This window comes from Magnolia sinica, chromosome 1 (assembly GCF_029962835.1).
Source record: "Magnolia sinica isolate HGM2019 chromosome 1, MsV1, whole genome shotgun sequence".
Taxonomy (NCBI): domain Eukaryota; kingdom Viridiplantae; phylum Streptophyta; class Magnoliopsida; order Magnoliales; family Magnoliaceae; genus Magnolia; species Magnolia sinica.
In genome coordinates this window covers 140,881,391-140,953,479 of record NC_080573.1, presented here as the reverse complement: position 1 = coordinate 140,953,479, position 72,089 = coordinate 140,881,391, and the positions used below count along the sequence as shown (strand labels likewise).

Here is a 72,089-nt window from a genome sequence, read left to right as displayed (position 1 = left end):
GTCGTCCGAACCGACTCAACCGTTGTCTCGGTTTAGCGAACCATGCCTCGGATTCGACACATCCTTCGGTGACCCGAGGTATTAAGTCCGAGTCTCGAGGCATTAAGTCCGAGTCTTCGGACTTGTATTTTTGTCCCCAACACAGCATGAATATAAGTGCTATGTTCAAGGCCGTAGCTATCGGATCCATCTTATACTGGACCTAAGATGGATAGCTTTGGTTTTAAAGACGGACATGGATGGCTTCCTACCCCCGCTCCTCTCAAGCTGGGAATGGGCATAGGCTTTGAGTGGCCACCATGATGTATGGGTCTTATCCATACTGTCCATCTATTTTAAGGTATGATCCAAAAAATGAGGCAAATACAAGGCTCAAGTTAAATACACAATGGGGATTAAACTCTTACCATTGAAACTTCTAGGGTCGCAATACTTTCAGATGGAGCTGATATTTGTGTTTTCTTTTCATCCAAGTCCACACAACTTTATGAATAGATTGGATGGAAAATAAACATTATGTTGGCCCTAAAAAGTTTTAGGGCGAGAATCATTATCACCACTGCTTCCTTTGGTGTGGTCTACTTATGCCTTAAATCTGCCTCATTTTTGGTTTTGTAATCTAAAGTGATACGAAAAAAAATGAATGGCCAGTGTGGATAAGACTTATACATCACGGTGGCCACTCAAAGCTCCTGCCCCGTTCCCAACTGGAGACGGGCAGGGGTAGGACGCAATCCGCGTCCTTTAAAGACAAACACAGCACCCAAACCTATTCATTGCTTTTCCTACGGTTCATCCGCCGCATGTTTGACTCTTAGCTGTCTTTATTTTCCACCATTATTTTAATGGCCTCCAAATTAGAAATACAAGTTCGTCTGATGGTAATGATTTTTGAGACAAAAGCCATCCATCCTAAGGCACCCGCGTATAAGAGGACCTGATCTGTATCACCCTGCCATGTGTCCTGCAGAGAAACGCATATTCCAGTACACCGTATCATCTCTCTGTTTTAGGGCATCCATTGTATCCAAGTGGGCGACGCAATCGAATTGTCGCAAGCTATTAAGCGAAAGCAGTTAACGTGTATATTCATACACAACTTGTCCACTTAAGTTCATGGGTCCCACTCTGTTTCTCCCTCACCTTCATCACGGAAACTCAACAGCTACGTTAGACATATTACAGAACCACGTGTTTTTGGATCACACGTGGAAGTCTTATCCCTTCGTCAGGCTGGACCGACTAAAGCTGGGCCATCCACTTGTGGGCCACATCGGATGCATTGGATTTGGACCAGAGATGAGGGTTAACCGCCTGGCATATCAGAGGAGCTAACCCCGACGATCTGGTGCATGTTCACGTCTTAACCGCAACAGCCCTGACTAGGCCAACGTGGGTACATTACAAGGGTGAATTTGTAATTTTTGGCGTCATTCATGGATACTCATACCAATTCTTCACCTTTTGGATCCGTGCACATAGCCAGTGTAACCAGATGACGTATACAAGATCCAAACTAAGTGGGTCCCATCTTAATAAGGGAATATAGCTAAAATTAGATTTTTGGGCGATCCTAATCTCATGTTAACTAGTGGGCACCCGGTTGTTGAATTTGGACCCCTTTTCTCGTTTTGATAATCCCTTTAACGGCGACAAATGAAAAGTAGGGAGGCAATGGATGCGGATTGACTATTGACACTGCCAGCAGTCGCAAGGTGGCTACTGCCAGGTGCCCTAAGAGTTTTACCGTATGTGTTTTATCCACGACGTTAATCTATTTTTAGATATCATTTTATTACATTTGATGAAAAATTCGAACAATCCAAATATAAGGTGGACCACACTATAGGAAATAATTGTGATTGAACAGCCACCATTAAAACCTTTTTAGGGCCACAAAAGTTTTTGATCAAGATATATTTTTGTTTTACATTCACGCATGTCCTTGTGCCCTAATCAATCAGTTGGAAGACAAACAAACATTAGGGCGTGTTTGCCCGGACCAATTCCATGAGATTAGGTGGGATGGAATAGATTTTAAGGTAATGATGGTGGGGTCAGTGTTTGTCCCCTGATCCATGGTTTTGGGATAGCTCATGGGATATACAGCAGTCTGTTTGGACCGTCCAAAATGGATGTGTTTGCATCTACACTGCTTCTTGTGGTGTGCCCCACTCACTATTTTATATTTGCCTTAAAACAGATTTATAGCTAAATGTAGGCCGGAGAAAATGATGAACGGAGTGGATATCTCATTGATATCTTGGTGAGCCTCACATAGAGGTGAAAATTCATATCCTAGGATTGGTAGAATTCATATTAGCTACGGGCAGTGTTTAGCAAGGTATATCTCACCATCCTAACGAGGCATGGGATGAGATGGCGCAGGATAACCCTCCTAATCTCATCTAATACCATATTCAGCACCTGGCCAATCACGCCCTTAGTGGGACCTAGAAAGTTTTTAGTGTTGGGTGTTTAATCACTGTTGTTTTCATGTCATGTGTTACACCTGATTTTGATTATGCCTCGTTGTTGTGCTCATACCCTACAATGCTTGAAAAAAAAAAAAAAAAACAACGAACAGTGTTGATATAACACATACATCATAGTGGGCCCACAGACCACCAGCACTAGCCACCTCACTAATGGCAGCGTCATTAGGTAATCCGCATCCGGTGGCAATGGGTTAGGCTAACTAAGGCCTTGCCAGCGTTGGCGTAGCCCGATGCAGAAGTTTTCACCCGACCAAAAGTACCTCTAACTAAGCCTCCAAGGTGAAGGGAAACAGTTCACAAGTTTCTTTGAACCGTCCATTTTTCTGTGTAATGGTGGCCCGTTTGATGATTGGACTGAGCCAATTTCGCCAATTGGTGTGGCCGAAATCCTGGTCTAATAAGTATAATTCTCAGGCTATTCTCCATCCACATTGTGGCCGACAATTTGGATGGTATAGATACAGTGGGTGTGTGCAGGCGGATGGATATCCATGCCTTTCCAATGTATCAAACAAATTCGTCTTGTGATTTGTTGGTCCTGAAGGGGCAGGACTTCAATGCGCCTTTTGGAGCACCCAGAGTCGGTGCACACATCAGTTACTGCGGTTCACAAACAGTACGACCTGAAAATCGGAATCTTATGCAAACCCAAAGAGACACATTTGAATGCTTGTTAAAACCGTACCCAGCAGGATTGGACGGTGGAGATTTATTTGCCTACTTCCCGAGCACATGGAGCACAATCCATCTTTTCCTTCGAAACAGAACTCCAGTTACTCAAGATCTCGATTATATCACGAATTATATTTCTCGGCAATCAAGCGGCTTAATTCTCCTAGGCAAGAAATTGCCGATAAACTTCGGGACAGCACATGCATTTCCGTCCTTTTGCACTGATTGAAACCGACCGTCCACGTGGTCCTAACGGCAGCTCACGAGATGATTAACCGTCATTGAACCATCACGGCCACCGTTAACTCCAGACATGGGAATTCGAGCTCGAGACTCATTCGTGGCCAGTTAGCCATACCCACTCCATTGCAACTCGAATGATCGGACCCCACGCGTGTGCATGTGCACAATATCTGACCCGTTGTTTCCGCTGTCTAGTTTGCACGTGAAAATTTATGTCCATCTGATCTTCAGGTGAGTTTATCTAGAGTGTGTATATCCTGATGAGCAGCTTTGGTCTTTCACACGAGTGCCTAGTTTAGGCGCGTGGGAAACATTTTCGATAAGTACACTCAACATTCCTTATTATCGGTTTACCCAGATATTTTCCAGTGCTCTCTCTTATATCACGGAAACTTGGACCGTCCAATCGACTGATCCAGACTGTTCATTATGTAAATAGACGGTACATGGGCTACCATTAAAATATTACACCAATCACATGAACCCAGTACATCCATAAGCTGGCCGTTTGGTCACAACCTTCCGTTTCCAAGTCATGGATTAGAGTGTAGGATCGCCTTGAAAAGGGTGCGGCTTCAGTGGATACCCGGATACACCCAGGTAGGTGGATCCCAGACTGGGGCCAATCATAATGTATGTTACTTACATCCACGCCGTCCATCCGTTTTGGAAGCTGGGTTTCGAGCATGGTACCAAAAATTGAGTAGATCCAATTCTCATTTGGAACACGCCAAAGGAAGCAATGGTGAATGTCCATTAAAGACTATTGTGGGCCACCAAATTTTTCGATCAAGCTCATATTTATGTGATCCCTTCATTCATGTTTTTTTTAATCTTATCAACAGGTTGGATGACAAATAAACATTCAATGGCTCCCAAGAACTTTTTAATGGTGAGTATTCAATCATTGTTTCATTTAGTGTGGTCCACCTAAGATTTGGATCTGTTTCAGTTTTTGGATAATCCCTTGAATAATCTTTCGAATGGATGGACGGCGTGGATTTATCGCACACACATCAAGGTGGCCCCACAGTCAGGATCCCACCGAAGCCGCCCCCTTGTAAAAGTGGTTCTCTCGCATACACAAGCTACCATGGTGGAGCCTAATAGGGAGATGGCTCGTGTTATTTCTTAGAAAGAATATCGGCTGTAATTTCTTAAGCTCGTTAATTAGATTGTTAGGTTTGTTCCATCCGCGTGATTTTTTTCATGGTAGCTCATGAAATGTGAGATGGGCTTAATGGACAGTCAAGATCAAACAATGAGACTCTCAAGTGTCCTTTGGCTATTAGGAGCACTGTAAGTTGTAGTGTTCGAGAACTACAAAATATTAGGCTGTCAACGGGCCGGGCCTGGGGTAGGACTAAGCCCTGATTTTGAGTTGTTTCGGACTGGCCGTTAGCTGGGCTCATTCAAAATTCTAATTTTTTGGCCCGAGCCCGGCCCACTGACACCCCTATAAAATATACAGATAGCCAAAATACATCTCTCTGTAACAATAAGCCTGCACCACGATTAAATTAAGATAAAAATACTTTGGCAGTTTGTGATGAATGATACGCAGGCAGTTAGAAATTGCACACATTGCATGCAAGTAATGAAATATACCATCCAATTTATAACATGGGCGAAACAATAGGCTTCCAGAAAAAAGTGTCCACGAATCAACGAATCAGAGGCTAGGATGGTTCAACTAATCTGATCGTGGGAGTTTGACCTTGAGACAGTGGGCTTCACAATCTAGATTGTTGGTTTTTTTGTTGAGTTAATACAATTTCTGAGTGCCTGAGTATCAAGCGCCGCACGCAGCCTGAGTATCGTATAATTCCTCTTAAATGAAATTAAAACGGTCTTCAGTACATTGATTTCAAACATGTTATAATTGGTGATCTACATGTCATTAATTCCCGACTCACCATGAAGGAATCAAACCATTGCTTAGGCGACAGGTCGAATCACGACCTCCGCAAAGTCTTTTCTCGGCCCCTTTAACTTGAACCGCTCTGGTTGCTTCATGTAGATCTGTTCTTCACTTTCCCTTGCAGAAGTGCGGACTCCACATTCATCCTTTCATCAAGATCACATCGGCCAACCAACGGCAATCACGGATCTAATAGACACTGCTATACTGTCATTGGCGCGAATATCTCCGAGAAGCCGATCCCTTCTCTCTGAGCATAACCCTTCACTACCAACCTCGCCCGTATCTATGTTGTATCCTCCCGAAGATCCACCCGCATCCAACCGCTCTCCGACCCACTGGAAGCTCCGCCCGCTCCCATATGTCAGTGTAGTACAACGAATCCATCACATCGCTTATAGTCACCTTTCACTTCTTACCACCGGACTCACACAGAGCCATCTCGAATAGAAGATGAATCCCTGTGATATTGGAGCCTTCCATGTACCTCACCGATATCCTGCGATCATGCTTTGTGTGATTCTTCTCACATGTGGTGCTCCACTCCGCTCGTATCCTGTCGCACGAATACCACCGTAGCTCCACCTTTTGATGTGCCCACGATCAACCTGTACAAGTTACCGAGTTGTTGCGCTTTCATGATTACCCATGCCCCTTAGATACCTTAAGAGCACTATCAATACCTATGTACTTACAGATCCTTTTGCCTCGAGTACACCAAGAGAAATCGAATTCTGCTTCAAATCAGGAACGTGCCTGACATCAGTCAAGGTACGTTCCACCCCATCAAATATCTGATGTGCACCGTGCAGTGAGCCACAACATTATAAGCAAAGCCATTGTCCATAAACACCTGTCTCCACCATCGCACTCCTTGTAGCGGCGAACTAACTCCGATAAGGAGTCATGTGAAAAGATGCCCTGTGTCTAGTCCTTACGATCATCGTATAGCCACCTGATCGTAGACGCAGACAAAACATCACCATTACATCCACTCGTTCCATCTGACGTGGCAGCATTGACCTCCCCGTACAAAGCTTCAAAATCTTCTCTCTTTGATTTAGGATTTTCACAATCCTTCTTTTCATGTCCTTCCTTCCCACAATTCCAAAGACTTTACCTTTCCTTTGCCCTTACCCTTGGATTTGGATCTATAACTCCAAGAACCCGTGCACCTTGTTCGTAATTCCTAACCACTGTAAACAGTGCATCGAAGATGTCTGTCACGCCCCAAAATCGTGGCAGTGTGCACCTCGGACTGAGTTTCGGTTCGTAACTTATACACAAAGTATACTAACTTAATTCTTTAATCAATTTAATCGCATATGATATTTACATTCAATATAAAGTCCACTATAATCTCAATCACACATACATAATATATAACACCAATCAACTAAGCATTTATAAATCTTGATAACCCTTAAAATAAAATAAACCTTAAAATCATTTATTTATTATACCATTATACTATAATGATATTTATTCCATGCTAATATTGATCCAAAGAAATAAAGCTAAATAATTCCTTAAAGTCTCAAAATAAATACGTATGCATTATTCGTTAATTAAGTTATGCTAACAAAATAAAACATATAATCAAAAATTTTCTAATGCAACCACTTCATCCTCGGATAAGTATGGTCATGTTTCAGGTGGGTCGTGTTCATGGTAGATCCTTCCGGTTCTTGCGCCATGTCATCTGCTAATGGCTCCTCTTGTATGATTTTTCCATCAATAAAAATGTAAGTGCCAGGCTTAGTGATATAACCTAGAGTTGATAATCATAGCAATTAAAATAATGCAAAAATACATGTACAAATATATGAAATTTAAAATGGGGTATGAATGCATCAAATGGGGTGATCGTCCATCTGCTTGGGTTAGAGGTCGTCAACCCACATCCACCTATTGGATAGGATTCCACCTTTCGGTAGGCTTGCGCATAGGACTCGCATCTGTTAACGCTCTACCAGGATTGACATTTCTTTCGGGAGGGCCTCTAGGATCGACCATGCATTATGCAATGCAATGAATGGGATATAATATTTAAATGCATATTTTTATATTTGGTATAGTTGTCTCGATTAAAATATTAACATAAAAATATATCTTACAAATATAATATAAAAATATTAAAAACAATAAATAAATCAAACAATCACAATGATTTACTTTAATTTTAATGAATTATGAGACAAGTTGGGTCACTCACTGAGTTTGGTAGTATTGACTCGCAATATAATTAGGTTGATTTAAATGTCGGGTCCTATCAATTATATCAACGTATTATTATTCATTTATTTGTATTACATTGGGGGCTCACCTTTAATTAACATCCTAGGTGGCAGATCCAAAATAATTAAATAATTCAAATTTCTATTCTATTTTTTCTCCTTTATAAGAATTTCAAATTGAATGATAATTACTTGATTGGGGTGGTCCATCAGAGGTCAGATCATTTAGATTCTTGAGGTCTTGTCATGTTTTACCTCTATGTATTTGAGGAGTGGTGTTGATCTAACCACACATTCACCAATGGCCCATATTGACCTTCTACGCCAAGTGATAGCAACACTTGCGCAAAATATCCAAGATTCCTTTATCAAACACTTCTAGGTCTAACTAATGTGGCCCATCTGATGGTTAGATTGATCTGAATATTAGAGCCTTTGTATATTTTGGCCTTAGGGATCATATGATCCATACAGACCAAATCTAATTTGATCAGATGCGTACCAACTACAATTATATAATTTTAGGTTCACCTCACCTTTAAAGGGCCTCCACCCATAATCCAATACAATGAACGTGTGACCAATCCACACCGTTCATTGCATTCACCGAATCAATTTATATTAGATATATAAAAATACTAAAATGAGGACAATATACATACCCGATGTAAGCACTTCAAAATTTTCTTTCTCCCTTTCTCTGTTGTCGCAGGTAGTTTTTTTCTTAATATTTTAGTTTGACTAGAACTCTTTTTATCTTGAGAGATGCGAGGAGTGTTTAGAGGTATATTTAAACTAAACGAGTTAAAGATTTAGATATGATATGAGATAAGGTAGATTTAAAATAAATAAATAATAATAAAGATAAGATAAAAAATATATATATATTTTTATTAATATTATTAAATTATTCACGGCCCTTACATTCTACCCTCCTAAAAGAAAACTTTCGTCCTCGAAATTTACCTGAAACTACAGCTTAAAGAGATGAGGATATTTCTCGCGAATTTCTCTTTCCTGCTCCCAGGATGCTTCGTCTACTTTATAATGACTCCATAAAACCTTGACTAAATGCACCGTTTTAGTGCGTAACATGTGCTTCTTGCGATCCAGTATTCGAACTGGTTTCTCCACGTAAGATGTATTTTCCTGTAAATCGAGATCTTGCCATTCAATCACATGAGAATCATCCCTCTTATACTTCCGTAGCATCGATACATGGAAAACATTATGGACATTGGCCAACTGAGGAGGTAATGCAAGTCGATATGCCACTGCTCCAATCCGCTCTAATATTTCAAATGGTCTGATAAAATGTAGTGCAAGTTTTCCCTTAGTACCAAATCGTAACAATCCCTTCATGGGAGAAACCTTGAAAAACACGTGGTCTCATACTATGAACTCTAGATCTCGTCTTCGACTGTCGACATAGCTCTTTTGACTACTCTGAGCAGCTTGTAGTCGCTTTCAAATAATTTTAACTTTCTCAACAGCTTCTTGTACAACATCTGGCCCAATTAAATATTTCTCACCTACCTCAGCCCAACAGTTAGGTGCTCGGCAAGGACGTCCATACAAGACTTCGTACGGAGCCATACCGATGCTTGCTTGGTAATTATTGTTATAGGCAAATTCAGAATAATGTACATTGTCGTCCCAACTTTCCTTGAAATCCAGAGCGCATGCACGTAACAGGTCTTCTAATATTTGATTCACACGTTCCGTTTGCCCATTAGTTGTGGATAATATGTTGTGTTGTAGTCTGTAGTCGTACCCATAGCTTCCTGTAAACTTGTTCAGAATTGCGAAGTAAAATGTGGGTCTCGATCCGATACAATAGAACTAGGGACACCATGAAGTCTCACTATTTTCTTGATGTATAGCTTGGCGAGTTCCTTTATTGAATAATTGATATGGATAGGAATAAAGTACGCCAACTTGGTCAATCGATCGACAATTACCCAAATTGAATCGTGCTTCTTCTGCGTCTTAGAAAGACCAACTATAAAGTCCATATAAATACAATCACACTTCCACTCGGGTACTTTCAGAGGCTGCAATAATCCTGTTGGGTTCTGATGATCCGCCTTTACCTGCTGACACACAAAACATCTCGACACTTAATCAGCGATTTCTCTCTTCATATTCGGCCACCAAAATGATCGTTTCACGCTATGATACATCTTTGTGCTTCTCGCATGAATTGTAAACTTAGTTCGGTGCGTATCATTTAGAATCTCGTCTTTTAGATCTGGAATATTAGGCACACAAAGTCAACCTCGATACCGAATTCCCTTATCGTCCCCCATACTCCAATCTGAAGTCTTATCATTTTGATACTTGGCTATCATTTTTAAAAACCACTCATCATTCGTTTGAGCTTCAATTATTCGCTCCACAAGAGTCCGTTTTACCATAATGTTACATATGCAAATCTTCTTTTCTTGAAAATTCAATCGAATATCAAACTCTCTAATGAAATTCAACATTTCTCATTCGTGTACCATTAAGCTGGCTACACTCTTTTGTTTATATTCTTTTCTACTCAAAGCATCAGCAACCAGATTAGCCTTACCCGGATGATAGGACAACGAGAAATCATAATCCTTAAGAAATTCCATCCATCTTCTCTGCCTCATGTTCAAGTCCTTCTGAGAGAATAGATACCTCAAACTCTTATGATCTGTATAAAGCTCGAACTGTTCGCCATATAAGTAATGCCGCCAAATCTTCAATGCAAATACAATAGCACCCAACTCTAGGTCATGAGTTGGATAATTACGCTCATGGAGTTTAAGCTGCCTTGATGCATATGCGATCACCTTGCCCCCTTGCATTAATACACAACCTAGACCTTTAGTTGATGCATCAGTGTAAACTTCAAATACCAACCCATCCTTCGGGAGGGTTAGAATGGGAGTTGAGGTTAAGAGTTGCTTCAGTTCAGCAAAAGCTTCTTCACACTTTTCAGTCCACTTGAAGGGCACTCCTTTTCGAGTTAAACTCGTTAGCGGTCCGACAATCTTCGAAAAATCCTTAATAAACCTTCTATAATATCCAACGAGCCCAAGAAAGCTTCTAACTTCTGACACACTTGTGGGCTGTTCCCACTTCACTACAGCTTCGATCTTCATAGGGTCAACCGCAATACCTTTTTCTGAAACAATATGCCCAAGAAATTTAACTCTCCTTCCAGAACTCACACTTAGAAAACTTAGCATATAGCTGATTATCTTTTAGAGTCTGCAACGCCGTCCTTAGATGTAGCTCATGCTCTTCACTGGTCTTCGAGTAAATCAGAATGTCATTAATGAACACGATGATAAAGTTATCCAGATAAAGCTGGAACACCCTATTCATCAGGTCCATAAATACTGCAGGTGCATTGGTCAACCTGAACGGCATGACCAAGAATTCATAATGACCATAACGTGTTCTGAAAGCAGTTTTACAGATATTCTCTTCTTTAACACGTAATTGGTGGTAACCTGATCTCAAATCGATCTTAGAAAAATATCGAGTTCTTTTCAATTGATCAAACAAATCATCTATACGGGGTAATGGGTACTTGTTTTTAATCGTCATCTGATTTAAGCGGCGATAATCAATACATAACCGTCGAGTGGCATCCTTTTTATTTACAAAAAGTACTGGCGCACCCCAAGGAGAAGTACTTGGTCGAATAAATCCTCGGGACCTCAAATCTTTCAGCTGCTCCTTCAGCTCCTTCAATTCAATAGGTGTCATTCGATATGGAGACATGGATATTGGTGCCGATCCTGGTAAGAGATCGATACCAAAATCCACTTTTCGCCGAGGTGGTAGTCCCAGTATATCTTGAAAAACTTCAGGATATTCCTGCACAACTGGAATCAAATCCACCGTTTTTTCTTGTTTCTCATTACTAATCAATGTCATAACACGCTCGATCTTCTCATTCTTCTTCCCTTGAATCATAATTGGTTCTCTTCCTGGCGCTGCAAAGGTAACTGTCTTCGCGTAACAATCCAACGTCGTATGATTTCGAGTAAGCCAATCCATTCCGAGAATAACATCGTATCCCGCCATACTCATTTATATTAAATTAGCTAATATAGGAATATCGCCTGTCATAAGGGGAATAGATTTATATATTTTGTCCAAAATAATTGACTTGCCGATGGGGGATTCTACCAAAATTTGCTTATTTAGGATTTCTGACTTCAATCTTAACTGAGATACTAACGACGATAAAATAAAAGATAAAGTAGCCCCAGAATCAAATAATACAAAAATCGAAGTACCATGCGTATCGATCATACCTTCCACAACGTTATTATTTTCTTTTAGATTCTCCTTAGATGAGATGGAATAAACCCGTGCACGTGGTGGCTGTTGCCTGTTGGGATGATTCCCTTAGCCTTGAGGAATTGATGGAGATGATCGATTTTGCTGATTCTGCTGTGGTCGAGGCGGTTGGGTATGTGATGCTTGCGATGTCTAACTTGTTGGTTGAGATGATGCTGGAAGTTGCAATCGCGGTGGTATCTGTTAAAGATGCGTTATACCCATATCTCTCATCTTAGTTCTGCACACCTGAGCCATGTGACCATACTTACCACAGTACGCACAATTTTCTGAAAAATATCGCTCTTGGGTTCTCGTTGTTGATGATTGAATTTCCATTCTGGGTTTCTTCTCTGGTGGTTGGTGTTGGGTAAGTGTCGGCCTATTTCTTTGTCCTGTTTCTTTTAATTGTACACGAGATTTGAGAAACCGCTCTATATCTTGTTCTGCTCGTAAGGCCTTATCGACTACTTCTGAGTATTTCTTCACATCCACACAACAAAATTTTGTTATGATATTATGTCTTAACCCTTCTTCAAATTTTGTAATCTTATAATCTTCATATTCCATTACTTTTGGCACATAACCTGTTAATTCAACAAATTTTGCTTCATATTGGGCTACCGACATGGAACCTTGTTCTAGCTTTGAAAATTCCGCCATTTTTTGGATGCGGTACGCTTTAGGAAAATGTTTCTCACGGAACTTTTCCTGAAATTCATTCCAGGTCCACACATGATTAGCTGGAACCATTCTCTTTGCAGCTCTCCACCATACATTGGCTTCGCCCTGAAGAATAAAGGACGCCAATCTAACTTTCTGATCATCAGGGCAGTTCATGGCTTCTAGTACTTTCTTAATCTGCTTTAACCAATCTTCTGCTATTGATGGGTCAGATGTACCCTTGAATACTGGTGGTCGTAACTTTGTAAACCTTTCAAGCAAATCTACCTCACGAGGCTGATCAAACCTTAGTGAAGATGTGTTCCGTTGATGTTGGGGTGTCTGATTTAAGGTGGCTAACATGTCCCACTGAACGGTGAACTGTTCCTGTTGTTGTTTTAGCATTCCCGCCATTTGTGCTACCAACCCAAAGGCAGCATCCCACGGCTGAACATTTGGTCCTGCGAGGTTAGTTCGAATAGTGGTTGGGGATAACGGGAGTTGCATACTAGGTCCAACATCTGCCATGTTAACTGGAGGAGGAGGCGATGGAGGAGCTTGTCCTGCTTCATTGACTTCATTCTCATCTTGCTCATCAGGAGCTGTTCCAGATTCTTCGGGAATAGGAGGATTTGGTAAGGGAGTATCTGGGAGAGGTGCGCTTACGGATGGTATTAAATCACGAATACTACGTGTCTTCTTAGGGGCCATAACTCCTATAAGATAAATTATTAATAATTCAGTAAACTTTATAGATTCTCTAATTTATATTAAATATTATAAAAATACCTCAGCATTATTAACAAAGAAAAATTCTACAAATCATCAAGTTAGTAGTGCTACATTATGAACAAACTAGTTCACTATCCGTGACTACTATTCCAATCATTGGTTTATATGGTTAAAATTTTCAAATATCTCTCAAATTTTTTTTAAAAGTTTTAACATGAGTATAGAACATTTTCACAAAATTTCAGCTCAATCAGACAACCACAAAATTTTCAAAAATTGCTGCAATCAGACTTGTTTAGATTTAAATGATTTTTTAACTAGTCTGCACTAATTCCTAAAATCAGTATAGTATCTATCATATTTAAATTATTCAATTATTTTTTATTAAATTTAGACTTCTATATCTATGATTAGGCTTTTGAATCACCTTAATTGGAGTTATATTTATTTAGTTAAATTTTTTTAAAGATATGTGATTTATACTGTTCATTGCTATCCGGCAGTACATTACAACTTAAATTACTTTAAAATTTGTTCAAAGGTCCATATTTACGTCTCTAATGAATATAATTATATAAATAAGTTAAATTTTTACTTTAAATAATAATAAATGAATTATAAATTATATATATATATATATTTTTTTTATTTCATTATATAAAAGCATTATAATGGGAAGTTGTAAGTTTCTAATTCCAAGGACCTACACATTATGCATGTATGGGGTTCATACCCTATAGGTCACTTGCGGTATTAAATTATTATTATTATTATTTTTGACTCTGATACCAAACTGTCACGCCCCAAAATCCGGGTACAGAGTGTGCACCCTCAAACCCGACTTTTGGTTCGTAACTTATACACAAAGTATACTAACTTAATTCTTTAATCAGTTTAATCGCATGTGATATTTACATTCAATATAAAGACCACCATAATCTCAATCACACATATATAATACATAACACCAATCAACTAAGCATTTATAAATCTTGATAACCCTTAAAATAAAATAAACTTTAAAATCATTCATTTATTATACCATTATACTATAATGATATTTATTCCATGCTAATATTGATCCAAAGAAATAAAGCTAAATAATTCCTTAAAGTCTCAAAATAAATACCAGTATGCATTATTCGTTAATTAAGCTGTGCTAACAAAATAAAACATATAATCAAAAATTTTTCAATGGCACCACTTCATCCTCAGATAAGTATGACCATGTTTCAGGTGGGTCATGTTCAGGTACAGTAGATCCTTCTGGTTCTTGCACCATGTCATCTGCTAATGGCTCCTCTGTATGGTTTTTCCATCAATAAAAATGTAAGCTGGCCAGACTTAGTGATATAACCCAGCATGGTTCATAATCATAACAATTAAAATAATACAAAAATACATGTACAAAGATATGAATGTAAAATGGGGTATGAATGCATCAGATGGGGTGATCGTCCATCTGCTTGGGTTGGAGGTCGTCAACCCACATCCACCCGTTGGGTAGGCTTCCACCTTTCGGTAGGCTTGGGCATAGCCCGCATCTGGTAACGCTCTACCAGGATCGACATTTCTTCCAGGGAGGGCCCCTAGGATCGACCATGCATTATGCAATGCAATGAATGAGGGATGATATGTAAATGCATATTTTTCATATTTGGCATAGTTGTCTCGATTAAAATATTCACATATAAATTTATCGTACAATTATCATATCAAAATATTCAAACCAGTAAATCAATCAAACAATCACAATGATTTATTTTAATTTTAATGAATTATGAGACAAGTTGGGTCACTCACCTGAGTTTGGTAGTATTGACTCTGCAATGTAATTAGGTTGATTTGAATGTCGGGGTCCTATCAATTATATCAACGGTATTATTATTCATTTATTTGTATTACATGGTGGGGCCCACCTTTGATTAACATCCTAGGTGGCCAGATCCAAAATAATTAAATAATTCAAATTTCTATTCTATTTTTTTCTCCTTTATAAGATTTTAAAATTGAATGATAATTACTTGATCGGGGTGGTCCATCGGATGGTCAGATCATTCAGATTCTTGAGGTCTTGTCATGTTTTACCTCTATGCATTTGAGGAGTGGTGTGGATCTAACCACACATTCACCAATGGCCCATCTTGACCTTCTACGCCAAGTGATAGCAACACTTGCGCAAAATATCTAAGATTCCTTTATCAAACACTTCTAGGTCTAACTAATGTGGCCCATCTGATGGTTAGATTGATCTGAATATTAGGGCCCTTGTATATTTTGGCCTTAGGGATCATATGATCCGTACAGACCAAATCTAATTTGATCAGATGCACACCAACTACAATTACATAATTTTAAGTTCACCTCACCTTTAAAGGGCCTCCACCCATAATCCAATACAATGAACGTGTGACCAATCCACACCGTTCATTGCATTCACCGAATCAAATTATATTAGATATATAAAAATACTAGAATGAGGACAATATACATACCCGATGTAAGCACTCAAAAATTTTCTTTCTCCCTTTCTCTGTTGTCGCAGGTAGCCTTTTTGTTAATATTTAAGTTTGACTAGAACTCTTTTTATCTTGAGAGATGCGGGGAGGGTTTAGAGGTATATTTAAACTAAACGAGTTAATGATTTAGATAGGATAGGAGATAAGACAGATTTAAAATAAATAAATAATAATAAATATAAGATAATATATATATATTTATTAATATTATTAAATTATTCATGGACCTTACATTCTACCCCTTTAAAAGAAAATTTTCATCCTTGAATTTTACTTGAAACTATTGCTCAAAGAGGTGAGTATATTTCTCGCGAATTTCTCTTTCCTGCTCCCAAGATGCTTTCAGCAACGTACATCCTTATTCTTCATCTTTCATCACTTTCTTCATATCTAGCAATTTGCAAACTAATTTATTAAAATTGCTGATGTGAGCCTCCAGATCTCCACTCTTTGCCATCTCGAAGTTATACCACTGCCGCTTCAACTGTATGCGATTTTCAGATGATTTTTTTGCATAGACATCCTCTAACTTCGCCCATAACTTAGCCACAATTTTCTCCCTCATGACGTTGTAGAGAACCTCATTCGTGAGACATAAACGGATCGATGATAAAGCCTTCTTATCAAGAGTATTCCAATCATCATCAGTCATAGTAGACTTTCGCTCCTCAAGAACACACCATCTTCACCTTGCTTGATTGAGGAACTCATCATCTTGATCTTCCATAACTCAAAATTATTTTTCTCCGAATACTTCTCAATCTCATACCTAGTACTTCCTATTATTACTAATCCCTCAGATTTAGATCTGTGCCCCAACGATTGCTCTGATACCACTTGTTGGGATTTTGGCCTATGGAATCACACAGATCTAGATATAGGATAACAATCTAATGACACCAAACACATATAAGAGAACACACGGATTTAACATAGAAAACCCTTTTGGAAAAAATCACGACAAAGCGACAGATCTCCACTATGAAAGCATCAATTGTAAAGAGAGGGGACTTACCCGATTGGAACAACCTCGAATCTCACCCTTGCTACACCCTTTGATAACCCTAGAACCCTTTTAAAAACCCTTGGAATACCTTTAGGAAGCCTTAGAATGCCTTAGAAATGCCCTAAGGACCCCTATTTATAGTTTAAGAAACTCTACTTACGCACCTTTCTGAAACCATCTCAAATTTACGCAGTCCACACAGCATCTGTGTAACCTTCGACTAGTTGAAGAAGGGCTTCGACCAGTCGAAGGAGTATTCAATCATTGTTTCATTTAGTGTGGTCCACCTAAGATTTGGATCTGTTTCAGTTTTTGGATAATCCCTTGAATAATCTTTCGAATGGATGGACGGCGTGGATTTATCGCACACACATCAAGGTGGCCCCACAGTCAGGATCCCACCGAAGCCGCCCCCTTGTAAAAGTGGTTCTCTCGCATACACAAGCTACCATGGTGGAGCCTAATAGGGAGATGGCTCGTGTTATTTCTTAGAAAGAATATCGGCTGTAATTTCTTAAGCTCGTTAATTAGATTGTTAGGTTTGTTCCATCCGCGTGATTTTTTTCATGGTAGCTCATGAAATGTGAGATGGGCTTAATGGACAGTCAAGATCAAACAATGAGACTCTCAAGTGTCCTTTGGCTATTAGGAGCACTGTAAGTTGTAGTGTTCGAGAACTACAAAATATTAGGCTGTCAACGGGCCGGGCCTGGGGTAGGACTAAGCCCTGATTTTGAGTTGTTTCGGACTGGCCGTTAGCTGGGCTCATTCAAAATTCTAATTTTTTGGCCCGAGCCCGGCCCACTGACACCCCTATAAAATATACAGATAGCCAAAATACATCTCTCTGTAACAATAAGCCTGCACCACGATTAAATTAAGATAAAAATACTTTGGCAGTTTGTGATGAATGATACGCAGGCAGTTAGAAATTGCACACATTGCATGCAAGTAATGAAATATACCATCCAATTTATAACATGGGCGAAACAATAGGCTTATTTATTATTTGATTATTGGATTAGTTGACATTTATTGAATGGTTAGAAATGAAAATTATTTAAGGAGGTGTTTGGCGCATGGTATTGGGAAGGATTAGGAGGGATGTGATTAAAAAACGTAATTATTACATATGACAAGGATTGTATTGTCCCATTGTATAAGCTTAATTTCATGCTATGTTTGTAATACGGTGGTACATTGAATGGATATACCCACCATCATTTGAAACTATTGAGAATAACACATTTGTGTTATATCCAAACCGTTCATCTATTTTGTAACCTTATTTTATGGCATGGGCCTAAAAATGAGGCAGATCCAAAGCCTATGTGGCCCCAAAGAAGTTTTCAATGGTAGGTATTTAATCCCCGCTGCTTTCTATGGTGGGATCCACTTAAGCTTTAGATCTACCTATTCTTTGGGCCATGCTCTAAAACAATCTCGAAAAATGGGTGGACGGTGTGGATATAGGCCACACATCATGGTGAGACCTACACAACTTGCTAACATTGAGTGGAATTGGCATGGGACCCAATGCAATTCCATCTAATCTAGCTTTTCCAGGCTTCCCAAACATTGAGTGGAATTGGCAAGCAACCAAATGCAATTCCATCCCACCTTTTATATATATATATATATATATATATATATATATATATATATATATATATATATATATATATATATATATTACACACGCACACATACCCCGACACACTCACGCCTCAGTGAAATTTCACCACCTATGGATACTCGAACCCTTGACCAGGTGTTTAAAACTCCTAAGAGTCTACCACCCGAGAAAGAGTAAGGACCCGCAAATACGTTCAATATGAATGTATATGACTAGATTTTAAGAAGATCGATCACTTACTCAACTACTTGCAGAATTTGATAATGATCAGATGATAATTGGAGGGTGGGTTCTTCCTACGAGGATGGGTTACTTTGTACCTTTCATGATAAAGGACTTTCAAAATACTATTTTAAACAAACAAAAGGAAAAACTCACAATTAGTTACTAGGAGCAAATGCAAGAATGCGTCAAATCCAAAACTTATATGGCCCCAAAGAAGTTTTCAAAGGTAGGTATTCAATCCCTGCTGCTTTCTATGGTGGGGTCCACTTGAGCGTTAGATCTACCTGATTTTTTTGGCCCATGCTCTAAAATGATCTCGAAAAATGGGTTGACGGTGTGGATATAGCCCACACATCATGGTGGGACCTACACAACTTGCTAACATTGAGTGGAATTGACATGGGACCGATGCAATTCCATCTAATCTAATTTCAAGCTTTTCCTGTCTTCCCAAACATTGAGTGAAATTGGCATGCGACCAAATGCAATTCTATCTCATATACCATCCAATTTATAACATGGGCGAAACAATAGGCTTCCAGAAAAAAGTGTCCACGAATCAACGAATCAGAGGCTAGGATGGTTCAACTAATCTGATCGTGGGAGTTTGACCTTGAGACAGTGGGCTTCACAATCTAGATTGTTGGTTTTTTTGTTGAGTTAATACAATTTCTGAGTGCCTGAGTATCAAGCGCCGCACGCAGCCTGAGTATCGTATAATTCCTCTTAAATGAAATTAAAACGGAAGCCGCAAGACGAGGAATCGGACGGGAAGAATCGACAACCCTGCCACGTGTCAAGATCCATTGGAATCCGGTTTTGCAAGATGCTCGACGTTTAACGGCTCGGACAGTATATAAGCACTCTCTCTTTCTTCAATGTTATGATCAGTCGTTTCTGTTCGTAACTTTGAGCTAAAAAGAAAGGCATTCCCTTGGAACTCACTCCTCCTGAGTCTGTTTTCGTTTTTCTAGGGTTGTCTTTCTCTCTCACTCACTCTTCCGTCTCTTTCTTTCGTTTTCGGTCTCTTTGATTGGTAAGAGCCGCTTTTGCTTCTCCAGCAAGAGGTTCTAAGGTTAGTTCGAAGCTTATGGAGCTTTCTAGATATCTTGTATTCCGTTTATTCGCTTTGCATGTACATTTTTCAAGTTTAAGTACTTATGGTGGGATATCGAGATTTAGAGAACTTTTCTGTTGATTTTGATGCGTTTGGACGGAAAAATGAGGAAGTGATCGCGTTCTGGAATGGAATTACGGTGGAAATCGTTTTTTTTTTTTTTTAAATAATTTAAAATCTTGCTGATTGCGAGATTCCAAGTCTATGGATTTGTTAGTGAGAAAATCGCCTGATTTGGCGATTTCGCTACTTTTTTTTTTTTGTTTCATCGATCACTTTAAGACTGAACTTCGAGATCGTGTGTAGATTTGAGAGAGAAACAAAGCAGGAAGCCGCGATCTGCAGCAAATAATGACTAGAAGCTTGGTTCTTTCGCCGTTTGTGAGGTTTTTTGGAGTTCAATTTGGAGAAAATGACCAGATTTTCATTTTTTGAAATAGATTTTGATAGATCCAATCAGATCGAGATTCCTGCCTTTCTGTCTGCAGATCTCTGAAGCCTTGGACGAAAAAGCAGGATTCTCGGCAGAGGATTGTGTTTGCTTCAGATTTTCCTAATCTACGCTTCTCTTATACTGAAAATCGAAAAAATAAAAAATAAAAATAAAAAATCTCATTTCTACGGTCATTTTCTCCTTCGCCAGTATTATTCGAAGGATCTGTGAAGTTCATTTCATAAATTCGTTGGATTTGGGCCCTTTCCGCCCTATATTTTCTCTTGTTTTGACAGATTTCTGCAACCATTCTCTTCTCAGAGAAAGATCAGGATATTTATTTCCCCATCGTAAAACATTCAGTTTCGAACTCTTCTATTGTGCTTCTATTGGCCGATTTCTGCAAGCTTCTGGAGAGAACAGAGCAAATGCCTGGAGCTTAAACATGCTCTGTTTTCTTTTACAGAATTTCGTCACCTCTATCTTTACGCGTTTTATTTCGCTCTAATTTTTCGTTTTCTTCAAATTCTCGAGCCTTTATTAGGAGAACAGTCGGCAGTTGGTTGGGAGACGGCGATATCTCGTCTACTCTATTTCCGATCTTGTAGTCCGCGGACTACTGAATCGATTCGTAGTCCATTAGAAAGGCCATATGTGTGTATGATCAGAAACGTCAAAGTGGAAGGTCACACTGACCTTGGTTTTTCGATCTGAGAACTGCTTTAATCACAGAAGATTGACGGTGTGTATTAAGTTTGCTTTAATAATTGTATAGCAGTCTTACAGATGAATTCGACATCCGTTGCCCGTGGATATACTCGCTATATTCTAAAGGGATCCGTTCATCAATACACACGATCCAACCATCAGACTACAGTATAAATTCAGTAGTACGCCAACTGGTAGACTACAGTATAAATTCAGTTCTATGCGGACTACCTGCCTTTGCCATTGCCATTGCCAGATGAATCCGAAACAAAAGCCGTAATTCATTTCGTGCGCGCTAAATTGGCTTCATTACGTCTCGCCTGGTAGCCATGACGTCCTGTCTGTCAACCCCGTGACGGACGATAGAAACTGCGTCGTGGATTTTTATTTTTTATTTTAAAAAAAAACTGCATACGTGTTTACGCTTGGATGAGATCCAGGCCGTTCGTCGTAGACCTGTGATAACAAACGGGTGTAGATCCGGACCAACGCCATAGGACTAGAAAACCCTAAGCTTTGGGTAACGCCGTTATTTTAGAATATCCCTTGGTTCTCGTTCCGACATTTTGTATTTCATAGCTCAGGTCGGTTTTTCGGAGTGATTAGTATCTCAAGGTGGCGGTCGGATCTCAAAGAGCTAAACACGATCCTAATATATGTTTTTTAAAACCTGATTCTGAATCTTTCGTAACAAATTCCCTTGGTTTGACCACTCCTTAGGAGACGTCCACATGGGTTGATCGAGCCCTCAAAATGCACCAGTCAGATGATCAAAGCCATCCATCAAGGGCCTACAAAATGGATGGTCGCTGTACTTTTTTCATGCCCTTAATCGACGTTGATCATCAGATGGTAGCGAGTTTGGGGCTTCAAAGGAGGAATCGTACTCATCATGGCTCCGGTTGTACGAATGCCCAGAATCTGCATCCAATGAAAAAGAAATCGCACTTCTCTTGCTCCCTTTGTACGAGTACCTTCACACCATTGTTCGTACTCCGTACTGATCCAGGGAATCACGAAAGTTAACGTGAGCCCCAATACGCGCGGTCTACAGCCGTTCGCTGGGTACAAATCAATTTCGTGTCCCCTGATGGCCTACATATCATATCATCGTTCTATTTGGATTTGATTGGAAAATCTACAACTCTTTATCTTACGGTTGTAAAATCAACACAATTTGAGGGTATTATGGTCATTCCAGCCGTCTAATTCTTCATATAATTATCTCTTTTTTTTGTTGATTGCTGGGGCAGGAAGAAGGCACGAAAATGACAGTAACACCGAAGATCTCGATCAGCGATGGAAACCTGGTGGTTCACGGGAAGACTATACTGACGGGCGTGCCTGATAACATCGGACTGACGCCTGGCTCAGGCGTCGGGCTCGTCGCGGGTGCTTTCATTGGCGCCACTGAGTCCGATAGCAAAAGCCTTCACGTCTTTCCCATGGGTACCTTGGAGTAAGAAACCCCTCCAAATTACAGGACCCTAAAATTACCATTTCCTCTCTCAAAAAAGGATGTGAAACTAGGCATTTCATCTTTGGAGCTGAAATTCCACGTCTACGAACTGAAATTGTTATCTTTCGTTCCAGGGGCCTTCGATTCATGTGCTGCTTCCGCTTCAAGCTATGGTGGATGACGCAGAGGATGGGAACGTGCGGGAATGAGGTCCCCTTGGAAACCCAGTTCATGCTTATCGAGAGCAAAGACGGGACGGAGGGCGTCGATGACGACGGAGAGGCTTCCACCATCTACACGGTCTTCCTTCCGCTCTTGGAGGGGCATTTCCGTGCCGCTCTCCAAGGAAACGAGAGGAACGAGATCGAGATTTGTCTCGAGAGCGGTGAGTAAAATCCTCGTAGCAATGATTCGAAAATCAAAGGATACCCTGTTCGATTGCTGCGCGATGGCCGGAGAGCTTTCGTTTGGCAAACACTCAAGTGGAGAAAGAAACCAATCAACCAGTCAATGAATTTATCCAAGTTTAGAAAGATTTGGAGAAATAGGGGAAAAAGTGGAAGGCGTTCGAAAGAACCGAAACGACTCTGTTTTTTGTGTTTTTGCTGATTGATTTTGCAGGAGACGCAGCTGTTCAGACCAACCAAGGAATGTATCTGGTCTACATACATGCAGGCACCAATCCCTTCGAAGTCATCACACAAGCGGTCAAGTAAGACGCTCCCTTGGCACCCCTTTTTTCTTTCAGTGTTTTTTTACAAGAAATGATCAGATGCAACTTGTTCCGTTTAGGCATATTGACGGTCCAATCATGTGTGTGAAGATCATTTGGTGAGGCCCACCGTCGTATGACTAAAATTGATGACCAAGTTTGATTTTTAACAGAAACTGGTCCAATCATCAATCCTGACAGTCCGATGGATCACTTCCAAGGAATTATTCCAATAATTGATCTTGACCATCTAAATATAAAGATTGTGATTATTTTTAGCGGAACTGGTTAAATGATGAATCTTAACCATCCGTTTGGTTCGCTTAATGGTTCTCAATATGTTACACGTGTTTGAAGCTCTTGGGGCCACACATGATTCGTATGTGGAATCCAAGCCGTGCATCTTGTGTCTCTCCTCATGGTCACTGCACACCCTAAGAATTATCTTGAGCCAAAACTCAGGTGAGACACAGCAGAGGGATTGATCATTTAACCATAAGCCCATAGATACACCTTTCGTGGCCTACCTGAGTTTTCGAATTGCGGTGAATACGGATCCTCTGCTTGTGGCAAGCAGAAAAATCTTGTTTTCCTACATCTTGATTGCTCCCTTATTAGTCTCACTGACGTTGTTAGCATTGTGCATTAAATGCAACGTGTGATGATGTGGTTTAATCATATTGCAACAAGCAGAATTTTACTGCTTGGGCAAGCAGGGATCTGGATTCCTCTACGGTGTGGTGTAACTAATGACTGGTTGGATGAAATCTATGCTGTGCAACACGGTGGATTCCAAATATCATTGGTAAGTTCACACATAAGGGTGAGACCCACACGAGCGGTATCATTCTCCCTAAAAATATTAGCCGACGGACCAGTGTTAAGCTGGTAAAAAGGACGAGACCATTCCTGCAGTATGAGTTTTCGCAGGGCGGCCGTGCTTGACCAGACGCACGATTGAACTGTCCACACGCCTAGATGCAAGTAATCCAGTTGCATTGTCGCCTAAGGTGCAAGTAGTTGGATGTGGTTACCGGGAAATGTTTTCTCTGGAGCACAAATTTCTATTAAGTAGGCCAACAACTTCTTAAAAAAAATCTGTGGAGACATGGAAACATGAAAGTGACAGAGGACCTGTATTTTCTCGTGAAACAGGGCCGTAGAAAAGCACTTGCAAACGTTCCTCCACCTCGAAAAGAAAAAGGTAACAAGTCTCTTTTGTACACTTTCCGGAAATCCTTTACCCTCTCTGCTTGCGGATTGGAAAAGCATTTGGTAAAAATAGGATTCTAATAGATCGTGATCTGTGACGTTTGCGTACGCAGTTGCCTTCTTTTGTTGACTGGTTTGGCTGGTGCACGTGGGACGCTTTCTACACGGACGTCACCGCCGAGGGCGTGGATGAAGGCCTCAAAAGGTAGCTTTGATTATCCTTCTTACCTTATCTTTATATATCGAAGTTAAAAATCTTCGAACCACCGGGAGTTAAAAATCTTAGAACCACTTGTTTTATCTCTTCGTCTTTTACCAGCCATCACCGCAACTATGTCACGGCTCAAATTCACGGAAACTTATCTTTTAGGTGCGTTTGGTTGCACTAAAATTTCAGGATATCATCAAATATCACGAATTGCAATCAAAACGCACCTTCGTCCTTCTAGAGAAAAGGACAGCTTTCTCCTTGTCATTCAACATCGTCAGGAGACTGCAAGTGGACCATTGGACCTGACCAGTAATAAATGAGTACGGATCTGCTATAGGTTCTTATTTTAATCGTGTGAGCCACCCAACAGCGGATTAACGAAAACCTTGGTTACGAGAGATTTTTTAGTGGCTCGGCATGATCAAGCCTGAACCTTCAGGAAATTGAGCAACTATTAAATTTAGGGAGAGAACTACACTTATTTTTCAAGAAATCAAAATCAATCAACTATCCATGAGAAGGCATTTGCTTTATCTTATAATATTGTTTAAGAAATGAAATACTAATGCAATGCTAACCATTTATTTCAGTAAAATATAAAAATGATGAAATATCCTTAATCTCATCACAACTTAAAGGTAAAAATTGGCCGTAACTTAAAACATTTTTAAAATAGCAAATCCTGTGCTGATTGGAACGCTAACTCAATATGCTTTCAAATGAGACTATTTAATGTTTTAGAAATTATTTGATGCAAGAAATTCAGAGTACAACATACTAAGGAAACCTATTGAATAAGCAAGACATACTAAACCAACTACTGGGAGTTTGACCTGAACAAGGAGTCATACAGTTCAATGTTCAATTATCTTCTTGTGGAACCCACGAAGTTCCAAATGATCAAGTAGGCCAACTGGCCTATTGGTGATCATGGACGTCTTGGGGGAAAGATGACCATCCGCTTGTGATCCCATGAAAATATAGGCCATTAAATGTCTACATTGTGGACCGTTCAATAATCAAAGCAGCAGAAAATTTTGACTCCAAGGGATGTGAAAAAGAACGAGGTGAGCACTGCGAGTTGATGTGTACACATCTCCCATCCATTGAAGGATGTCAGCCTGGGACTCCAACAACCATTGCAGATTGAGATTTTTTACAAGCCCATTTTGCGTTATGTGTTTCATTTCTGCCCAGCATTTCTGGATGGTGGGAGAGAGGTGTGTACGGGCTCTCAGTGCACAGCGTGTACTCAAAGTTCTCCCTCCAAGAGTACCCACTCACATGGAATTTGGTCTCTCTGTAGCCTATCGGAGGGAGGAACTCCACCGCGTTTCTTGATAATCGACGATGGGTGGCAAGAGATCGGCAGCGAAGTCAAGGATTCCAACTGCGTCGTTCAAGAAGGAGCACAGTAAGAGATATTCAACTTAGAACTACTGAAACATCTTTGTCCTTTATTGTATCTTAATCCAATTAAATTCATTTTCTGTCGAGTAAAATCAGTTGATGGATTGACGTTATCATTTTTGTGGGGTTGCTTCTGTAGGTTTGCTAACAGACTAACTGGAATAAAAGAGAACTCCAAGTTCCAGAAGAATGGAAGGAACGATGACCAGGTTCCCGGCCTCAAACTGGTTGTGGACGAAGCTAAGCAACAGCACAACGTCAAGTATGATTGCTTGTCCCTTTTTTACCCTTTTTACCGTTTCTTCACCTTTCATCGCCAACCGTATACGTCGTCCACAGTCCACACACCTGGTTTGTGCCGTTTTGGCTTCGTGCGATGAGTTCCTCACGTATCTATGTGTGCACCTGAACATCTGTACTGTATACGTTATACTAGTTTACTGAGATTTAGACCTTCCAAACGACTTTAGATCGAAACAGGAGAACGTTGGGTTCAACGATCAAAAGTTGCAATTGGATCTTATAACGTTTGGCCAGAAACCCATCCAAGTAATGGACCACTAGTCAACAATCCAGATTACTATTTGCAACGAGAGCCTTTATTGCAGAGCGCGGGAAAAGCGGATAAAGCACGGTTCAGAACAGGGTGTGGACTGGGGACGGGTCTGGTTGGGGTCAGCCCAAGAATTATAGCCTGACCCCAACCCACGGCCCATTACCGCCCGATCCAACCCACTCAGGTAAGGCTCGACCGACCCAACTTGATCCGGTGCTACCCAACTCACGTTTTAAGAAGGGAACATAGGGGGGAAAAAAAAAAAAAAGGGCATCCCCAACCTGTCGGGTCCAGTCATACCTATATTACGCTAGTTTGAGATTTGAGTTGGTTCCAGTTGGGCTGGGCAGGATTCAAGCAAGATGAACCCATTTACATTAATGGGTCACATTTTCTAAGAGCCTGAACCTACCTTTCAGAAATGGGCTTGGCCAGTCGGCCCATCCATCAACTAGTGAAAAGAGTATTGCAGTATGTTTCAATTAAGATCTAAACTATTGTCTAAACACCATTATATGGATCGATGTGAACCGGTTACGCCCTAAAGATTGTGATGGTAATCTATTTTGGCCTGCTACAGGGTGATATGACCTGGTTTTGGTGGTATGCGACAGAGTACGCCGAAACCATTTTTCAAAACTTCGTTGAGTAGGACCCACCTAACTTTGTTCTTTTATACCCCTTTATTTGAATGTTACCACTTCAATGAGATAAGTGATGATGCCTATTTATTTATATTTTTGTTGTGGGATGTACCAGGTACGTGTATGTATGGCACGCCCTAGCAGGCTATTGGGGTGGGGTGAAACCTGCCGCATCCGGCATGGAGCACTACGACTCCGCCTTGGCCTACCCCGTGTCGTCTCCTGGTGTAATGGGGAACCAGCCTGATTTAGTCATGGAAAGCCTGACCGTCCATGGCCTCGGGTTGGTGCACCCCAAGAAGGTCTATAACTTTTACAACGAGCTCCATGCCTACCTGGCCTCCTGCGGCATCGATGGCGTCAAGGTTGACAGCCAAAACATCATTGAGACCCTCGGTGCAGGCCATGGTGGCCGCGTTGCCCTCACCCGCAGCTACATCCAGGCCCTTGAGGCCTCCGTCTCTCGTAACTTCCCAGACAACGGCTGCATTGCGTGCATGTGCCACAACACCGATGGCATATACAGGTACTGTATTGTGTATACACTATACACCCCTTGCAGCTAGACATGTCCTTCAATTTACCAAAATGCTTTTTCATGCAGTGCCAAGCAAACGGCTATCGTGAGGGCTTCGGATGACTTCTACCCAAGAGACCCAGCTTCTCACACCATCCACATCTCTTCAGTGGCGTATAACACCCTCTTCCTCGGTGAATTCATGCAGCCTGACTGGGACATGTTCCACGTAAGTAATACCGTCATTGGCTCACATTTCCGCAATTGCCTCTCTTCCTGAGGAGTGGTTAATTCACGAGAGGCCTCTGTTTTTGCAGAGCCTACACCCAGCTGCCGAATATCACGGCGCTGCTCGTGCTGTTGGTGGGTGCCCAATATATGTAAGGTAAAACCACCACTTCTCTTAAACGCCCTTGATTGTTAGTAATGAAAAATGACATGTCAGCCCGCACAGTAATATGGTCCATGGCCCAAAAAATCAGGATGGTCAAATAGTTCTAACAACTTATATCAGGGTATATGGCCCAAAATGGGATTTCTGATCAGCCTGATTTTGGCCATGGTCCGTGTGTGATGGGCCAGCCAGATAAGACTTATCTGGATCTTGCTTTGCCAAATCTAAGTGTCCACATGGACTGGGGGCCTGTTTAGTAGACACCTAAGAATGAGTTCTTCTCATTTTAGTTAATCATAATTATGAATCAGAGATCATAATCATCGGCTATCAAGATTATGTTAATCCTTACCAAAAAGAAATATGATCTCTACTACATAATTATGATTAACTAAAATAGATTAGCTCATTTTTAGGCATCTACCAAACAGGCCCTTATGTGCACTATGCATTCCTGTCAGTTACATCAAAGTCAAGGAGTTATTTGGTACTGTAGCTGCATATGTGGTTTGATGTGCAGGCACTTGAAACAGTTCATGTTGCATATATCAGCTCAAAACAAACAGAATAACTTGTGGAACCCACTGCTGCTAAGTAATTGTGGGGTATTTGATAAGCGGTCCCATCGTTTTTCAAGGCGAGGGCCTGCCTGAAAGCTTGTAGGACTGTTCATAATAATAAATATATTTGCTTCCCTTAAAAAAAAGTTAAGGTCCAAAAATCAGATTGGTTGAACAATTCTAATCTCTGATTCACAAACACGATCTGTAGTAGTATAATCACATAAGCTTTTTTTTTTTTTTTTGCTTCATGATACATCTAACCTTAATTTGGACAGTTTAATTTGAATTACTAGTAGGCCACGTACGCAGCCAAGTAATTTCAAAGTGCATGCATATCATCCATCACACTATGCCAGAGTATAGAAGTTTTTTGTTCTTTCTATCGAAGTCTTTGACCCTTTGTACCTGTTTCATTTTATTTGTCAAATTTGCTTGATTTTTTTCCTTAACAGTGACAAACCAGGCAACCATAACTTCGAGCTGTTGAAGAAGCTGGTTCTCCCCGATGGATCAGTTCTTCGAGCCCAACTCCCTGGCAGGCCTACGCGTGACAGCCTCTTTGCCGACCCGGCAAGAGATGGAACCAGGTCTGCACATTTGCTCCTTTCTTCAACCCATTAGTTTTTAGTAAAAAACCCGTCATCTTAAAAATTAAAACGTTAACATGTCTGCAGTCTGCTAAAAGTATGGAATGTGAACAAATGTTCCGGCATGGTGGGTGTGTTCAATTGCCAAGGTGCTGGGTGGTGCAAGGTTGCCAAGAAGACACTTATCCATGACACAGCGCCTGGTACCCTCACCGGCACTGTCCGTGCTCGTGATGTTGACCTCATCAACCAAGTTGCGGGCCAGGACTGGAATGGCCAAGTTGTTGTATACGCCCATAGATCTGGTGAGCTCTCTCTCTCTCTCTCTCTACTTGAGGGTATTTTAATTTCAGATGTAATGGAAATAACACCAACAGACATAACCGTTTGAAATGGAATCCTGGCTCTCTGTTGCAGGGGAGGTGGTCCGGCTACCGAAGGGTGCTACACTGCCAGTGACACTCAATGTTCTTGAATATGAACTTTTCCATATCTGCCCCCTCAAGGTGAGTATAATACTCCCTTCTTTTTCTTTTTCTTTTTTCTTATTTTCATATACCCTTCCCTCCCTTTGACAACAAGAACAGCTATGTATCGATATTTTCCATTCTCTTCCTGTATTGCAGGAGATTACTTCCAACATCTCCTTTGCTTCAATTGGCCTGCTTGACATGTTCAATGCCAGTGGTGCTGTTGATCAATGTGACATCCGGATGGAATCCACTGCCTCAGAGCCGTTCGATGGTGAAGTCGCCTCTGAGCTGTCAAACGCTCTAAGTGATAGCCGATCACCGATGGCAACAGTGGCTATCTCAGTTCGTGGCTGCGGGCGATTCGGTGCCTACTCATCCCAGCGTCCGCTGATATGCACTGTGGATTCTGTCAAGACGGAATTCAACTACGATTCGGCCACGGGATTGGTGACTCTGACTATCCCGGTCCCGGATAAGGAAATGTACAGATGGTGTGTAGAAATCCACGTTTGAGGGGGAAAAGGAAACAGCTAGTGATGCTGTTGGGAAGGTGGTTTCCTGGAAGGCGAAATTGGGGTTTTAGGGGGTGTAAGAGAATTAGATCTTGTGCTGGATTTAGTGGTGCTTATGGTAGAGAGACGAGGGAAGTAGTCCTTTTAACTGAAATAACGACTTTGTAGTAGGCATTGTAGCTCTTTGGTGTCGTTTTGCAATAAAAGTACCAGTATGTCTTATGAAAATCCAATGACTCTCTGCATCCGTTAAAAGACAATTGCCGCGAAGAGGCTCACAAGTCAATGTTAGATCAATTGGAGTTGTTGATCTGGCGGCCCATGTGACAGTGTCTTATGTCATTGGAGATGGAACTGGGCTCACAAGTCAATTTCAGATCAATCTGGTTGCCCATGTGACGGTCTTATGCCATAAGAGATGAAAAGCCATTGATCCGGCTGCGTAGTATTATGCCATAAGAGATGGATCTGCCGTGGACCACATCAACTTTGGAGATGACAAAAGTTAGTGGCCCTGATAGGCATGATGGAGTTTGTGCATAGCAGAAGCAAAATGGAATCAAATTGATGAATGTAGCTTTAGGCCATATGATTTAATACAAGATGATTGGAAGAAGGTTGGCGCATTTCTTTTGCTTCTCCTCATGATCAGTCTCTTTCTATAAACTAAAGCTTTTTATAGACTTATGGATCCCTCCTTAATTTTCATGGTTGTAGAGGGATCTTTCATGGGCAATCCTCCTGGGTTACTTCACCTGTGAGTAACAGGTATTCTCAGCAATCCAATTTGTTTAAAGGATAGACCCATTGTCAATGGATGGGGGAGAAGTAACAATGAAACACTTTGATTAGAATACTTCTGCACTTTTAATAATTAACCTTTTTTTTTTTCATTGAATGCGGACTGTGTCCTTGAAAGCTGGTTCAGTGCGATTCATCCAAAAGTCTAAAGATCTTTTAAACTTGAAGCTTTTTGAAGCAGCCATTTTTATTGTGCTATTTATTAAGAGCAATATTTTGGATCACTGAATATAGCCATATATCGAATGGCTATACTCCTGGGGTGGCTTTTTAGCTGAGCTGAGCAAGATCTTACATGTTCCTCTAGCTTTCATGCACCTTTTAGAGTTGCCAAAGTGGCACGCCTGAATTTATAGTCGTTTTGAAGCACTTTGATTTTTCAGCGCAAGATAAGGTCTCACTAACCATTGAATATGCAATGCCACAACTTAGGACGGATTAGAAACGTCTGAGGCCCAACCCTCCTTCGGACTTGGGCTGAAAAAATGAGTCTATCTCTATGTGCTTGGTTCTAGCACAAAGCATAGGATTTGCTGATAGGTGGATGGCGCTCTAGATAGGGGCCTGAAAAAACTAGCAATGCACTATTATTAGTTTGCTGGGTCGCTTCACTTTTGCGCCTCTGCTCATTGGCTTTGAAGCCATGCCCAAAAATTATTGGCCCCTAGCAAACAGGTCTTGATGTGTTCTAGCACAGCTCTTATGTAATAGTGCATGAACATTTTGTCCAGGTTGTGGTGATATGCATAACATACGCGTGGCTTATAGAATGTCAATCCCTACCACCTAACTTATGGGCCCCCTTGGATGGTGTCAGACAAGAAACAAAATAAACTCACGGAACAATCTGAACAATGAAAATAAGATACATAAATGTATTAATGGTTAGATGAAGATCAATCATCAAAGTTTGACGGATAAGCTTAAATAATTAGTTTGGTTTTTGAGGGCATATCCCATCGAGAATGAGGCCTAATTAGTTTGACTTTTGGGGGCATATTCCATCGAGAATGAGGCCCTTCATTTGGACGGTTTTGGATTTGATTGTTCAATTTGTGAACCATGTGTTCCATGGATTATTTGCCCCCACCTCATATCAAAATTGCCATCTTTCATTATGGTTGGGTTCATTTGATGCATGTAAAATCATCTAGTCATAGTACCATAAATAAAAGTAAAAAATAAAATAAAATCCTTTCTTTATAAAGGGTTTAAATGTAAGGGGTTTACACATCTTGTTTTGCCCATTTCCCATTAATGTAAAGTAATTGTATCATTATTATTGTTTTAACACTGCAAACCAAACATAGGAATGGTTGGTTAAATTCGTGTATGTATTCAACAAACAAGTATTTTATAATTGTCGTATGTTTTATTGTAATTACCAAAAAAATTCATTCAAATAAATTTATAAGTTTATTTTAATGATAATTTAATATTAAAGAAATGTAAGATTGTTATTATTATGATTTTATCATGGATAAATCAAATAATGTAAAATTATCATTATTACAATCAAATGCATTTGTTATTAAGAGAAGTAAAGTGTATTACAAGAGTAAATGGCTTCTAATGGGTAATAATTACTTAGTCTTATAATTGTGCGGTTACAATGACAACATTTCTATTCTTGTTTGCTTTACTCCGACATTATAGTAAAAATGGTAGTTTTTTAATTCAAAATGGTAATGGCTATTATTTTCTTTACTTATTTTCTATATAAATGTATTTTACTCTTAATTTATGAGCCATTATTTTTGTTTGAATAAATTCAAGAAAGTAATAATGATAACACATTTACTTTGCATTATATAGAAAATTAAAAAACCAAACACATCCATACATAACTATGATAAAATGAGCAAAACAAACATATCCATTAGATAAATTCCTCATTTTTTCTTGATGAAATCCCAATGTTTAGATTACAGGTAAAGGGAGTTAAACCCATAAAAGAAATAACATGTGAGCACAATGGTTGATATACACATTGTTTATGGGACCACTGTCATGTGCAGTACATCCAATTGTTCCCAGGGGTATTAAAAAAGAAAAAGAAAAAGAAAGTTGATTGATTCATTAGATGAGCCACACAATCATATAAGTTGGATGAGATAATCACCATAAAAAACCTTCAGGATTGTGTGAGGGGCCAACACTGATTGGCGCGGTATATCCAATTCATTTATCATGTGTGTCTAGTCCATCCAAAACAAAAAATAAAAAATAAAAACCCCATCTTATATAATTTAAAGATTTTAATGGAATTTATCACTCTAAACTTTATGTGGGTAGTGATTTAAAGATTTTGATGGAGTTTACCCTTCTAAAATTTATGTTGTGTGAATGCCCACTACCAAAAAACATTTGATTTATGAAACTCTTTTCAGATATAAAGTACTTGCAACTAAAAATATTACCAGTGCCAAGTAACTCTTTTGAGAGTGAAAACCTTACGGATATTTTGATCATTTTGATATAACATCCTTTCCTTTGGATTCCGTCGTACTCTATCTACGTTCTCGTTAGAACGATTTCTCCTAGCTCCAGCGACCTAGACTGATTCATGCATTATCGGGTCAAGTTGTTACTCGATTAAGAACCAAACGAGAGAAGCCCGAGTCGCCGAGTCTTACAACCATGGTTTTGAACGGATTCTTCCTCGTTAGTGGCGCCCTCGTACGCGGATTGCCTGCTAACGCTGCTAGCAGCGAGGTGGCTACTGAGACAGTGCTCCGTGGGACTCTATATGATAGATGTGTTTTATCCACTTAGTATATCTATTTTTACGGATCATGTCAGTGAATGATTTCAAAAATTATCATGATATAAGCCTCAAGTGGACCACACCATAAGAAAACAGTGATGATTGTACGCCTACCATTAAAAACTTTCTAGATCCACTGTAATGTTTATTTTCCATCCAACCTGTTGATTAGGTCACACAGACCTGGATGAAAGGAAAAAAATCAGCTTTATCAGAATCTTTTGCGGCCCCTGAGAAGTATTTAATGGTAGGGGTTCAATCACCACGGTCTCCTGTGGCGTGGTCCACGTGAAATTTTTATATACCTAATATTTTGTCTCATTGCTAAAATTATAGGGCAAAATGGATGGATGGCGTGGATAAAATATATACATCATGGTGGGACCCACAGAGCACCGTCCAGTAGCAGCGTCTTGTATGAATTCCGCGTTCGGCGCCCCACCCGTTAAACTCAACCCTCGCCCCAGTACTGATACATACTCCCCGTTAGCTACGCTGGAACCGTGCACCCGACGATTCCGACGAAGGTGAAATAACGATGGAGATGCTCGCTTTCGAGGGCCATGGAAAAAAGAGGTTAGGGTTTTGAGTTCTCATCTTATTCATTCAACAAAAAAAAAAAAAAAAAACCGAGTATGCATCTTTTCATTTTGGCTACGATGGATAGATGGATGGATGGATGGGTTTTTTTCTTTTTTCTTTTTTTCATGGATAATAGGCCTTCATCCTAAAGCCGGATCTCGATCATTCAATCCGGAACTAAAATATTTTGGGGAGTTGAGACTTGGGTCCAATCCCTTTCTTCTTCTTTTTTTTCTTTTTCTTTTTTCCTTTGTGGATTTGAAGATATGTGGCTTACAGTTCCGGGTTTCATTTACTTGATTAAACAACGGTGGGGTGAGTGTGACGTGCAACGATTGAATATGAAGCAGATAGGGTCCAGATTTCGGAAGATTTAAGATTGAGTAGATTCATGCTTTAAGAAGCAATCCAATTTTATCCTTTTAAGAAGAAATATCTTGGAGGCAAAAACTGAGTGCTACCAGACTAAAGGAGAATGATAAAAATACGGTCTTTTTTATATTTTTTATTCCACAGGATGGCTGATGCGAGGAGACCAAGAAACGAGGATGTTGAGATGGGCGAGGAGACCAAGAAACGAGGATGTTGAGATGGGTGAGTGGCAAGACAAGGAAGGATATAATTAGAAATGAATGCATTCGAGGGAGCTTAGGAGTAGCAGCAATATGTAATAAGATGAGGGAAAGTAGACTTGGATAGTTTGGTCATGTGCAATGGAGAACAAAAACTGGGTAGGCCAGAGAAAGCAAATTTGATGTAGAGCGGGTCACGGACACTTTCATGTCCAAGATGGACCAGAGAAGGCCCAATCAGAGGCAGAAGTCATCAAGACTGTCAGAACCTTAAAACGGGCATATCTCGCAAACTATAATGAGGTACTCAACGTACTATATATGATTTTGGGGTAGGATGAGCTACTCTAGCCACCGGGTTGCCCACGCCGAATTTGCGAGATTCCATCCTATTGACGGCCAAATTCCATGTTTAGTTCCGTTTTTACTATAAATAGTAAGTTTTAGTTTGATTATAACTCTTCATCCGTTGGGCTTTAGGAGTTGTGTCCAACATGAAAAGTGCTTAGAATAATTAGGAGAATAATGTGGTTAAGCCACGTAGGACACTTACTATAAAAGTAAATTTACTATTTCTAGTAAGTTACGAATTTTAGGGAGTTTTAGTTATAGTTTGTTTCTGATTTCTCTCATATTGCTTGGTATCCCTATTTAAAGGGTTGTGAACTCATTTATTTTAATCAATTAATTAAATTACGAATTTCTTTAGAATTTTATTTCTATTTTTATTGTTTTTTCCTCGTGGATGCGAGAAGTCTCTGTGAGGAGTCTGGAGAAGCTCTGTGGATTCGGAGTAGTTATCCTTGAGGAAGACGATGATCAACCTCATCACGTTCATCCCTACGTCAATTGGTATCAAAGCGAGGACTCCCCTCGAGCCGATGGCAAACAACGAAGGTATGAACAAAAAACTTATGGACGGTGATCTAAGGATTCATTATCTTTCAGAAAGAGTGGAAGCTTTCTACCGGGAGAGTCAGTTGACTATGCAAGGGCTGCAGGCAACTCTCAATCGTATTTTGGATGCGTTAATTCCGCAATGAGCCTTGTGTGATGCTCAACCGCCCGTGGTTGTTATACGACACAACCTCGATTTTCATAGAGCACGACCAGTGACGAATTGTAGGGCTATACCAAATAATGTGAGTTCTAGCGACGAGGAGCTCGATAATGGCTTTGCCCGACGACCAATCCATGGAGGAGATCATCTAGATCATATTGAAAGATACTATCAAGGTAAGGCCGAACTTCCTAGTTTTAATGGATTATTATGTATAGAAGATTTACTTGATGGATTGCCCCCCATGAGGGACATCCAACATCACATAGGCCTTGTACCTGGGGCTAGTTTGCCCAACTGCATTCACTGTCAGGTGAGTCAGAAAGAATGTCAGATCTTGAAGGCAGGAGTAAAGGATCTGATCGATACTAGTCAAGTCAAAGAAAGCATGAGTACATGTATTGTGACAGCTCAAGAGCCTAATGCCAAGTATAAGAAAAAGGCTAATAAACATCGGCATCAAAAGTTATCTTAGAATCATAAACCAAGTCCCTTGAGTAACTCGAGGATGAGTTTTTTTTCCAAGCAGAGGGGTTTGATGTAGAATGTGTCACAGATACATTCCTAGCATGGTTGGACCAAAAGAAGGTGGACCATAAATTGATCATAACTTTTGATCCGGGTATCGTTACGGCGCACCAAACGGAGTATCATGAACTGAAGCAGCACGAGAACTCGAGGACGAGTTCTTTTAAAGTGGAGGAGACTGATGTAGAGCGGGTCGCGGACACTTTCATGTCCAAGATGGACCAGAGAAGGCCCAATCAGATGCAGAAGTCATCAAGACAGTCAGAACCTTAAAACAGGCATAACTCACAAACTGGAATGAGTTACTCAACGTACCATATATGATTTTGGGGAAGGACGAGCTACTTTGGCCAACAAACCCGGCATAGCCGGGTTGCCCACACCGAACTTTTGAGATTCCATCCTATCGATGGCCAAATTCCATGTTTAGTTCCGTTTTTACATGTTTAGTTCCGTTTTTACTATAAATAGTAAGTTTTAGTTTGATTATAACTCTTCATCCGTTGGGCTTTAGGAGTTGTTTCAACATGAAAAGTGCTTAGAATAATTAGGAAAATAATGTGGTTAAGCCACATAGGACACTTACTATAAAAGTAAATTTACTATTTATAGTAAATTACGAATTTTAGGGAATTATAGTTATAGTTTGTTTCTGATTTCTCTCATATTGCTTGGTATCCCTATTTAAAGGGTTGTGAACTCATTTATTTCAATCAATTAATTAAATTATGAATTTCTTTAGAATTTTATTTCTATATTTATTGTTTTTTCCTCGTGGATTCGAGAAGTCTCTGTGAGGAGTCCAGAGAAGTTCCGTGGATTCGGAGTAGTTATCCTTGAGGAAGACGGTGATCGACCTCATCACGCTCATCCCTACGTCAATTAGTATCAAAGCGAGGACTCCCTTCGGGCCGATGGCAAACAACGAAGGTATGAACAAAAATCTTGTGGACGGTGATCTAGGGATTCATTATCTTTCGGAAAGAATGAAAGCTTTCCATCGGGAGAGTCAGTTGACTATGCAAGGGTTGCAAGCAACCCTCAATCGTATTGCAGATGCGCTAATTCCACAACGAGCCTTATGTGATGCTCAACTGCTCGTGGTTGTTATACGACACAACCTCGATTTTCATAGAGCACTACCAATGGCAAATCATAGGGCTATACCAGATAATGCAAGTTCTAGCGACGAGGACCTCGATGATGGCTTTGTCCGACGACCAGTCCATAGAGGAGATCGTCTAGATCATATTGAAAGATACTATCAAGGTAAGGCCGAACTTCCTAATTTTAATGAATTGTTATATATAGAAGATTTACTCAATGGATTGCCCCCCATAAGAGACATCCAACATCACATAGGCCTTGTACGCGGGGCTAGTTTGCTGTTCACAACCCCAAGTGTAGGGCTGCGATGTAGTAATAATCTCAGTGAGACCGAGGTCGAATCCACAGGGACTAATCTTGTGTGTTTTCTGAAAGCAACTGGAACTAGAAGTAGAAGAAGATGAAAACCTAAGTCTGGAAGTATAGAGAGTAATTGTGAGAGATTTAATGAAAAACTTAAGAAATTCAAAGGTGGGAAACTAGGGTTTCCAAGGATCCACTTGTAGAGATCAGGGAGATCTATGCTTGATTCAATGACGCAGCTAGAATCAGAGTCCCATCTTATCCAATTGAAAGATATCTCATTAAAACCAAATCTGAACTTCCTTTGACATAATTCTCAATGGATGAGAGGTGTGAGAACTGGAAGTGATTCCATCACAAAACCATGCCCATGAGACAAGGCAAACAACAAGATTTACCAATCCCATAACCAATCATAAGAGAATCATGAAGATTAGAAGGATTCCATCACCCAACCATGCCCATGGGACGATGGTGAACAACGGGATTTCCTAATTTCACAATCTCAATACATGAAAAGAACATACTTAAAGCTATCGCAGATCTATTGTAATTTAAGTCACAATAAACCATTAAAAACTGAAAGTATTTCTTATAATCAAACTAGAATCAAAGATAGTTCAACTTAAACATGAATCAAAGCAATAGAAAACATCCCATCACGCTACAAGCTTCACCTCTTAGCCCTAGCTAAGAGGTTTAGCCAACCATAGACATGATTGAACTAGAATCTCTTAAGAAAAGCATAAAAACAACTAAGGAAAGGGAAGAAAAACTCTTGGCGACGGCTTCTCCACGCTTTTCTTCCACTCCACAAACCTTAGAAGATGCCTATGAACATCCCAGGGAGTCCTATTTATAGTTGTGGAACTCAAACTTTTGCACCTAATTGGAAAACTCTAAAAATCACCTCAAACTTACGTAGTTTCCCAAAATAGGCTTCACTCTGCGCAATTTCACAGAATGCCCCAACGTTTCAAAATATGCTTCTTCAGGACACTTTCAGGAATATGTTTGTTTTCAGGACAATTTTAGGATTCATTTTCTTCACTTCAAATCTTCAATGCTCTTCATTCCTCACTTGGTTTTCTTGGATCTTTGGCATGCGAATTCTTCATTCTTGGTCTCACAAGATCCATCCTTGGCTTTGGTGATTCTTGAGCGTTAAATTCATACTTTTAGCATCTTTTTCAATCCGAGCTCTTAAATTCACCTTGTAACACAAACATGATTAAAATAGAACATTAAGCATTATCATGTTTATAAAACCAAGTAATAAATGGGGGATAATATGCAATATTTGACCCTCAATTTCAGTATTCTCCATAATCGCATCACATGAACCCCATTGTTGTATATCTTTAATTCGTTTTTGAAATCTCTGGGAGGTATAGGACCCAAGAGAATTGTCACTATGTTGCATTGTTGATTCAGCTTCTCAATCTTAATGTTTCCACTGATCATAAGTAGGGAGTTGGGATTGAAGAATTGGATTCGGTTGAGGCCGAGGTGAAATAGCCTCCATTAGCTTATTAAGGCGCAATTCAAGCGCTTTTATTGTTCTTCTGATGCCAGCAAAATTGTCTGTGTGACCCTGAAGTGACTCCTCTTGGATCGTTTCTGATTGGGTTTCAAAGGTAGAGGACCCAAGAGAATGTTCACTATGACGTCTTGCTGATTCATCTTCCCAACTTTAATGTTTCTACTGATTATAGTCATACGGGTCATAGGTGGGAGAATTTGATGGTTGTTGATGCATATTATCACCCATAATATAATCTCTCATTGTCTTCTTCTTGTCTGATGGGTAATAATAATTCTCACTCCCATAGTTATGATAACATCAACACTCACATACTGTTTTCTTAATCCGTGGGGTGTAATTGTTCTCCTACATATGATCACGTAAGGATTTCTTAACCGGTGGAGTATTGTATTCCTTTCGATTCTCGATGATGTTTTCAGAAATTTTTTGAGACATGGGTTGTTTCCTCATTCTCCTTCACTCAAGAGACGTTGAGTGTTATCACGGACCCACTTGGGCATGAAACACTCTCAACCCTCTATTTCAAAATCTAACCTAAACCTAAAAGGGAAAGAGGAAAATAGAAAGAAGTTACTAAATTAGAAGTTTTTATATTGGAATCATGTAAAAAAAAAAAGGAAAGTGAATTAGTTTCTAAAAAAGAAATAAGAAAGTTTCTAAAAATAAAAATAGAAAGATGAGTTAGTGTCTAAAACTAAAAAGGAAAGTTTCTAAAAAAGCAACCTAGTTTCTAAAAACAAATTAGTAAAGTTTCTATAAAAACTAAAAATTTTAAAAAAGCCTAGTTTTTAAAAACAAAAAACAATAAGTTTCAAAAAATGAAAAAGGAAAGTTTCTATACTGAGACAGCTAAGTTTGTTTCTAAAAATAAATGAGAAATAACCCTTATCTTATCTTGTCTTATCTTATCTTATCCTATGTTATCTTATGAGGTCAAATCCACAGGGATTAATCTCATGTGTTTTCTGAAAGCAACTAGAACTAGAACTAAAAGAAGATGAAAACCTAAGTCTGGAAGTATAGAGAGTAATTGTGAGAGATTTAATCAAAAACTTAAGAAATTCAAAGGTGGGAAACTATGGTTTCCAAGGATCCACTTGTAGAATCAGGGAGATCTATGCTTTATTCAATGACGCAACTGGAATCAGAGTCCCATTTTATCCAATTGGAAGATATCTCAATGGATGAGAGGTGTGAGAACTGGAAGTGATTCCATCACAAAACCATGCCCATGAGACAAGGCAAACAACAGGATTTACCAATCCCACGACCAATCATAAGAGAATCATGAAGATTAGAAGGATTCCATCACCCAACCATGCCCATGGGACGATGGTGAACAACGGGATTTCCTAATTTCACAATCTCAATGCATGAACAAACTATTAAAAACTGAAAGTATTTCTTATAATCAAACTAGAATCAAAGATATTTCAATTTATACATGAATCAAAGCAATAGAAAATATCCCATCACGCTACAAGCTTAGCCAACCATAGACATGATTAAACTACAATCTCTTAAGAAAAGCATAAAAACAACTAAAGGAAGAAAAACTCTTGACGATTGCTTCTCCACACTTTTGCTCCACTCCACAAACCCTAGAAGATGCCTAGGAACATCCTAGGGAGTCCTATTTATAGTTGTGGAACTCCAACTTTCGCACCTAGTTGGAAAACTCTAAAAATTGCCTCAAACTTACTCAGTTTCCCAAAATAGGCTTCACTTTGTTCAATTTCACAGAATGCCCCAACGTTTCAAAATATGCTTCTTCAGGACACTTTCAGGAATATGTTTGTTTTCAGGACAGTTTCAGGATTCCTTTTCTTCACTTCAAGTCTTCATTGCTTTTCATTCCTCACTTGGTTTTCTTGGATCTTTGGCATGTGAATTCTTCATTCTTGGTCTCACAAGATCCATCCTTGACTTTGGTGATTCTTGAGCATTAAATTCATGCTTTTAGCATCCTTTTCAATCCAAGCTCTTAAATTCACCTTGTAACACAAACATGATTAAAATAAAACATTAAGCATTATCATGTTCATAAAACCAAGTAATAAATGGGGGATAATATGCAATATTTGACCCTCAACAACTCACAACGATGAGTATCCTATGCCTATGGTCAACTAGTTAATTGATTGAACTGCTGGGCATGGGATTGTGTCGTTCCTAATGTCAAGTACATGAAAAAGGCTAATAAACATCGGCATCAAAAGTTATCTCAGAATTATAAACCAAGTTCCTTGGACAACTTGAGGATGAGTTTTTTCCAAGCAGGGGGGTCTGATGTAGAATGTGTCACAAATACATTCCTAGCATGGTTGGACCAAAAGAAGGTGGACCATAAATTGATCATAACTTTTGATCTGGGTATCGTTACGACGCACCAAACGGAGTATCATGAACCGAAGCAGCACGAGAACTCAAGGACGAGTTCTTTTGAAGTGGAGGAGACTGATGTAGAGCGGGTTGTGGACACTTCATGTCCAAGATGGACTAGAGAAGGCCCAATCAGAGGCAGAAGTCATCAAGACAGTTAGAACCTTAAAACAGGCATATCTCGCAAACCGGAATGAGTTACTCAACGTACTATATATGATTTTGGGGTAGGACGAGCTACTTTAGCCCAACCAACCCGGCATAGCCGGGTTGCCCACGCCGAACTTGTGAGATTTCATCCTATCGACGGCCAAATTCCATGTTTAGTTTCGTTTTTACTATAAATAGTAAGTTTTAGTTTGATTATAACTCTTCATCCGTTGGGCTTTGGGAGTTGTGTCTAACATGAAAAGTGCTTAGAATAATTAGGAGAATAACATGGTTAAGTCACATAGGACACTTATTATAAAAGTAAATTTACTATTTATAGTAAGTTACGAATTTTAGAGAGTTTTAGTTATAGTTTGTTTCTGATTTCTCTCATATTGCTTGGTATCTCTATTTAAAGGGTTGTGAACTCATTTATTTCAATCAATCAATTAAATTACGATTTTCTTTAGAAATTTATTTCTATTTTTATTGTTTTTTCCTCGTGGATTCGAGAAGTCTCCCTGAGGAGTCCGAAGAAGCTTTGTGGATTCGGAGTAGTTATCCTTGAGGAAGGTGGTGATCGACCTCATCAAGTTCATCCCTGCGTCAAAATTGGTGCAAGTTAAAGGCTTTAAAAGGGCAAGGTGAAGGCCCAAAAGGATGTGGGTGGAGGTAGTAAGAAAAGACTTAATGATCAATGTTGTCAAACCGCATATGCGGTTTTGTACGATCGGATATGCTTTTGCGCATATGTGATTGCACAATCACATATGCGGTCGCATATTTTTTATTTTTTATTTGGAAATTTAAAAAAAGAAACAAAAAAAAAGGAGAAAAATTGAAAAAAAATGTAGAAAAATACAAGAACTTAGGAGAAGCTTCCCTAAGTCAATAGATAACTAATATAGTAATTTTACATAGGGGTGCACATCGAACCGGTAGAACCGTGTAACCGGACCGGAACCGTTGGATCGGTCCGGTTTGGTCCGGTTCTAGACAGGACCGGTTCCGGTTCCGGATCCAAAAGTTTGAGAACCGTTGAATACGAATCGGTTCCGGTTTAGGGCCCTGTAGAACCGAACCGAACCGTTGAGCCGAACCGTGATTTGAACCATGGATCCGAACCTTTACTTTAAAGTTTCTTTCTTCTTTTAATGGTATATTAGAAAGATAATCCATAACATTTCTTTCTTTCTGTCGAAAGATTATCCATAGCGTCAACTTATTTCTTTTGAAATTGAAGCTTAGAGACAACCATTTACAGAGCCATCTTTTATTACCTGAAATAGATCTTCAAGCTCATTTTGGTTGTGTTGCATCGAATTCCTTATTCTTCTTCTTTTTATGCCATCATTTTTATCTGATCATGGGTAGGCCAAGTTGCTCTCTAATATAAGTTACATAGCAATGGTAATAGCTAACAGAGCTGGATAGTTGTAATGCATCATTGATTTCCTCTTTACTAGTATCATAGTTGTGAGGATTTTCATTGTTTGATCAGTAGGATAAACATGGTGCTTTGTTTTGCTTTGCTATATGCAAGAAAATATTAACTTTCTATGTTGACTTAATGACAAGGATGACTGTGCAATTATAATCTTACAGCCTTGCCTACACGGCTAATACAAATCTCAGCTCCATAGTTGTTTGACATGTGTGAAATCTAAGCCACTCATCTGGTGTGTCTCACCATGTAGATCCCTTGGCTGGGAAATCTAGCCATCTGCTCATTGGGTATCTAACAGAGCACATGGACGATTAGAAAAACTAACCAATAGTCATTCAACACAGACGTGGGGACCACTGAATTGAGTGAACCAGCTTGATATTTGTGCTAGAGCTTGCAATGCATGACCTGTGCATTTGTGGCCACCAGGTGGGGCTTGCATATTGAGTCTCTGGGATCTTGCATGTTTGGCAGCAACTGCACTGGCAATGACCCACTCCCTTTTCTCATTGTCTTTCTAATGCTTGATCCTTGTTATACAATGGTTGGGAGGTTTTTCATTTAGCTTTCAACACATCCCAGTGAAGAAAATGGGGGTAAGAGCTCCAACTGATTGGATAACCCAAAAAGGAAAAAAAAAATCAGAACATTATCTAACTGGGGCTGGATTTTTAAAAGCCCAGAACCATGGAACCGATCTGGAACCGAACCGTTTTTCACGGTCCGGTTCGGGTTCCAATATTTGAGGAACCGTTAGGAACGGTTCGGTTCCGGTTTCATCCCAAAACTGGACCGAACCGACCCGTGTGCACCCCTAATTTTACATATATAAAATTAGTTTGTGACTTGTTAGAAAAATGAATGAAGTACATCAAATTCAACATTCAACAATAAAGTTAAGTAACAAAACAATCAATAAGCTATTTATTGTACAAATACAGTTTTGAAGTTACATCTTAATGTATATTATTTATATATTATAACACTAACACTACTTACAAGTTACAATTTACAACTTAGTTACAATAAGTTACACTACAATAAGTTACAACTTAGTTACGCTAACACTAAGTTACATTCAACAATATACTTACACGACTAATAGTTACAAGTTACACTACTTATGAAAGTTTGATTTTTTGCAAAAATAAAAAATAAACAAATAAAATAATGTGCCAACAGTTGGCAGATATGCAATTGCATATGCTGTATGCGATCGCATACATCGCATATCCTCGCACATTTGGCATATGCGATGATGGCATATGTGATATGCATATGGGAATACGCATATGCGAATATGCAGTCGCATTTAACAACACCGTTAATGACCAATGGTCTAACTAAAGTTATGGCCCTTGATAGAGCGAAATGGCTGAATAGGATTGTGTTGCCCACCCTAGTTAGTTGGAATAAGGCTTAGATGGCGATTGATGATGATGATGGTTGATGTGTGGATTTTTAGGCACCGTGAAAAATCTTATTCTCGGGAATTTCTTGGGAGATTTTTAAAATTTTAAGGTTTTCCTCAAGATATTTTTGGGAAATCTTGATTAAAAAAAAGATCTATAAATATTCACTATAAATTAAAAATAATTCTAAATTTTAAATATATAATTATATAACGAATTAGTTGAATTTTTGAATATTTTTACATTAATATTGTGGATAATTTATCTCTAAAAAAATATTGGGGATAATTTGCAAAAAAATTCAAAACTGCCGATGTTTTGAAAATCTCGCAATATTATCGAGATAATATCGTTCAGTTTATTTCTTGTGAAAATATCATGATATTTTCAAAATCTTGGCGATATTTGTCACGCTGATTGGAGGATGCCAAAGAGTTGGAGCTCAACTTCTAGAAGAGCTGGGAGACTTGGTGTTTGCCATGAAAGGTGATAAGGCCTTGGATATTGACGGCTTCATCGGGTTGTGTCGGGAAATCATAGAAGTTGACCTAATGAAGATTCTTATCAATGTCACTCCCTATGGCTGCTTCTATAGTAGCTGCGGTCTTTGACAGGGAGACCCTATCTCCCCCTTATTTATTCACTATCATTATGGAAACCATTTGGCACATGTTGGAAGCGTGCCAGGAAAAGGGGTTAATAAATTTGCGACATACCAAACAACATGTCACCATGTCTAATTGCTGATGAGCTCATGCTATTCCCTTATCCAGATGTTAATTCAATATGATGCTGGAAAGAGACACTAAGGCCTGTTTGGATACCACCAAATAAGTCACTTTTTCTACTTACAGCAGTAGATAAGTAACTTATTTGAGGTAAGTAACTTTGGTTTAAGATCAATTATAAGTAACTTTTTTACTTAAGGTTACTTAATCACTTCAGCTTAATAAGTAGAAAGCAAGATAAGTTACTTGAGGCGTAAATATCTTATCTTAAATAACTTACGATCCAAATGCCCCCTAAAAGAATTCTACACCTATTCAGAGCTCAACTCTAATTACCGAAAATGCAATGTCTTTTTCTCTGCAAGTCTAACTAGTGGCAAGGATGTTATTCTTCATTTGATCGGCATGCCCAAAGGATTACTCCCTGTAAAAATATGTCTCAAGCTTGTTGACTGTGGAAACTTACTATACAAAATTCAGAAAAAGCTTATTGGACAGAAAGCAAGAGTCTAGCCTTTGCCGGACAGCTGAAGTTACAGAATCCACAATTGTTTTTGGGGAACGACTTTCCTTCTTCCTAGAAAGCTATAGATGTTATTGAGCAGCATGCAAGGAATGTTCTGTGGGGCAATGGGGACAGGAGATCTATTCACTCCATTAATTGGGAACACATCTGCCACCCAAAGGAAGAGAGGACTAGGCATTAAATGCATTTGGACATGGATGATATTTCTATGGCACGTGAACTTCTGTTCATTCTGGGACGGAGGCAGTCCATACGGAAGAATTGCCAAATACATGAAAGCATAATTTGTTTGGGCAATTGATCCTAAACCCACTGCCTCTATGATATGGAAGAACATTCTTAGCATGAAGAATAAAGTTATTCCTCTTGTTGTGCATCTTGTTAATGATGGTAGGAAAACTTATTTCTAGCACAACCCTTGTATCAGTGCAAACAGTATTGTTGAAAGGTGTTAAACTCAAGAGACTACACTGTGGAAAACGCGGAGAGGAAGAAAAGAAAGGAGAAGAAAATATTTTCTTCATATATCTCTCCCTTGAAATGGGCTAATTGAGCAAGCTACATGACCAGAGAGTAGTCGAACAAGCATCCTGAAGAAAGTCGCTTATAGCGGACACTCTGAGATTGGCATCTCTGAATTTTGCTGAAACATTCATCCATATCCTGAAGGCCAAAGACATGATAGTAGGGAGTATTATTTGGGATGTTCAAAGCCAGTTGCTTTTCGTTTGCAATCCTGATGATAGAGACCAGCTCTCTGAAAAAATAAAATGACTTTGGGATTGTCCTGATGTGCAAACTGAGACTATTGGATCAGCTTCTAAATGCTTGTTTCCAAATCTCTAGTTTTTTTTTTTTTTTTTTTTTAAATTTAATTTTTGAGAGAGAGAACTGAAAAAGACAGCAAAAGCAAAAAAAACAAGGGAGGGTCGCCAAGATGGCAGCCAGATCCGAAGCAAGAAAACCAGAACAACAATCGCCCCGGTCCCCGGATATTGGAGCAAGAGACCCATTCAAGGATAAGCGTTCTCGCCCTAGAAGAAATAACATCCACTGCTTTAGAGATATTGTTGAAGCATACGGCGTTCCTTTCTTGCTGCACAGCCCACCACAACGTAAGCAAAACCATCCTCCAAAGCCTTGTCTTGCCCTTCCCGAACCGCATCCCATGCCAAGCTAATAATGAGTCAACGGCACTTGGGATTTGCTCATATTGACCCACGTAGGGGTAGTGCACAAAAAGGTGGTCCACCGTTTCTTCGTCATGCATACACAGGATGCAAATATTGGGCAGCACCATGCATCTTTTCCTAAGATTATCAATAGTGAGGACTTTCTGCCTACCAACAAGCCAACCAAAAGCCACATGCTTGGGAGGAACATCATAGTGCCACACTACGTTAGTTGGCCCCACCTCATAGAGGGAGTCCCGGGCATGAATGAGACCATAGAATGAGCTGACTGAGAAGCACCCCAAACTCCCAACCTTCCAAAAAAAACTTGTCCTCGTCTACGCTAGATAGAATGAGGAGATGGATCCGGTCCAGAAGGCCTACAAATTCGGAGACTTCTTCAACCTGAAGGAGCCGCCTACAAGCCAAATCTCTAGTTCTCAAATGGTTCTCACTTTTCCTTCATAAGGGAAATTAACTAACCCCTTTTCTTGGTCACATCAACTTACATGATTTTGGGGGATGGGGAGGAAATGGAAAGCGGTTTTTTTTTTCAATTGCTTGTAATGTTGAATTCTGTGGAAACTGCTTTCTTTTTGAAGGTTTTCATCTAATCCAAACACCACCTAATTGTTTGTAGTGGTTATCCAATGGACAGTAAAAACAGAAGTAATGGTCCAAATTTTGATAAGTGTCAATTAATTAGAGCAGGATTGTCTAATCAGTCTGATTTTCAGGATCAGGATATGAGCAATAAATAGTGGTCCACTATTCATCTTGCAAAGTGGGACAAATCATATTTGTGAGATTTTGTGAACTTCAATATCTTAGTTCTTGGTTTTTCTTATCCTCTTTTCTGTCATCCACATTTCCATGATGTCTTTGATAGTCATTTACCAAGTGTCCCTTTTTCTTTTTGGGAATTATGATCCAAATGTGAATTGATGGATTGACACTTGATGTATGTAAACTTGATTAACGGCTCCTTAACATGGTGACATATGGGGTTGGAGGGTGGAGGGATGGCCCATTTTGGAGCCCTCTTAAAGGAGGAAGGTTGATGTTTGGTGGACAGCTGATCACACAAATTTTCCAATTTACTCATTGAAAGCTAACTCCAAATTGCTAGGAGAAGGCTAAGATGATAATGATATAGCAGAGAAATGTATGAGTAGATCTTAATGTCTTCAAAAAAATCATCATCATTATCTAAGCCTTACCCCAACTAATTGGGGTCGATATTGAAATGTCGGATGGTTAGGTCTATAAAAAGATGTGGCCAAAGTTTGACATATGTTGCCAGCCTGACACAAGTTCCTTCTGTACCCAACCGGCAGTGAGAGTGCAAAACTCCCATGGGCGGAATTGTTTTCAAAAAATTATATTTTTAAAATATATTTTATATATTAAAAAAAATATTTTTTATAGAATATTTTTTCAGCAGGAATCTGATCAAAATTTTATTATTTATAATCCAATTTACGAATCTATTCAATTTGTCTCCTAGTGCCCTTTGCATGATACTTGAAATAAAGAATAATTATGCATATTATAATTGGTAAGAAGAACAATGTTATTTAGATGAAAGGGCATGCATCGTGAGAGATGCATTATTTATGGCCACAATCTTATATCCTAGAAGGAACATATAAAGTAGGAGAAAATGACAACATCATAATAGATAAAAACGACCATGTTGGTGTGGAAGTATTGATCTCAATGGAAAATGGAACAATGGGCCTGCTAACCATGAAATTAATACTTTGTATGTTAGAGAATTGCCTATTGCTAATTTTGTATGATTTTGATAAGAAAATTCTTTATTTAAGTGAAACATTTTAACATCTGTCTCTCTGGTTGTAATGCAGTAAATCTTATTGAGGTATCTCTTAAACCAACATATGCACTCTTTTATTTGTTCCGTGGGTTTTCTTACTTTTATGATCATTTGTTTTGATTTAGTCTCATAGATGCACCACTATCGTTTCTTACTGAGTTGCTGCAAATATGCATCTCTAATGATTCTTGCACGGTATATAGGATCTGGTTGTTAACTGCCATTGCATAGCATGTGTAGTGTGTTTCTGTTTGTTTTTTTCTCGCTTTGTTTTCCCTAATATTTTGATAAAATAACAATGGTTTTGATCATGTGATTTTGAACATAATTCCTGTTTCAACATAATCTGATCACATAATCGGATTTATATTTTGGAATAAAATGAATTTTGTAGTTCCATGGATTTTCTTTTTAAATGGTTGGGTAATTATTAGAAACTACACCTGGAAGTGACACACCAACCAGTGGCACACCTGTGCAAGGATGGGTTGATGTCAGATGGGTAGCTGGTGACAGAGCTTTCTGCCAGGCTATCACAAGAGTTCTTGTCTGGAATATGATTGCTGAAATAGGATATGTAAATCCCAAATCAACTGGACCATGGGGCTCAAAAGTTTCCATGGTTGAGGCAGGGAACATAATTGTTGTGTTGTTGATTTGGGGAGTGCTTGTGTGAAAAAAATCATATCTCATCATTTCAGTCAGTTGTAGTGGCTTTTTAGGTTCTTTGTGTTTTTCTTCGTTCTTTAATAAATATTTCATTGTACCTCAAAACAAAGAAAAAAGAAATTCATTGCCATTAAAAAAAGCTGATCCCAAGTACATGGGACTAGGCTATGATGATGTTCTTGTTGTTTCTTTTGTGCTACAAGATGAAACACTTGTGATGTGCCAAATGTAATAGATATTGGTTCTCTCACGAGGGAAGGGCTTTGTTGATAGTATGAGTCTTTCAATGGACAGGATTTCTACTTTCTTGTTAATTATTTGGTTCACTTTCATGCACTTACTCGATCCTTTCCTTGCAGGAGTCTTCATGCTACTTCTCAGGAAGCTGTTTGTACATGACCAGTAGTTCTGTAACATTAGCTGGATCATAATGGAGAAAACTGATAGCCTGCCTTTTAAAGTTGGCCAATTGGCTGAGTCAAAGTCCTTTATTGTAGGTTTTCGTGGTGCATGGTTCCGATGCAAGGTAGCTTTAAAAGATAGTAGAAGTTAAAACCTGTTTGATGTACTTTTGTCATAAAGTAGTAATTTCTTGAATATGGACGGTTGGCACAACCTTTATATAATCTAAGGGTTGAAATATTTGATTTGAGAGTTGAATAAATTAGAATTTGAATGGCTACAGTCCGAATGTGTCTTATTGCATTATGTTGGGATGTATTCTAGCAAACCTCAACAGAATTCCTGGCAAAACACTTGGTGGGATCTCCACCACCACACACACACAAAAGTTTTAGCCAGGATTTTTGTTACCTGGTGTCTATTTCAATGGTGTTATATGGCCTAAACCAAGTTAGGATTGTCAATACTTGAGAGATTGTCTCGTATTGCTTCCCAAATGAGCCCTAAGATTTTATTGGGGAGTATTAGGGAGCTAAACTCTTGGCCTTAGCAATTTTTGTGACCCTCATACTCAGTTTTATTTATTTTGTACCAGATAAAAGGTATTAAATTAAAGAGAGGGCGCGTTGTACATTTCTTGGAGTTCTTTGACTTTCCAGATGAAAGTAAGTAAACTATGATTTCTTTTATACTATAGAATTTTAGTAACAAATTATTATTCTTCTCTAAATCATCATCATCATTATCATCATTGCCTTGTGTATCTTTTGTCCAGTCTTCATGTCTTGAAATACATAGAAGAAAGAAGGTCACCCTACAATTAAGTGACCAGGTGAGTTTGCTAACAGACAATAGATTAGTAGATAATTTCAGAACATGAAGGACATAAGACGGATGATGAAGGAGATAGATTTACGGTACTTGTTCTCTTATCATAAGCACTTGACCTATCATCAATTTTTACACTAACAAACTGTGACAAAAATGGACATGATGAAAAATGAGAATCCATACCCATTATATAATCAAACATCTCCATGATCAATTGTCAGGACACTAGATTAGCAGAAGCAAATATACATTGTTGATCTGGGATAAGCTGGAGGGATGAAGCACCCTTGAGAACAGTAAAACATTGTATGTGCTTAGAAATTTCATCTGTAGATCTGTGAGAAACACTTCAAGGATGCATAGCATGCAAGTCTATGTCAACAAGTTTCTTGATGTCTGCACTAGCAAAATAGGCCGTCTTCTGAGCGTGGCCCACTATATTCTAACACGTCTTTCTCGTATGTTAAGGTCATCTGCAATGAGTGCAGGAAAGCTTGTTGACACCTGCAGGGGAATTATCACTTCCATGGCCTATACCTCCAATACAACTACCGCCATCACCATGCCCATGAAAGCCGCAGTTCATTATCATTTTAATAGAGCATCACAAGCACCTACAAATTACAAACTTCAATGCTACATATCTAGTCCACACTAGACAACACATGGCACATCCCCAGATATCAATCCAGACACTCACGGCTACCCATGCATGCACCAATTCAAACTACACTCTCACTCCACAAATGAATGTGCACACAGTTCATCACACCATGCTCATGACAAAACCATAGATAATCAGTAAGAACCCAAATAGGCCCGCACAGCAGATGTATCTCACCAAATCCCTCATCTCTCTCTCAAATCTTAACAAATCAAGCAATACAAGTTTCTAGAGATTGCATTTTATCAACTGAGGCAAACCCATGCAAAGAAAAAATTCAAAAACCCACAGAAAACCAAAATCTGAAAATTTTCTGTTTTTTTTGCTATCTCTGTAAAAACATCACAAAATAATCACCAGAAAAATCGGGAAAAATGATGGATATTCCTCCAATTCCATCCTCTACCAGATCTGGTGTTTTTCCCCCTTCATGGGGCCATCTGTCCATGCATTGCTAATGTCAGCCATACAGACTGATGATATCAGCAGTGGGCACAACCAACACAACCTTCGGTCATGGCTGGAGAAGCTCTGATACCGAGTGCAAAGAGTAATGAAGGAGAGAGAGTAAATTAAAAAGGAGCAGATGTAATACTCCTCATGAGTACACTACCCCAATACCTCACAGAATATGGCATGAGCATGACTAGACATGACTACACTACACTAGTAAATTCTACTCAACATCTTGCTTGTGTTATCTGCTTATTCTAAGAAAACCCTTGGAAATTATTTTTTTAAGAAATTCATTTATAGTGCAAATTATGTACCTTTTTCGAGCTGTTAAGACCATACAAAATTCTATTTCGTTGTTTTCCATCGACTATTGGCTTAATTTTCTTTTCTCGTGGATTCAGTTTTCTTTGCTTGGATAATTTTTTCATTTCTTGGAATTTATAGAAGTAACATCGACACAACTATATCAAAAGCCCCCATCTAGTAGAGTTAACTCCCAAGAAGAGGGGAAAATGGAGTTGATGGTGCGCCCTTGCTTTCCTTCTTTCTATCGTGAGAGTGAGATGCCTGATCTTCATACAATATCTGAAGTGGTAGCGATTACCAACAATCATTGGAAGGTGGGAGATTTGGTTGATTGGTGGTTTGATGGATGCTTTTGGTCTGGAAGAGTGACGCATCTACTGGGGAATGACAAAGTGCAGGTAAAATGTTGGAAGCTGATTCTTTTCTGTAGTTTTCCAATTTACTGAGCTGGATCCAAGGATGCTTTCTTTTCGTGTTCTTCAGTTAATTACTAAAGATAATAGCACGACTTATCAAGATATATGGTGCCAATGGTTTTTAGGTTTTATACTTTATGCCAATCTGAAATGTCCCAAATGGAGTCCTATGTGGTGTGTACATGTGTGCGTGTGGTGTATGTCTACATCACTCAATGGCTCGAGATTATGTGGCCTAGATCACTTCTTCAGAACATGGGCGTTGACGTTGCCACTGCTGTTTCATTACATTGTGCAATTAGTGTTTAGAGTATCGGTATTGTTAGATGTACCCATGACTTGGGATGTGGATACATGTATCGATACCATCAGTAATATTGTAGATACTGGGTAAAATATCATTGTCTGATGGACACATTGGGAGAAAAAAGGTGGAATTTTTCAGTGGAACTTTAGGAGATGTTAAAAAGACACATGTTTATACATTTACGACTCAAAAGTCAAAATATTACAAGAAAAAACTATACATAATAGTTTTCATAGGGACCTAAATCACGTGTTGCGGGACCAAAGCAGTGCAATTATATCCAAAATGCATATTTTTCAAATATCATACAATGCAACTTATACAAGTGATAAAACACAAATAATACATCCAAGAACTAAAGGGAACCAAAAAAAAACTTTGCCTCTATACGTACGTCCATCCTCTATAAGTAAATACATACATAAATGCATGCATGCGTACCTACATATTTACGTAAATACATAATTTATGAGACAACATAATTAATTTTTAAAACAAATAGGTTTTTTCTTATATTTTTTATTATTTAATAATTTAAAATATTATTTTCAAGTTAATGTTCTGGGATCTTGTGTGTTCTCTCGACACCACACTGTTATCTATAAAAGTTAATGTTCTCAAATGGGCTTCTATCTTGAAAATCGACTTAGATTTTGTTAAGTTGCATGTTGGGCTGTAATTTGTAGGTTGTTCTCTACCATGCCGGGCCTTTTTTAACTAAACTTGTTATTTTGCCAGGCTCTCTGGCAGGAATCATTACTATGCCATTTTTATGTCCGAACCCATTCTCTTATGCACCTCTAATTAGGATTAGTGCTATTACCAATTTACTATTGGAAAATTCTAGAGCCTTCGAAAGAGCAACGGTTGATCCAAGGTCACCTAGAGTACGGGTTGCTTTGGTAAGTGATGCGAGAAGGGGCACACAGTTCACTACTTCCTCCAATATGTGGAATGCTAGGGAGGTGCATGTTCATCACTCCAATACATATGCCATGTATGCAATATATCTTTATATACGAACCCATATTGCAATTTATGTATGAAATGATGAATGTCATTATTATAGACCATGCATGCTTAGTGTTAAATAAAACAAAATAAGTATAAATCTCTACATTGTGGATATAAATTTGCATTAACTTAATCAATAATAAGAATGTAGAGCCATAATTTCAGCTTGTTAAAATTAGCAATTTGGATCACTAATGATCCATAATCCGGATCGCTCGATTCAAAAGGTGGGGGTTTCATGTTTTAGGTAACATTGGGTTGAACACATGACCACTGAAATGATGTAATTGGAAGAGCAATGGTTGAAATCTTAGCCACTAGAAGTGCCCAATAGATCATTTGCCAGTCATTGTACTCAATGGTTCACATCTCGGTAGTCATTGAAAGTGCAATACACATGTATTCAAATGTCTTGCGGCGGACACTTTCATGTCCAAGATGGACCAGAGAAGGCCCGATCAGAGGCAGAAGTCATCAAGATTGTCAGAACCTTAAAACAGGCATATCTCACAATCCGGAATGAGTTACTCGACGTACTATATGATTTTGTTGTAGCGCGAGCTACTTTAGCCAACCAACCCGGCTATGCTGGGTTGCCCACGCCGAATTTGCAAGATTCCATCATATCGACGGCCGAATTCCATGTTTAGTTCCGTTTTTTACTATAAATAGAAAGTTTTAGTTTGATTATAGCTCTTCATCCACTGGGCTCTAAGAGTAACATAGTTAAGCCACATAGGACACTTACTATAAAAGTAAATTTACTATTTGTAGTAAGTTACGAATTTTAGGAATTTTTGTTATATTTTGCTTGTTATTTTTCTCCCATTGCTTGGTATCCCTATTTAAAGGGTTGTGAACCCGTTTATTTCATTAATCAAACAAATTTTGAATTTATTAGAATTTATTTCTATTTTATTGTTTTTTTCCTCATGGATTCGAGAAGTCTCTGTGAGGAGTCCACAGAAGCTTCGTAGATTCGAAGTAGTTATCCTTGAGGAAGACGGTGATCGACCTCATCACGTTCATCGCCGCGTCAATTGGTATCAAAGTGAGGATTTCCCTCGGGCTGATGACAAACAACGAAGGTATGAGCCAAAATCCTATGGACGGTAATACAGGGATTCGTTATCTTTCGAAAAGAATGGAAGCTTTCTACCAGGAGAGTCAGTTGACTATGCAAGGCCTGCAGGCAACCCTCAACCGTATTGCGGATGCGTTAATTCCGCCCCGAGCTCGAAGTGATGCTCAACCGCCCATGGTCGCTATACGACACAGCCCTGATTTCTGCAGAACACCATCAGATTATGGTAAATCACAAGCCACCACTTTGATCGTGAGGAAGCCGATATACATGCCAAAGGTAGAAATAGATTTACAACGAGACAACATTTTTCAAACGAGGTGCACCGTAAGCCAAAAAGTCTGTAATGTGATCATCGATGTCAGGAGCAGTGAGAATCTCGTGTCAAAAATAATGGTGGAAAAGCTGCAACTGAAAACAGAAAAGCATCAATCTCCGTACACGATTGGATGGATCAAAGAGGTTAACAAAACAGAGGTAACCGAACAATGCATTGTCTCATTTTCAATTGGTAAAAATTATAAGGACCAAGTACTTTGTGACGTAATCGACATGGAAGTTTGTCATATGTTACTTGGTCGACCATGTCATAATAATATTGATGCTATTGCTATGCATAGAGGTCAGGATATTGTATTTAAATTTACTAAAGATGGTAGAAAGATTGGCCTCATCTCTATGAGAACAGAGAACCAACCCAAGACTTCTAAAGTTGAGGAATAGTCTCTCACAACTGAACAGGCTTTTGTTAAACAATCTGAGGAAACAAGAGATATATGTGCATTAGTTAAAAAGAAAGAATATATGGAGCCTATGATCACCCTAGGGGATTTGAAACCAGTGTTGCAGGAGTTCAAGGCGATTGTGCTCGATGAACTCCCTAATAAATTGCCTCGCATACGAGATATGCAAAACCACATTGATCTTGTCACAGGGATAAGTCTGCCTAATTGCCCATGTTATCAGAAGGAATGTGGGATCTTGAAGGCAGAAGTGAAGGAACTGTTCCATACTAGCCAAGTCAAGGAGAGCATGAGTGCATGTATTGTTTCAACTCAAAAGCCTAATGTTAAGTACAAGAAAAGAGCTAATAAATATCGGCATCAAAAGTTACCTCAGAATCATAAGCCAAGTTCCTTGAATAACTCAAGGACGAGTTTTTTTCAAGTTGAGGAGTCTGATGTAGAACGTGTCACTGATACATCCCTAGCATGGTTGGACCAAAAGAAGGTGGACCGTAAATTGATCATAACTTTTGATCTAGGTTATCGTTACGGCGCACCAGACCAAGTATCATGAACCGAAGCAGCACGAGAACTCGAGGACGAGTTCTTTTGAAGTGAAGGGGACTGATGTAGAGCGGGTCGCGGACACTTACATGTTCAAGATGGACTAGAGAAGGCCCGATCAGAGGCAGAAGCCATGAAGACTATCAGAACCTTAAAACAAGCATATCTCGCAAACCGGAATGAGTTACTCGACGTACCATATATGATTTTGGGGTAGGACGAGCTACTTTAGCCAACCAACCCGGCTATGTTGGGTTGCCCACAACAAATTTTCGAGATTCCATCATATCGACGGCCGAATTCCATGTTTAGTTCCGTTTTTACTATAAATAATAAGTTTTAGTTTGATTATAACTCTTCATCCGTTGGGCTTTAGGAGTTGTGTGCAACATGAAAAGTGCTTAGAATAATTAGGAGAATAACGTGGTTAAGCCACATAGGACACTTACTATAAAAGTAAATTTACTATTTATAGTAAGTTACGAACTTTAGGGAGTTTTGGTTATAGTTTGCTTCTAATTTTTCTTTCATTGCTTGGTATCCCTATTTAAAGGGTTGTGAACTCGTTTATTTCATTAATCAATCAAATTTCGAATTTATTAGAATTTATTTCTATTTTATTGTTTTTTCCTCTTGGATTCGAGAAGTCTCTGTGAGGAGTCCAGAGAAGCTTCGTGGATTCGAAGCAATTATCTTTGAGGAAGACGGTGATTGACCTCATCACGTTCATCCCTACGTCACATATGCTTGGCGATAATAGTTGCAACCTTGCCTACTCGCCTCATGCTACTCATCATTGCCTGGATTTTATTGTTATGGAAAATTTTCTTTTCTAAATAAATATTCTCCATGCCTTTCAAATTCAAGCTACTTCGTAGAACACATTGAGTTTGTTAAGGGCTGTTATAATATAGGATATTTGTATACCTTTGTACATGCTATAGATAAGTATATGAGTGGATACAAGTATATCTATTAAGATGATACATGTATATCTAGTAAGACCTATATATCCTACAAATCTCCCACCTCTTCTATTATTCTTGTTGTTCTTAATGGAATAGAAACACAACAATTCTCCAAATGTAGTCCCTAATTCTAACACTCCTAACCCCAAGATTTCATTTCAAATACCTCAAGAGGAGTCAAAATTACCGTTGGAAGCAATCCCCCAAAAAGTTCACGTAAGTTTTTTTTTTTTTGCAATGTTTTTTATTGTCTTGATTTTATAGGTATTTACATGGATTGTGTCAATGTCGACATTAATATCAATATTATCGCAAACATCATGCATCTGTAACAAAGAGCGTGAACCGATATCTCTAATATTTGAAATATTGGTGATATTATCAATAATATCTTCAATATGGATGTGGAATCGGTGGATCATCTATTTATTCATTGCCCTTTCGCTAGAAAAGTGTGGGATGCCTTCCTTTTTGTCTCTCAACGTAGCTTGGGTTATGCCGATGTTTGTGCCATCCCTTTTGTCATCCTGACATGAAGGGGGTGTTAAGAAGGAAGGGAAGGCGGTATGGTAACTAGCAGCGATGGATAGCTTCTGGGCCATTTGGGAAGAAAGAAATCGGTGCACCTTTGACAACATATCGGAATCGGAGGCCATGATTAGTAGAAGGGTCATGTCTTTTGTTTTGGAGTGGTCCTCATTGCTCTTGTGTTGCTCTTTTGGGGCTGTAGTTTTCGTTTGCTGCCTTTTGTATTATTTTCCGCTTTTTTGCGGCCTTTTGATAAAGTTGTTACCTTTCAAAAAAATAATAATTTACACCTGGTGTTTGTATCACTTACCCAACGATACTTAAAATATCACCAATATTATCAATAATGTCGGTGATACTAGGAACGTTAGTGATAATCAAGTAGGTACTCATATTGTGTCGAATCCTATTTTTCATCAAAGATCAAAGCACATTGAAGTTAATTGTCACTTTGTATGTGAGAAGATTTCTTCCCGTCTACACTGTACTTCGTATGTGTTGTCCAATGATCAGGTAGCAGATATTCTCACACAAGGCCATCACTTTCTATGTGAGAAGATTTCTTTCCATCTACTCTATACTCTGAATGTGTTGTCCAACAATCAGATAGCATATATTCTCACAAAGGCCATCTCTTTTTCTCATCTGTATGCGATTGTGTCCGAGCCAGGCATGTGTGACATCTATGCTCCAACTTTAGGGGGAGTATAGGAGTGTGTGCATGCACACTTGTATGTTATGTTTATTGTATATTATGTTTTTCTTTCCTTTTCTTTCAATGGTCCTTTAGGACACTGTATCTGTGTTTAAGGTTTCAAAATAAAGAGCAGTGTTCGAAATATTAGTATCGCATTACGTGTCGTATCCTTGGGATATAAATACGTATCGATTATCGCACGGGATATATCGTTTGTATCGGGTAACTATTACACTTTTTGGGAAACATGGGGAAACATTGGGAAAATGGTTGAATTTTTCAATGAAACTTTAAGAATTGTTAAAAAATACATTAATACACACTTTTAAATCATAACGTATCAAAACAAAAAAAAAAAATGCAAATAATAGGTTTCCTTTGTATAGGAGTTATGCGCTGTCTGATTGAACTAATGTAACTATATTCAAATTGAATGCATAACATTTAAAGAGTGTATGTGATGATCATTTCATCAAATACTTCTAGATACTTTGAAATTAGTCTCAATTGACAGTTGGTTTAAGGGAAATTTTCAAAAGAAACTAATATTTTAGTATGTTTTTATTAATTTTTAATTAAAAAATTATTTTTTGAAAATTGACAAGGACTTAACAAATCAGTAAATCAACCCTCAGACATGCTTGACTTCATGTTTGGAGTACAACATTGTAAGCAATTTGGGAGAAATTGGAGAAATTTTGAAAATTTCCCAAATTTCCTCAAATCGGACCACCTACACTCAAATTTTGAAATTAGAGTGTATGTGATGATCATTTCATCAAATACTCCTAAATACTTTGAAATTAATCTCAATTGACAACTGATTGAAGGAAAATTTTGAAAAAAAAAACATGGAGAACATAAAGAACCAATGGATATCGAAATCAAAGCTCCAACTCCATGATTTTTCATGCAAAACATGAAGAACCAATGGATTTGTAACCATTTAACACTGATTTAACATGATTTCAACAAAAAAGGATTGGAAATTGGAAATGCTCACCAGATCGAACATGTGGGGATATATCAGCACTACCCATGCGTTTCGTATCACATAGGTGGGATACAAGATATATTGTGGGATATATCGGCCAATATCGTCGGTATTTAAAACATTGATAAAGAGATTATAATGTGGGAGAGAATTGATTCTCTCATATCTTCTCTTCCCATACACCATGAGTTTCTACATGGTAGAAGTCTTCCAATTTGAGTTGCCAACACACACACCCCACCCACACATCCCCCCGCCTCCCCCCCCTTGCCAACCCCAAGGTATATCAGGAGGTTATTGAATATATTCTTGCTTGCATGAAACATATCAAAATTTTACTACAATCTTGAATTTGTTGAGAATCTAGTTCTGGTAGGTGCTATCTTTTTTTTATTTCTCAAGCTTCTGGTAGTTGATATCTCATTAGGAATTTTTGAGGAACTCATCAGTATATTTTTTTTATCCATTTCATGTAGTAGCTTGAAAGTTTCCCATGATTACCACATACGAACTTTCTATGAGATCTCAACATAGTAGACCTTGATCGTTTACCCTTGCTCCAATAAGATGTGTACATTGCTATGTTCTCACCTTCTACACCCCATTTCTTTTTTATTGTCTCCTAAGTTGGAGGATTTTTGCTAAAGCTCTTATCCTAAAATTTTGATTCATGCTATGTGGAGACTGCATGGAAATGTGGGCAGAGGAGGTGCGTAATACCTTCCTTCTCTATAACTGAGAACCATGGCCCTTGCTTGGTCTCTAGGGAAAGCAAGACCAAATGAAGTTATTCAATCAAATCTCTAATCCTAGTCTTTGGGTTATTTGGGTCTATGAATTCTAGGCTACCGTAGGTTCCAAGATTTTTGGGTTAGTGGCGTCTCTTTTCTTTTTGCCCAAAATTTGCTGGCGGGTTTGCTGATCTATTCCACAATGCCTTATTCATCCGCCTTTAGTTTTTACCTTTGTGTTATCCAGTTGGCTAACTTACACAATGAGGGTAAGTCAGTTTCTCCTTTCTTAGCTATTTACATGCGTCCTTCTTTGGAAGTATTATTTCTAGTTTTTTCTTTCCACGGAACCCTCATCAAATCGTTGTAACTTTTATGACACTATTTTTTTTGTCAATGAAAAGTCTCTTTAAGCATGGATAGAATTAAGGTAAAATGGAGAAAAGTTAAATTTGTAAATCTAAAATTGTATAAGTGGTAATCATGTTTCAATTCTTTTACAGATAGAGTTGCTGGAACCTCCCTTGGGAGAAGGAAGATCTTACGAAGCTTTTTGCAAGGACTTGCGCCCATCCTTAGATTGGTCTCCTGAACATGGCTGGACAGTCCCTGCGTCTTTGGTGGTTGCCTTTGTTCTCTTTCATTACTTACCACCTGTTTTCCATTTTGAATTGTGGATTTTCTTGCAATTCTTACCTTTTTGGACCCTATCCACTGAAGTTATTCATTTATTTACTCTCTTTCAAATGTTTTATGTGGAGGCAACATTTCAAGTTGTTCACGATATTACCATTATTAGATTTAGCAAACATTTAATTTTTTCTAGCATCATCATCACTCATTTCATGTTGAAACTTTTCAATGTCTTGTTTTGATACACAAGAAATCACAAATTGGTTGCTTTAGTAATATTTTTGGTCTTGGTCCAAAAGTTAGTATTTTTGGTTCATGATCCAAAAATCTTTGAAATCCATAGATTGTGGAGTTCACTTCGTTTCATCAATGATACAAACAGATTGCATTGTATTGGCATGAGTGGATATCCATCATGATAAATCCTAGGTCACTAGCAAACCTAAAGTCCTTACCAAGGTCCTCTTTCTCACAAATCAGCAACGTCTCCAAAGAAGTGGATTCTGTGGACATCGAGCTATGCCAAAGTGATTTTGACATTGGTGGGTCTAAAACCCGGCTCAAACCCTCTCATTTGTTCAAGAGCACCCAATCCCCCCTCCCTCTCATGTAGTCCCAATCCTCCAACGAAGTGATTTCTTCATTGAGAAAGAAATTCAGGTTTGGGATGTTTATCAATCCATTTTGGGGCCCCCTCCATTCAGGGCATTTCGGGCAATATAAGGTGCTGCCAGAAGTTGAACAAGCAAGGAAGCGAAAGTCCCTATCATACAGGCAACCAACCCATCGATCCTAACCCTCGGAAGTAAAGGAAATGGAGTTGGGGCATCAGCAGGAGTAGGGAATGAAAGAATTCGGTTATCAATTCCTATGCTTGCAAGCTACCTAGGGACATGGGTCCTTGCTCTCGCTCCAGTGGTAGACTCTTAGGAGTTTCAACACTTGGTCAAGGGTTCGAGGAACCATAGGTGGTGAAATCCCACTATGGCATGAGTGTGTGGCAGTGTGTGTGCGTGTGTTTGAAAAAAAAAAGAAAAAGAAGCTACCTAGGGACATTGAGAAAGAGCCTCAGTGATTTTCACATTGGTCATTTTGTAGATATGACCTTATGAGACCTGGTCTCTTATATAGCATTGTAAACTTAAACATTCATGTTATCAGGATGCAATGCCCTTAATGAGTCCATGAGAAGTGGTTGACAAAACAAATGAGCGAGCTATATGAAGAAGAGAAGGTTGCATGGGATGCTTAATATTTGGTTCACGCCCACTTGTCGTACGTAAATACAGCTTTAGATCTTCAACAGGTAATCAAAGGCACGAGATGGCCAAGTTCAATTCATCATCATCATCTAATCCTTATCCCAACTAATTGTGCTTGGCTACACAAATCTTGTTCCTCCATTCCAATATATCGATGACCCCATACTCAGTTAAAATCATGGGTCATCAAGACTTCTCGTCTACCTCCAGCCATGTCCTTCTAGGCCTTCCACTTGTGCTTTAGAGCGTTCAACTTGGACCACTCACTTCTAACTGGCTTAGTTGTTGGTCTCCATCGCACATAGTGAAGCCATCTAACTCTACTTTCACTCATCTTATTACTGCTTGGTGCTACTACTAAGTTCCCTCGGATGTATTCATTTCTAATTATGTCCTTCCTCGTCTTGCTACTCATCCATCTCAACATCTTCATCTCAGCTACACTCATCCTAAGAACATGTTTTTCCTCACTGCCCAACATTCTGTCCAATAAAGTATGGCTGGTCTTATAGCTATCTTATAAAATTTTCCCTTTACTTTGATTAGTAGACCACGAGGCACATCTCCACTTCTTCCACTAGCTTGAATTCTATGAGCAACAACCTTCTCAGCATCTTCCTCCTTGCCAACTCGATGCTACTCTCCTCCTTTATCTGTGCTTAGGACTGGCAATGAGAGTGCAAAGACTCCCTTTGATGGAGTTAGATATCGAAAATGGCCACGTTCAATTATGAAGTTAAAATTGCCCAAGAAAGAAACACCTTTCCTACCCTTTGAGTTGAAGCTTATTCATTTACTTGTGGGCTGGTCCTCAATTTAAATGCTTTGCATCTTGTGGAAAGAGACTTGTATCACAAGATGGTGTGTAGTTGGGGATAATGTAGCCTTTACACTTCACCTCAACCCCCATGTGTGTTTTCCAAATAAAATGGTTTGTCATATCAAGTCTTAACTAACCATGCTACGAGTTTCATTTGCAAAGAAGATTGGTGAGCCACTTGTGCTGAAGTTTTTGATGATAGGACAAAGCTCATCTAAACATGTACATGCTCTTGATACAAGAATTGTATGCCAAGCTCACAGTAATGCAGGATAAGACTGCTCTTCCATTGGTTCAACCATTCTATTGAAGCTACCCTGGGGTAGGTGAGTCTAGTTTCAATGCTACATCTACATAATGTGATTTGCTAACAGTATTCCAGTTACAGTGGACCACATGTCAGTAGACTAGATTAGGAATTCGGTGCAACATGTTCAGGTTAGGTTTCATGTTTAATTTTCTATGCTGATGTGCACTCTACCAGTTCACCTTTTTACCACCAAACATGTTGTCAACTGATCTGTCATGATTAGGAGATATCTAAATGTCCATGGTGCATCCTTTTCTCCTTCTATGGGGCATTTGGCTTATGAAGAATGATAACTTTATTCTTAATCTTAACGATGTGTTTAGAGGAATCATAATCCAAGTGGTGGAATGAGTCTTATTACAATGGTGCTTTAGCGACGTCTCCTTTAAGCGACAATTGAAATTTTGGCGAGTGTCTGCAAGATCTATTCACCATTCATTCATTGCTCAGAGAGCTTTTGAGGCACCTTGTTGGGGTTGGTCAGATCTAAATTCGTATGGAGTAGGCGGGATTTAGTGTCATCTTCTCTGTTGATGGTGATGAGGTGCTTTTCACATAAATTGGACCCCTAGGCAATTCACATGGCAAACTAAGACGTTGTCCTCCGTCTTTGGTACACCCAAGTCCTCTGATGTCCCCATCACTTGGATGTTGGATCGTGGATCTTGACATTTTTCCTTGTCTCTAATCGATGTCCTGTCATCACGAAGTGACCTTTATCATCACCAACCTCTGATATATGCCCTCCAATATGCGTTGAGATGAGACCAACACATCCATCTTGACCATCAAGACGTTCATCGTAATATCAAGCAATCTAACCTTGGAATCATCCAAACCTATCTATCCATCAGCCTCTTTTATTGGGTCATCCATCAACTAAACTTCTGACTTGATTAGAGCTTCCTCCGATCCGACCATTGAACCATTGGTCATCCCATCCGTAGATCCATTGCGCAATCCAATGGTGGATGCCTCTTAGACCGCCACACTTTCTGCATGCATGCCTTTATTGGGATCATCAATGAATTGAAATCCATTGCACTTTTCCTGTTTAAACAAGGATTTGAAACAAGTTTCTATCTTCTCTGAGATTTCCTTGATATCTTTTCAAACTCTTCCTTGATTGCTCTCATCTCCTTCCTGATTTCTCTATTCTCCTCCAAAAATCTTTTGAACATGGCTTACAATGATATTTACATGTGATAAAACTGTTTTTGAGTAGCTGGGATATTGCTGCTCTTGTTCATTACATTGGGAGGGGTATTGATAGGAATCGCCATAAAACACATAGGAAGACGGGTAAGACTTGGGATGATATGAAAGACTGTCATGATAGTCAAGATAACCTGGGAAAGAATTGGGCAATGAATACAAATGGTCAAAATAAACATGGCATTTTGGATAGAAATAATTGTAGGAAATGTATAGATATCTCTCTCTCGTAGACACCTCCAAGTTGAAACATGGGTGGTTGTGTGGTTGTTAGGTTTGGATTCTGGATCAAAAGGTTTTAGGGAGTGGGAATGATCAGGGATTTTATGGATTTGATTTTAGGGTTTTTTGGTGGATTTTGGGGAATGGGTTTTTATGGATATTTGGTGTTAGGGTTTTTTAATGGATTTTGGAGAATGGGTTTTTGATGGATTTGGGGAATAGGGAGGGTTAGGGTTTTTTTATGGGTTTTGGGATGGGAATGGGAGGTAAAAGGGTTGATGGGTTTGATATGGGTTTGAGGAAAAAGGGGAAATGGTTTTGATGGGAAAATAAAGAAAACAGGATAAAGAAAGAGTAGACTGAATAATAGGAAGACAAAAGTGCAGGTTCACTAGGAAGGAAAACGGGATACCAATTAATGAAAACTGGAAGGGATGCATATGGTTCAAAGACAAAGCAAGATTGTGGGGACAAACTCAATAATCCTCTAGTCAGGGAATAGAGTTCATCACAAAACCCCCTCTCAAATCTTCTTCTAAATCAAAGAAGTACCTAAACACAAATAACTTTTTCCAGTGCTTCATAATGCTTTATACATCCAAGCATTCCCTTATATAGGCTTTAAACAAAAGGAAGAAGACCCTAATTTATGAAAAGATTAAAATAACCTTCAAATTTACCACGACCCAATGGCCTTTTGTAATTTGGCTACAACTCACTTAAATGGCAGTGGAGTTGCATGATCTTGGGTTCATTTGAAAGCTAACTCGATGGGCGATCAAATAGGAACTATTTCATGTTGTTTTGATGTTGTGCGATGCCCAAAAAGTGGCCCACTAAAAGAGTAAAGAAAATACAAAAGGGAAAAGTATCAAATAATCTCTTATGACTAATCTGACCCTAAAAACTATAAATGCTATGAATTTGAGAGCCATCAGATTGATCCTTTCAGCCTCACAATGTAATCTAACTGTTGATCTCATCAAATTTATCATTACAACATGAATTTGGTCCAGATCATCACTGAAGACAATCTGAATGGTTTTCATTGCATCAAGTCAGCTCAACAGTTACAACAGTAAAGCTTAGTTTGGTCACGCACCGCACCTGTCCTGGACAAATGCATGGCAGTGGCAATTTTTTTTTCTTATGCAGCGAGTTTGGAGATAAGGACTAGGCTGACATCATACTGATGCTATGTGCTTACATCAATGGATTCCCTTTTAAAGAGGGGATTTCTTGCAGTCAAAGATAGCCGGCAAGCATGGGTGGGTTTTAGTGTCAGTAGGGTATCTGTTATGATCCCGAGGGTTTAGTAGCCTAACATGACCTGTTCCATCAATCCTAGGGCTTTAAGCATATTGGTTAGGTTCTTAACAATTGATATCAGAGCCAACACCACGTCCTATGCTAGAGTCATGGAAGGGGTTACCTGTGGAAAGGGTAACCTGGACCAGAGTGAAAGCTGCCACGATGTGGGGAGGGCTACCTGGACAACCAGAGTGTAGCTGCCATGAATGGAGAAGGCTACTTGGACAACCAAAGTGCAGCTGCCATGAGTGGAAAGGGCTACCTGGAAAACAGGCCAGAGTGAGTGCCACCACAAAGTGGACTGCCATAGATGTCAGCTGCTGAGCGCTGTGCGATGTTAGAGAGTTTAATAGCCTAACTTGGCATGTTCCATCAGTCATGGGGCTTTTGGCATATTGGTTAGGTTCTTAACAGTGTCCCATTCACCTCTGGGACTGTGACAGCTGTATAACAAGCTGATTTAATGTCTAACAACGAACGGATTTTTGCTGTTTACGGCACTTTTGTTGGCCTATTGAATAACTGCGTATTCAATGTTAGTTTCAGAGATGAAATTCTCCATCTAATATATTTTGGGCGACTCTTGGTCATTTCTTCCCTTGTCTTGCCACTTTTGGTTTTCAATGAAGTTTCCAAGATAAAATAAATAAATAAGTGAAATAATAATAATAAATAAATAAATAAAAACTATGTAATAAAAAAATAACAACTATGTATTCAAAGTTGCAATTGGTCAGGACTATCTATTACCTAAATCAGCTGCTCAATTTGAATAGTCTCAAAACACGGAATTATATGTCCAAGTTGTAAATTCGATGATTGTTGAACCTTGAGTGGTTTCATTCTGATTTATCTTATTGAGAAAATTGTTCTTTTTAATGTTAAAATTTCCAGTTTTTTTTTTTCTTCTTCTTTTTCTTAACTAAATTTATCGTGTAGCCAAAAGTTATTTTGACTTGTCAATTATTAACTTTCATGTATTTTAGTTTTTTTTTTTTTTTTTTAAATGCAATTTTGGTTATTTTTTAATGTCAATTAGTACTAATTTTCATGCATTTTGGTTGTGGTGATCATAGGAAAGCGAAACTTCTTGTTGTGCTCGCTTGATTCAACCCTTGAATCAAGGTATGACTAAGGATTTAATTATACTTGCTTTTTGTTTGTACTCTATATTGATGCATATACAGTAGTTTGTCAATCCTTCCATGTTCATTGGTTGTATGCCAGTGCCATTTAGTTAGTTGAATCATCCAGTGGAATGACTGAATGAGAGAATGAAATTGATTGAGTGCATGATTTTTCTATTTTTCTATTTTATTTTTATTTTTTTAATTCTTTTCTTTTGGATGGATATTTTCTACGCTGCTTGATGATGATCATCGGCCTACTGACTGCTGTTGTGGACCATTGTACCCATCGGCAACGTTGCATGAACCCAAGCATCAGAGATTCTTCTACCATGTAGGAGTCAATATCGTGCCGTCTCATTTATTAAAACCTATTCATGGATCATGAGGAGAATCATGCTTCACATGAAGTCAACTTGGCATCGGGCTCTTGGTTTTGTGTGATCGCTGATACGAATACTTCCATTGTTAAGAAACTAAGAGAAGGTTCCTGCAATTATGGTGAAAGAAACACTTGTAATTTCAGTAAAATGGGTTCCCTCACATGATGTTTCTTTCTAGATTTGCTCATCAAAATCTACTGGACTCTACACTATCAGCAAATCCAACCAAAAAGACAACTGCTGGACTTTGAAAATTAGTAACTGCAGCAGTCATGGTGGCCCTAGCCTCTGATTTTGGCAAATCTGCAATTACAACAGTAAGGATACATCTCTGATCGGCAACAAGCTTCAGACAATCAACACTTACTAATGCAGGAAAATGCATTGATTCTGGCTTGGGAATAATCCTGATAGTTGATAACTTCCAAATTTCCAATTTGTGGTCTAGAAATGGATGGTCAAGCTTGGCATGGAATCAGAATGGAAAAAAACAAGACCCTCATCTGGAGAATGGCTCTTCTTGCAATCTGGTGGTCTGTTTGGGTAGAAAGAAATGGAAGATGTTTCAGAAATGTCTCTAGTTCGGCTGATGTTGTTTCGTCCAATGCAAAGCATTGGCTGTTAGATTGGGCTGTCCAGGTAGATGCTTTAAAGGATTCTGATTTTATTTACCTTGGAGTTTAGTTTTTCTCGCTTTCTCAGCGGAAATCTGCTCCTGTTTTTGTTCTTTTCTCCTTTTATATTAATATATCGTCATCTTTCAAAAAATAAAATAAAAATGGATGGTCAAGTATAAAATTTAGGAACAGTCAGATACTCAGTGGGAGGTCTTTTAAGCGAATGCTGATTACTTTGGTGCAACCAAACACACCCCAAACTAAAATTAGTATTTCTCTGTCACAGTTATAAAAGCTTACATGGATGTTCTAATTCCATGTGAGTTATCCTGCATGTCCTACAATTAGGGCTGCAACTTGTGTTCAGGCTCAACCCGAACCCTGTTGACTCAACCTTTGTTCGGGTTATGTTGGGTTGGGTTGTCAGTGTCCTCTGGTTGAGTTCAGGTTGGCTTCAGGTTGAGCAAATTTGGGTTGGATTGGGTTGGGCATGAGGATTCCCGAAATGAGATCTATTTTCTGGATATTTCAAATGATTTCTGCAGTTTTCCACTTCCATGATAATAATGCTGAAATATGAATGGCCAAAATGGCTGTTTTGGTGTTTAAAAATTGTTTATCCTTCCCAACTAGGTCCCTGTATCTTCCTACCTCTGATGTATTTTCCTTTACTAACATGCGTTCTTTTCTTCATGTTTCTGTTGATAAAGAAAGAAAAGAACATTATTCTCTCAGAGAGAGTAATGCACGTGGAATTGGAACAGCATTAAGTGAGTTTCTAGAATCCAGTTCTTCGCATAGGTCAGTTAGCTCGTTACCACCCCAAGCTGGATCTTCGCATCCGCCAGTAACAGATGTGCTGATCGAGACATCTGTCTGTGGAATAGATCACGAGGAGACATGCACAACCCGTAAAAGTGGGAAGTTAAATCTGGAGGACAGCGTGATAAGAAAAGCCAGCAGCATAGATGATACTTCAAGTTCTCATGAAAAAGTGACTAGCGCTTCGGATGCTATGACACAAGCCACATCAAGGAAAGATCGATACAATTCAAGCAGTTCCCCAAAGAAGATGAGAATTGGCGAGGATGAACATGTGACTTCAATGATGTGCACTGATTCAATAGAGTCATCTGTTTTGGGTTTGGAGGAACTTGCAATCAAGATTAGATGGATCAAAGGAATCTTAAGGTGCGGGCCTCGATGGTCGAATCCTTCATGGAAGTTTCTGGAAAACTGAGCACATTCACATAGCAAGGATGGCTGCGTTTTCGGAGTTGTATGCTAACATGGTTTTGTAAATTTTTGGGGAAAACAATGCAGATGACTGCTTCGAATATGTATGATAACAGTTTTTGGAAAAACCCACAAAGATACTTGATTCAAAGATGTATGATAACATGAATGGGGATGAAGGTGGGTCCCATGCTGATAGAATGCGAGCAACGCCTTGTATTTCTTTTTGTAACTTAAACAGGTGCGTCTTTCTTTCTCTTTGTTCCCTCTTTCTTTTGTTCTGGATGTGTACTTCATGTTATCTATCTTTATAACAAGTCTGATTTTCCTAGTTGTGTTATTTTTGATATATTTCTGCCCTGTTTGGCAGAAGCCTAAAAATGAGTAGAGCTGATTTTAGTTAACCGTAATTATGTATTAGAGAGTTCGGTGCATAATTACTGTTAATTAAATTGAGCTAAACTCATTTTTGGCTGCGATTTTTTGGCTCCACGCTGTATTCGCGCGCATGGAATTCCACCTTTTTCAACTCCGAACTAAACACCGTACATTTCATATCAAGCCCCTTAATACCATACAATACACCCTGAAATGTGAATCCAAACAGGCCCTAAGAAAGAACCTTATCTTGGTCTCGCTTATTCAGTAAATAAATGTGTTTGGCAAACAACATACTTATCAGCCAAAAAGTAGAATGTTTGATTTTCAACATTACATAAGTACATGTCCTTCAAATTTGTCCAGTCTGCACTTAAGCATCCACCATTTAGAATGTGGCCCAACTGTTGATGTGGACCGTTCATTATGTTGGGCCTACCTTAACCTTGTCTTTAATGTGAACCGTCTATCATGTACGGCCTACCTTCAACATGGACCATCCATTTTGTGAGGCCCACCTTCGATATGGGCTATCCATCATATGAGGCCTACCTTGGATGTGGGTCATTCATCATTAATAGGGTTGTTCATGAGTCGAGCTTGCTCGACTCGGCTCGAGTCAGCTCGGATTGACTCGGCTTGAATGGTCGATTCAGGCTTAGTCAAGCTAATTATTTGAAGCTCGAGTTGAGTTCGAGCCGAGTTCGACCAGGGGGCATTTCAACTCGAACTCAACTCAACTCGAAGCTCGAACTCGAGCTCGATTAATAAATATATTAAATATTAAATATTATATTATATATATATATATTATATTAATATAAGTTTTAACTTTTAACTCTTTTTTTTAAAAAAAAAAAAAGGAAGAAGAAAACAAACCCTGGAGTCTCTACCCGACCGCACGCACCCCCTTTCCCTTTCCCTTTCCCTTTCCCTTTCTTCTCTTTCTCTACCCGCTGCCAGCCGCACGCCTGCCCGAACCACCACCACTACTTTTCATTTTAGCTCTACAATAGTATGATTTCAATCTCTTGAGATCTACTTCTTGGGCGAGAAACCCAAGAAATTCAAGATGGGTTCTTCTCAGATTTGTTAGAGCTTCGAGGAAATTCGATGATTTGATTGGCTAGAGCTCTTTACTTGGATTTCTAATTTGTGTTCTGCTCTGTTTCTTTTTTAGTATTTGGATTTCTGCTAGTGGAAGAAGATCAAGAACAGATCGGTTCTTACAGGTTTTCTCATCCGATTCAAAGCTTTGTTTGGTTTTTTTCATCGGGTATTGCTTTGATTCTCTTAAGATTTTTGAATTTCCATCAATGGAGGAGGATCAAGAACAGAATCCATTACTCTCTCACCCAACAAGCTCGAGCTCGACTCGAGGTAAACTCAACTCGACAGCTTTGGCAAACAAGCCAAGCTTTAATGTTGAGCTCGAGGCCGAGCTCGAGTACAGCATTGACAAGCCGAGCCGAGCTTGGCCCACCTCGACTCGACTCAACTCGATGCCCGCCTCTAATCATTAGGGCCGACCTTTGATGTGAACATCCTCCTATGAGACCCACCTTGATGTAGGTCATCTATTATGTGGGGCCCACCATTAATGTTATTGTCCATCATGTAGGGGCCACCTTTAATATCCATCACCCATCACATAGAGCCCATCTTTAATGTGGATAGTCTATCATGTGGGCCCCACCTTCATTGTGAACCATCCATCATGTGGGGCCCACCTTTGATGTGGACTGTCCACCATGTGAGAGCTGCCATTAAAATAAATTGTCCATCATGTGGGGCTCATCTTTGATGTCCACTGCCCATCATGTGGGCTGACCATTGATGTGGATTGTCCAGTATGGGCTCCACCTTTGATGTGGGTCATCCATCAGGCGGGGCCTACTTGGATGTGTGTCATTCATCATTAGGGGCTAACCTTTGATATGGAGTGTCCATTATGTGGAGCCCACCTTAATGTGGATTATCTATCATGTGGGGCCCACTTTAATGTGGATTATCCATCATGTGGGGCACACCTTCAATGTTATTGTCTATCATGTGGGGCCACCTTCAATATCCACAGTCTCTCATGTGGAGCCTGCCTTTTATATGGACCGTC

At 39.1% G+C, this 72,089-nt stretch overlaps 2 protein-coding genes across 11 annotated transcripts; both read left to right on the top strand.

Annotated features, from left to right (window-relative positions):
• The first annotated feature begins 19,562 nt into the window (after positions 1 to 19,562).
• On the top strand, positions 19,563 to 30,414 carry LOC131221338 (probable galactinol--sucrose galactosyltransferase 2). 2 transcript variants are annotated; one of them, XM_058216572.1, is made up of 15 exons: positions 19,563 to 19,753; positions 22,190 to 22,395; positions 22,530 to 22,780; positions 23,017 to 23,107; positions 24,263 to 24,311; positions 24,433 to 24,524; positions 25,837 to 25,944; positions 26,080 to 26,202; positions 27,256 to 27,666; positions 27,745 to 27,886; positions 27,975 to 28,042; positions 29,067 to 29,201; positions 29,289 to 29,506; positions 29,619 to 29,707; positions 29,828 to 30,414. In XM_058216572.1, the coding sequence occupies exons 2-15, from the start codon at positions 22,205 to 22,207 to the stop codon at positions 30,185 to 30,187; spliced, it is 2,328 nt and encodes a 775-aa protein (XP_058072555.1). In that variant the 5' UTR covers positions 19,563 to 19,753; positions 22,190 to 22,204; the 3' UTR covers positions 30,188 to 30,414. The 2 variants fall into 2 exon arrangements, with proteins under 2 accessions (XP_058072555.1, XP_058072563.1); XM_058216580.1 differs by lacking the exon at positions 25,837 to 25,944.
• Positions 30,415 to 34,099: 3,685 nt separating this feature from the next.
• On the top strand, positions 34,100 to 69,854 carry LOC131221350 (uncharacterized). 9 transcript variants are annotated; one of them, XM_058216589.1, is made up of 7 exons: positions 34,102 to 34,330; positions 50,135 to 50,301; positions 50,773 to 50,842; positions 52,573 to 52,832; positions 60,966 to 61,085; positions 67,312 to 67,360; positions 69,064 to 69,854. In XM_058216589.1, the coding sequence occupies exons 2-7, from the start codon at positions 50,206 to 50,208 to the stop codon at positions 69,600 to 69,602; spliced, it is 1,134 nt and encodes a 377-aa protein (XP_058072572.1). In that variant the 5' UTR covers positions 34,102 to 34,330; positions 50,135 to 50,205; the 3' UTR covers positions 69,603 to 69,854. The 9 variants fall into 9 exon arrangements, with proteins under 9 accessions (XP_058072606.1, XP_058072572.1, XP_058072588.1 ...); XM_058216605.1 differs by having other exon boundaries at positions 34,103 to 34,330; positions 60,966 to 61,082; XM_058216611.1 differs by having other exon boundaries at positions 34,106 to 34,330; positions 69,073 to 69,854.
• The last annotated feature ends 2,235 nt before the right edge of the window (positions 69,855 to 72,089 follow it).

Coding starts and splice junctions, on each gene's coding strand:
- LOC131221350 (XM_058216589.1), top strand. CDS start 50,206: ATGGAGAAAACTGATAGCCTGCCTTTTAAAGTTGGCCAATTGGCTGAG. Junction 50,843..52,572: donor CTTTGACTTTCCAGATGAAA/GTAAGTAAACTA, acceptor TGGAATTTATAG/AAGTAACATCGACACAACTA. Junction 52,833..60,965: donor TGGGGAATGACAAAGTGCAG/GTAAAATGTTGG, acceptor ATTCTTTTACAG/ATAGAGTTGCTGGAACCTCC.
- LOC131221338 (XM_058216572.1), top strand. CDS start 22,205: ATGACAGTAACACCGAAGATCTCGATCAGCGATGGAAACCTGGTGGTT. Junction 24,525..25,836: donor GTGGATGAAGGCCTCAAAAG/GTAGCTTTGATT, acceptor GTCTCTCTGTAG/CCTATCGGAGGGAGGAACTC. Junction 27,667..27,744: donor AACACCGATGGCATATACAG/GTACTGTATTGT, acceptor TTTTTCATGCAG/TGCCAAGCAAACGGCTATCG.